The sequence below is a fragment of the Fukomys damarensis genome, unplaced genomic scaffold, assembly GCF_012274545.1.
Source record: "Fukomys damarensis isolate Sample0158 unplaced genomic scaffold, DMR_v1.0_HiC HiC_scaffold_37, whole genome shotgun sequence".
Taxonomy (NCBI): domain Eukaryota; kingdom Metazoa; phylum Chordata; class Mammalia; order Rodentia; family Bathyergidae; genus Fukomys; species Fukomys damarensis.
Genome location: NW_022900949.1, coordinates 5,249,243 through 5,309,459, shown reverse-complemented (window position 1 = coordinate 5,309,459; position 60,217 = coordinate 5,249,243). Strand labels below are relative to the sequence as shown.

Sequence of the window (60,217 nt, the reverse complement as noted above, 5' to 3'; positions counted from 1 at the left end):
TTTTTTTTTTTTTTTTTTTTTTTTGGTACCAGGGATTAAACTCAGGATCTTGTGCATGAGAGGCAGATGTAAAACCACTGAGCTAAATCCCCGGCCCTACCATGAATTCCTGAATGCTTGTAAGATGTGTGATTGTGTAAAGGCCATCCCACACTCCTGATGTCCAAAAGGTCATTTATCTGACATCCAAAAGAAATTGTTACGTGCACTGTTACAGCCTGATGAAGCAGTGAAGGTTTGCTCACATTTTTGACATTTATGCAGCCTCTCTCCATTATGCATTCTTCTATGTTCACAAAGATACGAGGATAGTCTAAAGGTTTTCCCATATCCTTCACATGTGAAAGGTCTCTCTCCACTGAGTTAAATGTTGAATAAGAAATGAGGGTTGTATAAAGACCACAATGCCTTGCACAACCGGCATGAGTCTGCATGTGACTTTTAAAGCTAGGAGAAGTACTAAAGACTTTCCTACATTCTTTGCATGGATAAGGCCTCTCACCAGTATAGGTTTTACTATGTACACAATGAGATATGAGTTAGCAATGGTTTTTCCACACTCCCTACACTGGTAACACTTTTCTCTAGTGTGAATGCTTGTGTTTTATAAGACCTGAAGAATAAACAAAACTTTTCCATGTTTTACTCTCATGTGGCATGTCCCCAATGTCAACTTGCAAGTGAATGCTAAGCTTTGAGAAACAAGTAAACCCTTTACCACATTCTTTACAAACATAGCATTCCTCTCCAGCAGTAAGTCTTCTATGTTTATTAAAATCTAGAGAGCGCCTGGGATTTGGCTCAGTGGTTCTGCTTCCTGCCTTGAAAGCACAAGGTCCTGAGTTTGATCCCTGGTACCAAAAAACAAACAAAAATCTGGAGAATAAGCAAGTTTCCCCAAACATCTTAAACTCCACAGACATCAGTCCACTGCCAGTTTTTAGATGTTGAGTAAGCCGTAAAGACTGAGTAAAGCCTTTCTTTCCATTCATAGGGCTTTTCATTTTGAATTTGCTTAAAGCTTTGAGTAGCCATGACTATAAAGTTTTAATAAATTCATTTTTATAAAGAAATGAGAATGTAGAGAGATTAATAATTTCTTTCTTCTGTTAAAAATGATGAGTCTGGAGCTGGGGATTTAACTCAGTGGTGCCGCCACCTGCCTCAAAAGCACAAGGTCCTGAGTTCGATCCCAGGTGCCAAAAACCCAAACAAACCCAAACCAAACCAAACCAAAAAAGATGAGACTGGGCTGGGGATAGAGCTCAGTGGCACAGTGCCTGCCCAGCAAGCGCAAGGTCCTGAGTTTGATCCCTGGTACCCCCACAAACCAAAAGAGATGAGACTTAGGTGACAAAGCAGAGCCTTTCCCACAAAAGAATATAAATACTTATGCTTTCTTTCCAAATCCGAGGATTTAGACAATAGGATATTCATATCTACTTCAGATCCCTCCTACTCAGTAGCAGGAATGCATGGACCCTAACCTCTGATCACAAGACAAGCTGTGCACAGGCCATCAAGACAGCGTCTGAACTCATCTGATAGGTAAAACTGTTTCTCTTGACTAAGCAGAAATGATAGTTTTGCAGCAATGGGTACTGCTCATCTTTTATTCATTAGCCAATTCTCTGCAGAAGATGGAGGTATTGATGCAAATGCTCTCAGAAACTAGTATACTACAACACACAGATATAAGTAACAATTGCCAGTTATGTGCCAGAAACAGTGATAGGATAAGTTCATATGATTAATAAAGCAGTTTTTTTGGGATACTGGGGATTGAACTAGGGACCCTGTGCTTTCAAGGCAGGTGGGAGCACCACTGAGCTAAATCCCTGGCCCAATAAAGCAGTTTTTATTACTGTCATTTAATACTTCAGGAAACCTAAACTAAGATAGGAATAGTAACTGGACCAATATTACCACTTAGGAAGGGACAAGCCAGTACTTGAACAAAGGTTGTTCTGCCTCAAAATCCTAAGATTGTTGTTATTCTCTAATATGACCAGAAGATGGTCATGGAAGGGTGTGCTGAAAAGGTTAATTCTGCAGGCCTGGATTGCTCAAACCCTATCCTATGCTGAGAAAGATCTGTCTTTTGGATAGATGCATGGTTCAATCTGTGAGAGATTATCTGAGACCACAGAATACCTTGCCTGATAAGTGTGTCTCCTATGTCTGAGGTCTTGACCACACTGTACTAGCTTTATTGGAAAGTTTATTTTAACAATATAATTTATGTTAAATGTCTGAAGTTTTGAGCAATGATATTTCAGTTTGAACTTCAGGGAGGGGGGCCTGAGGGGTTGAAGAAACTCACACAGGTGCTGAATTCCTCAGAAGACTGACTCTCAGTAAAACCCTTTGACTCAAAAACTCAGGTGAGCTTCCCCAGTTGGCAATATTTGTATGGATATTACATACTGTTTTTAGCAGAATTAAGAGCTGTCTGTGACTACAATGGATAGGCCAGATGGAGATGTAGTTTCTTCGGATGTCACTCTATGTACCTTCCATGCTGTTGCTAATCTGCATCCTTCTGTTAATAAGTGACAACTGTAGGTTTAATATGTTTTAAGTTCTATAAATCCTAGTTCTAGTGAATCACTGAACACAAGGATCTTGGGAATGCCTAACACATATGGTTCTCTGAATTCAGATATTTTGGAGCTCCTCCAGCTGGCAAAGTCACATAGGCCAGGTTGCCTTACCTCTGGCTATGCCTTCATTAGTTTTGTAAATATTCACGAAGGGCCTTCTCTCATCAGATAGCGAGGAGAGAGCAGTCAACTCTACAGGAAATGCTCCACACCTTAGGTATCTCACATCCTAAAGAATTAAGCAAATAATAAATACATATCAGTTGGTGATACATGCTATGGTAAAAAGTCAAGGAGATGAATGGATAAAGAATATAGTTTCCTCTCTTCCCAATTTATATTTACAGACTCAGTCCAATTTTGGGCAAGGTAATAATAAAGAAGATAACCATTTCAGAAAACTTTTGAAAACAGACATCTAGTGTACTTTAAAAAGTGATATTCATACAGCATTATAGTACTACTATGCTTCACAAAATAAACTCACACTATACATCCAGTGTTGTTCTACTTGAACAAGTATCAGCTTAGAAAAGTCAGAGATCTGACCGTCTCCTTCAAGTCCTAGCAGAAGTCATAAAATGTATAGAATGGGTGGAGTGCTGAAATACTCAACGTTTGTCTATTTTATATTTTTTCTAAAAAACTTGCCTCTATGGTTTATTGATCAGTTTTTTTCCCATTAAATTCTGCATCTATTTTTATGCCTTTTTACTTATGTTTAATCTGTTGATCTCTTTCCTACATTTGTAAATAACAGCTGACTTCATTTTTAAAGCACTTTATTGAATTACATATACAAAAAGGAATTATAAATGTATGGTACGTTAACAGGAATTTCTATATCCTGATGCATTATTATGCCAACCTAAACCAAAACTCCACTCTTATGGCCAAATGGAAGCACTATTCTAATTTCTTAATTTTTGCCTATTTAAATGAATCATATGGTATGGATTAATCTGTGTCTAGCATCTTTTATTCAACATTATGAAATTTAGCCATATTTTGCATGTATCTATAGTTCTTAACTGAAAATTACACCACAATATAAATATTCTAATATTGACAGACACTGGAGTTGAGTTTCATAATGGACTATTTTATTCTTTTACATGGTTGTATTAAAGAATATATTCATATGTCCAAATTTAGCAGATATAGGTTGACTATCCCTAATTTGAAAATCTGAAATGCTTCAAAATCTGAAACTTAGTTTTTAAATGTTTAGCCTGAGTCGAATTTGAATAATTTTCTATTCATGAAATTAAAGCACTATAATTTTTTTGTTTTCTTTTTTCTATTTAGTTTATATCACTTTACTGAAATAACATTTTTTACTATCAATTCTATCAAAATTTATTTCCTCACTCAATGCTTTCACCTATTTCAGTAAATGACCTAGTATCAAACTGTACCAAATTAATTAAAAGAGCCATGATACTGGTTCTATGTGAAACACTTCCTGTACCATGCTACCTTTCTTAATTCTCATCTGGCTAATTCCTAATCTTTATATTTTTGATCCTGGTTTAAATGTCATAGCCTTGATGTGATCCTTTCAGGGATGTTTTGTCCCCTTCCATAAAAAAGAGAATCATTTTAGGTATTTTCTCCTAATACCATCCTCTGTTTGACTTTCAGATTCACCATCAATTTGAAATTATAAATCTCTTTGAAGATTTGATATCTTCTCTACTAGATTATACAGAAATTTACACCAAGATATGTTATAATCAAATTGTCAAATCAAAGGATAATTTTGAAAGAGGCAAAAGCAACTCACCATATAGACTGAAAACTCCATAAAAATGGTAGCAGATTTCTCAGGAAAAATCCAATAGGACACGAGAGTGTGGAAGGGTACATTCGAAATGCTGAAATAAAAAATTGCCAACCAGAAATACTATATTTGATGAAGTCTTCCTCCAGAAACAAAAGTGACAAGGACTTCCTCAGACAAACAGAAGAAATTAAGAGTTCATCACCATTAGATATGCTTTATAAGAAATGCTAAAAAATTCAAGCTGAAATGAAAGGATACCAATATGAAGCATTAAAATGTATGAAAGTATAAAACTCACAGATAAAGATAAGTGTACCATTAAACACAGAATAATACTGTTTTGGTGGTACATAAATCATTTAACTCTAGTGCAAAATTTTAAGTACAATTAGAAATCACTACATTAATTTGTCAATAGGTACAAAATGTAAAGTCATAAGCAAGAACATCAATAAAGAACGGTTTTGTGTGGGCAAATAAGAAAGTGAGTTTTATGTATGCAATCAAAGTTAAGCTATTATCACCTTAAACTTATAAATGTAAACTTCTTGGTATCACAAATGTAATTTATAGTACAGCCACAAAATATACAGAGAAAAGAATAAGAGTAAAAAACACTCCTAAGAGTTATCATATTACAAAGGAAGAAAACGAGGAAGATAAAAACAAAGGTACCACAAAGCAGAAAACAACGAATGAATCATCCATCAATAGTTAAGTCCCCATCAGCTGGGCATGGTGGCACAATCCTGTAAGCCCAGCACTCGGGAGGCTGAGGCAGGAGCATTGCTGTGAGTTTGAGACAGCCTGGGCTACATAGTGAGTTCCAGATCAGTCTCAACTACCTAGTGAGACCCTGTCTCAACCCCCAACCAAAAGTTAAGTCCCCATCAATCAGTAATTATATCATATGAGTTAAATTTCTTTTTCTTGACTAAAAGACAAAGCAGCTGAATAGAAAAACAAAACTACCCTTCCATCAAGATCCAACTATATGCCACTTAAAAGACACTCACTTGAGTTTTAAGGGCACTCACAGTCTGAAAGTGAAAAGCTGGAAAAAGTTTCCACATAAATGCTAATCAAAAAAGAAGTGACTATTTTAACATTAGACAAAAAGACTCTTGAGTCTGTCATGAGAGATGAAGTTCACTATGTAACAGTAAAAAGGTCAATTCATCAAGAAAATTTAAAAGTTAAAAATATATATGCTCCTATATATTGAGAAAGTACCTAATAAATAACAGCAAATACTAACCAATCTAAAGGGAAAAATAGTAGTAGTAGACTTTAATAATCCTCTTTTATGAACAGATCGTCCAGACAGAAAAGCAATTAAAAGAATAACCTGTGGACTTGAACAACACTGTACACAAAATAAGACTAACATGCACAGAATATTTCATCCAAGAGTATAATAATACACATTTTTCTCAGATGCAAATGGAACATGCTACAGGACAGATCTTAGATTAGGCCATAAAATAAGCCAAACTGAAATAATGTAAAATATCTTTGCCAAAAACGGTATGAAATTAGAAAGCGATAACAGGAGCTAAGCAGGAAAAATCACAACTATGTTGAAACTAAACACGCTTTTCAAAAAACCAACAAAACAAAAAAAATTTAAAATCTTGAGAAAAATGAAAATGGAAATACAACACATCTAAACTCATGAAATGCAGCAAAAGCAGTTCTAAGAGGAATGTTTGCAGTAATAAACACCCAAGTCAAAAAAGATCTCAAACAACCAAGTTAACGTTACTTATCTTGGAACTAAAAAAGAAGAGCCAAACCCCAAAGTTAGAAGAAAGTATCAAGGTTCAAAGCAGAAATAAATAAAACAAAATGAGAAAAGATCAATGAAACTAACCCAGTCATTGGAAAAGATAAAACTAAGAAAACTTTAGCCAGTTTGAGAAAAGGAGACTCAAAATAAAATAAAAATAAATTAAAAAAATGAATCCATTCAGGAAGCTGAGGCAGAAGGATTGCTGAGAATTCAATGCCAGCCTGGGCTAACATAATGAGTTCAAGACCAGCTGAATTACAGTGAAACCCCATCTTAAAAAAACTAAAAACAAACAAACAAAAAGCCAGGCACCATGGTGCATGCCCATAACTTCAGCTACTCAGGAGGCCAAGAGAGAAGCACCAATAGTTTAGGGCCAGCCTGGACAACTCAGTGAGACCCTGTCTCAAAAAATAAAGGAGTGGGAGGTTATATCTACGTGGGTTTGATTACAGAAACTAACAAAGTATTCCTTAAATAATGAAAAAAAAAAAAAAAGAAGATAAGACTACAAGAGCAAGAGGCAATTTAAATATGTTCAGGGACCATTTTCATCTTCAGAATTAAGGGTTATTTTAATCTTACATCACTGCCTTTTCTCTTTTACTTTCCTTTTTAGTTTTATGTTAGGATTCCCTATTTTTAAGGTTTGTACAGAGATTTCTTTAACTGAAATACTGAATATTTTCTCTGGTGTGAAAAACTATAATAGTACACAGGATCCTAATGAGATAATTAATAATGTGAAATAGGAAGTACAGGGCTAAAGGTGTAGGGAAAGTGGGAAGGGTGGGGGAAAGGTAATAAGGGAGAGGAAAAAATTATGAGAAATTGAAAAAATAGAGATAAAGTGTTTGTAAATGGGGAGGGGAGGAGGGGGTGAAGGGAGGGCAGGGACAAGGGGAAAAAATGAGAACCAAGATACATCATATAAAGGTACAGGATCCCAATAATGAATGTAACTGTACTGTATACCTAGATGGTACCAATAAACTCAATAAAAAGAAAAAAAAATAAAGGAGTGGGGATGTAGCTCAGTGGTAGTTGGCTCTGGATTCAATCCCTGGTACCACAATAACTAAGCAAATAAATAAATTTTATTTTAGGCATCGGGGATCGAACTCAGGTCCTTGTGCATGTGGGGCAGGCGGAAGAACCACTGAGCTCAATCCCGGGCCTGAACACATTTTAAAATAAAAAGACATTACAGCTTATATCACAGAAATACAAAGAAATCATAAAGTATTATGAATAATTATATGACAAGCTGTATAACCAAAATGAGGCAAGCAAATTCTTAAAAACAAAACTTGCCAAGACAGACCTATGAGAAAATACAAATTTGAACATACCTAAAGCTTATTAGTAAGGAGACTCAATAAAAAATCAACTCTCCTCCCCCAACAAATAAAAGTGAAAACCAGAATTCCATCAAACATTTAAAAATTAACACCTTTTATACCTTATTTTATTTTTTTGGTACTGGGGATCGAACTTGGGTTATTGCGCTTGTGAGGCAGGTGGTGGAACCACTGAGCTAAATCCCCGGATCCATATCTTCTTAAACGCTTTCAAAAAACTGCAAAAGATACAACACTTTCAAATTACTTAATGAGGCAGACATTACTCTGATACAAAACTAAAGTAGTTGCTACAAGACAAAAAAATGACAGGCTAATATTCCTCAAAACATACATGTAAAAATACTCAAAAATATATTAGCAAGCCAAATTCAACAATACATTAAAAGGATTATATACCATGATGGGATTTATTCCTAGGATGCAGAGATGGTTCAAAATATGCAGATATGCAAATGTGAAACACATTAAAAGAATTAAGAACAAAAACCTTATGATCATATTTCATTAATGCAAAAAAGCATATAGCTAAATTCAACATCTTTCATGATAAAAACCTAAATTAGGAAGGAATATACATCTCACTCTGATAATGGAGATAACTAATATTAGAGGGGTGAATAAATTTGCCCAAACATGGCCACCACTTACTGCTTCACCAACTGCATACTCTCTCTACAACCACAGGGCTCTCCATTGCTGGAGTCACTGTCATTTTGTATAATTATGGAAATTTTCTGGTATATAACTGCAATGTATCTTTATAAAGTAACAACCTTCTCTAAGTATCTTATTGTATAGGTGAAGGGATGGGGTTTTAGCTCAGTGGTTCTGCTGCCTGCCTTGTAAGTGCAAGGTTGAAAGTGCAAGGTCGCAAGTTTGATCCCCAATACCAAAACAAGCAAACAACAAAAAAGCTATTGCATAGGTGAGCAATCACTTCAAATACAGGAAGAGGAAAAGGGAAAAGGCAGGTGATGAAGAGCAGTAAGTCAAATCCATTTTTGTTTAGGCTTCATTTTAAAACCAATTTATAAAAAATCTTATACTCTATATATTTAAAAATCTCAATTTTATTACCCCTAAAACTTTCATGGGCTCAAGAAACTTAATCTACAGGTCAGGAGTTAATTGAAAACAATCCTCAGGGGGATCTCAATGTTCTTTCCCTGGCTTGCAAGTTCAATGGTTCCATATTTTTCTTTTTGGTAAGATAATGACAATTACAGAAATGCTCCTACATGGACCAGAGATTTAGCTCAGTGGCACTGCACCTGCCTTGCAAGCACATGGTCCTTAGTTAGATCCCCAGTACTGGGGTGTGTGTAGGGGGCTCATATACACTCACATGGATACTATTTATAATTTTCCTCTAGGCTTCCGAAACGTGTTTTTTAAGAATTATGAAACAGAATAAAAATCACTTCAGTGCACTTTCAAATGGCTTTTACAAAATAAAAAATAAATATAAGTAACTTAATACCTACAACAGCACAGAATCCGGATGAACATCTATAGCATGATGAACTGTTTCAAACCAGTGATTCTGAAATGAGTAATTTTGCTCCTCTCCCAAGGAACAGCTGACAACATCTGGAGACATTTTTTGATAGTCATAATTGGGGAGGGGAAAGTGTGCCTGGAATCTAGCGGGTAGAGACCTGGGATGTTGCTAAATATTTCATAATGCAGAAGATAGTCCTTACCACAGGGAATTACCTGGCCTGTGATGCCAATGGAGCAGAAACTGAGAAAATGTGTGTTAAACTATAGGCCTACCTATAGGCCCTGAGGGCTAGAGCAGTTAAGTATTTCTTGGCATAGGACAAATACTCAAAAATTCTTGATAAAATTGAATGGAAAAGTTACCATATAATATTGAAGAAATGGGTAACAATCCCATTTTGCCCCTATTATCTTTGTCTTCCTTCTAGGCTTTCTATCCAAACTGCATGAAAGCCAACAAGAAACCTAACTACAGGACCCAGATCAAGATGGCATAAAGGAAGCAGTACTCACAGACTGCTCCAAAACATGCACTAAGGTACACTAATAAAGGCTACAGGAGGTGGTGGTAGGGACACCAACCATTGCAATACAATTTGAAGAGGACTGCAAACAGGTGAAGTGCAGAAAAAGAGGAAGCTAAAGTAAGAAGTGAAGCCTTCCCCAAACCCAGGGGTTGCTCCCAGCACAGATGTGAAGATGAAGCCATTCTGTGAAATGCACAAAAACTTTCAAGGGAGATGTTGCAGCTGGGCACTCACCACAGCCACCACTGCCCTCAGGACCAGTCAAAACCAAGTTCCATGACAGTGCATGACCTGAGTTTAAGATATTTAACAGGAAAATGCTCCTTGGTTCATGGGCTCCGCTTCCACCGCAGATTTGGAAACCAAGCCACTGTGAAATGCACAAGAGCTTTTAGGGGAAGTAGGTAGGAGGCAGCCTCTGTGTTACACTCACTCTAGTTTCCACAGCCCAGCCTGCCCCATGAGGATCCCTGATCAGGGGGTGCCACATGAATGAAACTTAGGAGGGTGGGGGAGGAGTAGAAGTGGCATCTGCTAGGAGCAAAGGTGAGTTGAGCTAGACTGTCCATACTTGGGCTTTTGTCTCCTGGGGATGGACCCTGAAGGAACCACAGGCCAGAGTCTCAGGGGACTAAACTGGGGCAAAGGGGCAAGCGACAGGAGGAAAGAGAGATGGACTGAACAATCTCGTCTCAGGGTAAGTCTTTAAATCTTTTTCAATAATAAATTTTATAATCTAATTACAGATCAAGAATTTCAATGAAAATGTAGCATTCCCTGGGGGTGTAGCTCAATTGCAGAGTGCTTGCCTAACTCCTGTTAGGCCTGAGTTCAATCTAAAGCACTCTCACTGGGTAGGGGGAGTCCACTTTGAGATGTGCTGTTAAGGATAAAATATGCACAGAATCCAAAAAGACTTAGTACAAAAGAAACATTATAGAAAAATATATATATATTAGTAAGACATTTTTGTAAACATAAAAATTAATTAATTAATTTGTACTGGGGCTTGAACACGGGCCCTTGCGCTTGTGAGGCAGGCAGGCGCCAGAACCACCAAGCTAAATCCCCGGTCCTACACTACCCCGGTCCTACACTAATAATTTTATATTGGCTACATTAGTCATCAAGTTCATTAAAATTCTACATTGATAACTGGTGTGCTGGTTAAATAAGGTATAGTATTAAAATGATTTCACATGCAGTTGGGCACTGTGGCGCATTCCTGTAATCCCAGCATTGCGGGAGGCTGAGGCAGAAGAATTTTAAGTTCAAGTCCCACCTGTGCAACTAAACAACTTGGGAAGACCATGTTTCAAAAAGTGATGGAGAGGGCCAGGGATTTAAGTCAGTGGTGCTGCTGCCTGCCTTGCAAGCGCAAGGACCCAAGTTTGATCCTGGGTACCAAAAAAAAAAAGTGATGGAGATGTAGTTCAGTGTCAAGGCCCTAGGTTCAGTCCCTAGTATTGCAAAATAAATAGGGCTGGGCATGGAGTTCAGTGGTAGAGCACACCTAGGTTCAATTTCCTACTCCCCTATTCAAGTTTCATGTGTATTTTACTGTTTTCTAATTTGGCTACTATTATGGCTTGTATCTAGATGGCCCCCTAAAGCCCTTTGAAGCCATAGGTGAGGGGTTTCAAAGGTGGCTGTTAGGGGGTGTGAATGTAGATTAAGGGTGTGATCCTCAGATTAAAGGGAGGTATAAAGGAACCCCCCATCCTGGGTATGGGTGGCACCAATCAACAGGCTTGGAGCCTGTATGGAATATAAAGGGAGAGAGGAAAGGCAGGTTTGTTGCTACTTTGCTGCCTTCTGCCTCCATGCCATCGCTTGTTTCTCTTCTGTGGTATCCCTCTGACATGCCTCAGGTCCTTGAAGTCAACTGACTATGGACTGAAACCTCTATAAACTGTGAACTGAAATAAACGTTTCTTTCCTTTAACTTTGGGCATTGGGTATTTCGTCTCAGCAATGAAAAAAGTTAACTACTAAAATTTAAAAAATTAAGACAGCCTCTAAAATTTTTAAAAGTACATCTGTGTTATGCATTCTATTTGTATAAGCCAGTATTGCTCAAAACCCAGCATCTACAAGAGACAGAGGCAATTGATGAATGAAAACTATGGGAACACTATCACATTAGAATGCTAGTATCTAAAAAGGGAATGTTCTTAAAATCCTAAGGAATCAAAATTATATTAAAAAAATTCAAGTGAATGATCTAAGTAACACAGATTAGGGAAGAGAGATCTAAACAAAACGCAGGGCTAGGGATGTAGCTCAGTGCTAGGGAGGTCAATTGCCCAAAACGATTCTATCTTCAGGAATGCAAATAGAACAAGAAACAATGTGCAAATCTTGTTTGGATCCTATTTCCAAAAAAACCTAACAATTATAAGAGATACCTGGATACCTTTGGTCAACAGAAGAAATCTGATTTTCTTGGGCTTGTGTGGGATAATAAAGATCTGTTGTTTTCTGTTTGGTAGATTATCCTTATTAGGAAGTACACGTTCATAAGACTAAAGGGCTAGCACATGGCAAGATCAAGTGGGTACATGTAGAAAAACCAATAGAATGAATCTTAACCAGTGAATCTAAGGTTAACAAACGTGAACTTTATTGAAACTACTTTTTCTTTTCTAAGCGAATTAGTATGTTTGTGATACATATCTACATTCATCTTGGGGAAGTAGTGCATATACGTATCACATCTTGAACATTTTTCTCTCCCCTAAAAATTTAAAATTGGAGCCAGGTGTGATGGTGCCTATTTGCAACCCCAGTACTAGGGAAGTAGGAGGACCTCGAATTTGAGGCTAACCTTATCTCAAACAAACAGAAAACTAAACACATACTTTAAATAAGGGAACAATTCATAACAGCAAATCCTGGAAGCAGACTATATGTCCATCAACAGACGAATGGATAAAGAAAATGTATCTACATTTAAAAATACTACTTGGCTATAAAAAAGGATAAATTTGAGACATTTGTAGGAAAATGGATGGACCTTAAAAACGTTAAGTAAAATCAGACACACAAGCTTCAATATCATATGGTTTCTCAAAAGAAGTCCAAAGTAGAAATAAAGAGCAAAACAAAAGACTGATAAAAGAAACAAGGAAAAGCACAGAGACTCAGAGTGGGAGGAGTGTAAAAAGAGTTAGGCTGCGTCATGTACCTGTATCAACTACGCGCCACAAATGTAATCACTGTGTACCAAACATGAAAAGAAAAAAAGAAAACGTGAGGGAGGAGATCCGACGGAGGGAGGACAATGAAGAGAGGAGGGGGAATAAAAAACCTAAAACACCTGGATGAAAAAATCCACCTGTGCAAATTCACCTTGCTTATGGGAAGCTACCTCAATTCTGCTACTAATAGAAAAAGCCTGCATCGTTTCCTTGGAGGCTGCCCCATTTTAAAGCTTGAGATTTATCGGGCCCTAAATGGAGTCATACGATGATTTGACAACAGAGCTCAGGAGTTCCGCTTTTTACTTGGTGGTAAATTTTGTATTTGGACACACATTTATTAATACCTCTGTGCGTGTGTGTGTGTGTGTGTGTGTGTGTGTGAGAGAGAGAGAGAGAGAGAGAGAGAGAGAGACAGAGAGAGGCAGGGTTTAGCTATTTAGTTCAGGCTGGCCTCGAACTCGCGGCGATCCTCCAGTCTCAACCTCCTGAGCGCTGGGATGTCAGGAGAGTGCCACCGCGCCCGGCTGTGACACATTTAATTCTCAGAACCACGTGCCCCCTGATAACCCGAAGAGCTCTCTTCCCGTACTAATACAACTTAAACTTCAGGAACTGACACCGCACAGCCAGAACGAGTCCAAGTACTCACCGGGACACGGATACCGGGTCGGTGAGGGCAGGAGGACGTGAGGGCTGCACATACCGCGACACGGACGCTTTTCCTTCGGGTTAAACTGGCGCCAGGGTTGCAACGGGGGCGCGGCCGCGCTCCTCCCGGGACTTGAGCCCACGGAAGTCGCTGTGTCCGGGCGGGCGGATTTGGCCGTGGCTCTTGGAATAGGAACTGCAGCTCCCGAGCGCCCACGCGAGAGCTCGGCACCCGGCACCTCCCCTTTCCACCCTTCCTCTCCAGCCAGGTCGCTCTCGCACAGCGACAAACGCGGAGACAGGAAAGTTTACCTCAGACACCAGAGGGAGCGCCGAACTAAGATGGCTGCCGGCCTGCGCACGCGCAATCAAACGCACGTAAACTGCGCATGCGTAAACGCCAGGTCTGCGGAAGGGGTGTGGTCTCGGGTATGGCGGGGGTGTACGTGCGTCTTCCAGTTCCTTACATCCCTGAGCAGGGAAGTGACTGCCTGTCTCGGAGACACGGCTTGGCTTTCCCAGGAGAGCAATAATATGATATTTGCTCATTTCTTACCCAGAGAAAGTAGTGGACCGTTTTCACTTGGGAAAGGTCCCAAAATTAGCATCCAAACTGGACTTTGTGGCGCAAGCCTATAATCTCAGCACTCTAGAAGGCCAAGGCAGGAGGATCTCAAGATTGAGCCTCACCTGGGCAATTTAGTGCCTGAACAAGATCTTGTCTGAGAATAGAAATTTAGAAGGGGTTGGAATGTAGGTCAGTGAGAAGGTACTGGGCTTAGTTCCCAGGATCGCTAAATAAATATTAGCATCTAAAAGGTTTGGAATGTAACTCAGGGATAGAGCACTTGCCTAGCAAGCACCACAAAAATAAAAGAAAAGGAATAAAAAATAGCATACAGACAAGAACATGCAGACCCCTTTAAGGTATCGGTTTGAGTCCTGTCCTCCTATTGACAAAGACTCTTTGACTGCTTGAACATTAGATTTTTGAATCTCCTTTGGGCTCATTTACACACCTCTTTGTACTCCTTCCTAGGTCAGTTTAGCCAGAACCCCTCTCCCCAATCCTCCATATGTAAGTGCCCTTGATATTGTTAAAACAATTGGAGAATGAAGTCTGTTTGAACAAGGAGAGGGTTCTAGAGCACATGGTTGACATTCCAGCCCAATATTCTGTTTGCCTTAGTTACTTTCTCGTTGCTGGGACTCAATAGTGGGCACCCACAGCGCAAAGGAGGAGAAGTTTATTTTGGCTCACAGTTTGTAGAGATTTCAGTCCATAGTCGCTAGCGCTAAAGCAAGGGGGCGCGGCAGAGGAGAAACGGCTCATAGAATGGCAGTGAGAAGCAGCCAGAGTGCTATCAAGGGAGAAGTGGGTTGATTTACCCTCCCGGGCCATGACCCAGGTACTCACCAACTCCAACCAGGTTGCACCTCCCAAATCACATTTGATTATAAGCTCATCGATGTGCTAATCTACCTATGAGGATCACATCTCCACGATCCAATCACCTCCCCAAAGTCCCACCAATGAGTGCATGAGGTCTTACGGGGGCATGTGAATGGAAACCACAACATAACCCCTAAATGAGGCAGGCTTTTAGGGGTAAACTCCTGCTTTAAGGAGCCTTCAATGTGTATTTTCTTTTTGTTTCAGCTAAAGCTGGAGAAACTTAGGAAGAATCAGCCAAAGTCACCAAGCCACTCTAGATAATTCGTTCAAGCACCTAGAACAGAGGTGTCCAACTCTGGCCCACAGGGCGAGGTCTCACTAAGCAGCTCAGGCTGGCCTTGAAGTCACTCTGTAGTCCAGGCAGGCCTTGCACTCATGGCGATCCTCTTGCCTCAGCCTCCCAAGAGCTAGGATTTACAGTGTGCCACCACGCCTTGCCACATGTATTCCTGGACAGATAATAAAGGTAAACTTAGTAATATCAAGTTCTTTGGGTTCTGCCAAAGTAAGCCCTTTGCCAGATCGGTTTAGCCCGAATTCCCTCTTACTCATGATGGTTTCTCTTAGTAATTTTGCTTTCTGACTCCCCCTCCTCAATACCAACCACCCTATTCCTTGGCTATAAATTCTCCATTGCCCATGCTATATTCAGAACCCAGTCAGATTTTATACTGAGATCTTTTTCCCACTGTAATTGTCCTGAATAAAATCCATTTAGTAGCTGAGTTGTATTTCAGTGGTACAGTGCTTGTCTAGCATGTGTGAAACACTGGGTTTCACACCCGGCACTGAAAAAAAGAAAAAAAAAAGCAAGCCAATGTTTCTTTTATAGAAATGAGTGAGAGCCGGGCGTGGTGGTGCACACCTGTAATCCCAGCACTCGGGAGGCTGAGGCAGGAGGATCACTGTGAGTTGGAGACCAGCCTGGGCTACATAGTGAGTTCCAGGTCAGTCTCAACTACATAGCGAGATCCTGTCTCAAAAAAAAGAAAAAAAAAAAAAGAAAGAAAGAAAAGAAAAGAAATGAATGAGAATCAGCTGAATTAATGATAACTGAGCTAATGCATATAAAACTCAACAACTACCTGATCCGCAGCAAGCAATATTTTTCAGCCTATATGACAAAGAGGAAAAGAAGAGCAGCTTCCAATGGCAAAGAGAAGAATGGGTACCAAGAACCAAGACTGGGTGGTGTTAGGTGCTGGTCTGTCATGAAATGTAACAAGGGCAAAACTATATGTTGACCATTGTCCTAGTTATGGATTTATTACCGCTGCTGCAAAGTTGCACTTTTTGCCTGTGCTATGATAATGGAGCTGGGCCCTCTAAATATTTCTCCTTTATCAGTTACTGTTGTGAGGTGCTGGAAGACAAAAGAAGGTGTGAGAAGCTTCCTTCCCAAGTCTGACCTATCACTTGCTAGACCTCCAGGGAGTGCATTTCCCTTGGATTTTGCTCTTGTGGGTTCTCCAATGCTAAGTTCCTGCAGGGCACAACCTTGAGATGTCGACAAGCTTTCTCCAGAACTCAATTTGGGCAGTGGTGGCACATCCAGAGCCCCACACCCTTAGATTTCTGGACCACCCCTGATGGTTAGAGTCCACATCCTTTCCTTAGAAATGTGGGGTGCACACCCCCTCCCAGGAGAGCTGCCCACTCAAAACTTCCTCTCCTGAAGCCAGCAGCAGACATGTAAGGGGTTTTCCTCCAGAAAACAGCCTGTCTGGATCTTAACAACAACTTGGGTTATACATTGCTAGAGGCAATATGAAATGTTGCAGCCTCTTGGAAACACGCATTGGTTGTTTCTTATGGAGTTAAACTGTGCTGTCATAGATAACTGCAAGGTCAACTTGAATAAGAAATGCTGGTTTAGCACAGTTCTGGCTATGTCTGGATGATGGACTTACTGAAGTGGGGAGGCTCACCCTGGATGTGGGTTTCACTATCAGGTTTAGAGCCTGGATGAAATGAAAAAAGGGAAAGAAAGGACTCCACCCTTTTGCTTTTTTCAGATCAGCTCCGGTGTTTGTCATACCCGGATGTTCGCCCAGACTTCCAGCACAGGAAGTCTTCTGATGCACACCTTCCAACTTTCCAATATGGACTCACACCAGATTCTGCAGAGAGCTCCAGGAGTTAGACTTTGGCCTGGATCCTCCAGCTCTCCAGCACACAAGATGGCCTCTTCACATCCTTCCTCAACTGACTCTGCAGATGGCTGTGGTAAGCTTCCCTTGAAGAGATTATGCGTAGTGAAATAAGCCAGTTGGAAAGGGACAAATACTGCACAATTTCTTTTATATGAGGAGGAGGAGTCTAATAAAGACCTAAAGTAAAATGGTAGGCGCTGGGGGTTAGAGGCTAGGGGTATGGAGACGGTGTTTAATGGTACCAAAGTTTCAGTTTGAGAATACAAAAATGTTCTGGAGGTGGATGGGGGTGATCGTTGTACAGTATGAATGTACTTATAGCCAAGAACTGTATACTTAAACATGGTTAAAATGGTAATTTTTGCTATATATATATATTTTACTACTAAAACCCTCATGTATGAATGTTTATGGCAGTTTTATTCACAAAAACTGAAAACAATCTAAATTGATTGAATAACGTATTCTTTGGCCCAGGAGGAGTTGGGGAACTCCTAATTTTAACCCCTCCCTTTGTCTTCTTCATTAAGCCCCGCCCCTCCCTTGTCCCCGCCCCTCACCCTGGGTACATATTAAACCCCATCCCTTGGAATAATGAGAAGCCACGCCCCTAGGCCGCCACTGGCCACAGTCCCGCTTGGCGGGCGGAGCCAATCAGATCCCACTGGTATCCTGGTCACACCCAGACTAATCCGTCCGCTTTTTCTCTCCTTACTCTCAACTCCTTCCAGTTTAACAATAATCCACATCCTTTGGACCAACTCCCAGCCCCTTCCAAAACTAGCATTTCCCATTCCCCGGTGGACAGTCACCCTTCACCCTCCATCTTCCAGGGATACCCAAACCCTCGGCTCTCAAGGCCCCGCCCCTTACGCCCTTCACGTCACAGGAGCCAGAAGCAGAAGTACGGTTCTGCGCATGCGCGAGACGCTGTCTTGTCACCCGGCTTGGGCGGCGGCCATGTCCCCTCGTGTCTCTGTGCCCGTCTTAAGTAAATTTCTCCCTCAGTTTGTAACCTACTGGTCCTGGCCCCGCCTTATCCATTCTCCAGGCCCTGGAAGCGGAGGGCTGGGCTCGGGGGTCCGTGGTCCGCTCCCCTCGCGGACCCTGCTGGCTTCTCTGCGGCGAGGTCCTCTGCGAGCCTTGTCAGCCCGGCTCACGCCCTTCCCGCGGGGGGCGGTTCTCCCGCGGGCTGGGATTAGAGAACCGCTGTCGTCTTTAGTCCCCAAATGCATCCTGTGCTCTGTCTTTGCAGAAAGGGAAAGCATCTCTGCTTTGGGGCCGGGGGACGCGAATCTCCACGTCGCTGTCGCTGCCGCTGCGCGGGTCCCTGGATTTCTGCGCGCTGGGTGAGCTCCGTCCCCGCCTGGCCTCTCCCGGTGCATTGCGTAGTGTGAATCTCAATGTTCTTCTGTCTGTGATCGTCAGCTTGGCACACTGTATTCGGATACATAAAAGAGAAGTGATTTATTTTACATACTGTGTAACCCGCTTCCTTGCCAAGTGCCTTTTATGTTTAATCAAACGATACATTTTAGTCACTTATTTATAGAGTCTCAAGTTTTACACAGAAAAATCGCCCAGTTTCAACTTTGTCTTTTTAAATTCATGCACTTTACATTTTTTCTGTGTTTAATTTCTCTACTGCACCTTCCAGGACTTTCAGTTGGATGGAGAATAGTATGTAATTTGTGTCCTTGACTTATTTCAGTTTCAGAGGAAACTGATCTTATCTGTCACCCATATTAAATAGGATGTTAAAAAGACTTCTCTTTCAGTCCTTTCAGCGAGCTCCCCCAACCGCCGTGCTAGGGATTGACCCTTGGAGCGCTTGCTCTACTGAGCTACATCCCTAGCCCTATTTATTTTAAATTTTGAGACAGGGTTTCACTAAATTGGTCCAGAAGTGAGAAATACTGGGAGTGAAGCTCCTAGAAGCCTAGTGTATGAAAAAATTAGATTCCTTGGATTTGAAATAGGGAGTATGTGCTCCCATGCCTGTCTTTAACTTATTCTTTTTGATCAGCAAGAATGGAAGCACTGTTTTCTAGCTCTAAGAGATGATAAGGTTGCTCCATCTTTTTTCTTTTCTCTTTATTTTTTGAGACACCATCTCACTATATAGTTCAGGCTAATCTTGAACTCACTGTTTAGTCAGGCTGGCCTCAAACTTGGGGCCATCCTCCTGCCTCGGACTTCTCAGTGCTGGGGTGACAGGTATGCACCATTACACGTGGCTTGCTCCATTTTCATACATGATCAGCTTGTGTTTTCTTGGGCATCTTGGAGTGTGTGTGTGTGTGTGTGTGTGTGTGTGTTTTGAGGGGCGTTATCACTCCTAATGTTGTGCTGTAGCATTCAAGGTCCTGAGCGGGGAAACTTTGGAGAGGTTAGATTGCCATGTTGGCTGCTGGTTGCTTCAAATTTTTCAGTATCCTGCTTTTCTTCTTAAAGGAGACATGGAGGCAGCAAGAAGAGCTTCTGGGTCACAGAAAAATATGATGCAGGTAAGTGAAAGGTAGTAATTCTCCAAAAGAATACTTCCCTTCCACTAGGTGTCCGTCTAGTCGAACACATGGAGGTTCTTGGATTGTAGTACCATGATAGGGCATGGAGCCCTTCCTACCATATCATCCCTTGGACATCTCTTTGGCTGTTACCTACATTTATAACAAACCAGTAGACACTAACTATTTCCTTGAGCTCTACCTGCCCTCCCAACACATTAACTGAACTCAAGGAGGGGATAGCAGGGGCCTTGATTTATAGCTGGTCAGTCAAATGTATAGGTGACAGCCTACTAACAATTGACCTCTCAAATCTGGGGCAATTTTGAGCCTGCAGCCTATAGGATGGTGCTATCTCTAGGTATGTTTTGTAAGAATTCAATTGCATTAAAGAGCGCATGTCGCCACTGAAGACATGGTGTATGCATTTATCAGTTTCCTGTTACTGGGACAAAATACCCTACATTTGCAACTTAAAGGAAGAGTGGTTTATTTTGGCTCACAGTTTCAGCAGGTTCAGTGCATTGTTGGCTCCAAGGTAGAAACAGTGTGACAGAACAGTGTGGCAGAGGAAAGCTGTTCATTATACGGTGACCAGAAAGCAGACAGAACGTGGGAACCGAGGATGACAATATACCATTCTAAGTGATGGCCCAGGGACCCATCCCTTCTGATCAGGCCTCACCTCTGAAAATGACTCTTTTGGGGGTCATCTTTTTATTTTATTTAAAAAATTATTATTATTATTATTTTGGTTTTTTGAGACAGGATCTCACTATGTAGTTGAGACTGACCTGGAACTCACTGTGTAGCCCAGGCTGGTCTTGAACATAGCGATCCTGGGAACTGAGGATGACAATATACCATTCTAAGTGATGGCCCAGGGACCCATCCCTTCTGATCAGGCCTCACCTCTGAAAATGACTCTTTTGGGGGTCATCTTTTTATTTTATTTAAAAAATTATTATTATTATTATTTTGGTTTTTTGAGACAGGATCTCACTATGTAGTTGAGACTGACCTGGAACTCACTGTGTAGCCCAGGCTGGTCTTGAACTCATAGCGATCCTCCTGCCTCAGCCTCTTGAGTGCTGGGATTACAGCTGTGTGCCACCACGCCTGGCTGGGGGACATTTTAGATCTAAAACATAACAGAGTGTGAGAAAATTCCCCCACATAGCAGTTGTGAGAAGTGTTCTGTATTCTATCAAATGACTGGTGTAAGAGAGTAGGGAAACCATTTTGATTTTTCCTTTCTAGTTAGCAATAAACTGCTGAGAGAGAAATTTTATGTTTTAGAAGTACTGAGGCTATAAGAAAAGGATTTTATCAGTCAAGTAATGTGTAGGGGTAGGAAGGAAAAGAGATTGTTGCTGAGTCTGAGTAGATACTGGAGACCATAGAATCTTCTCAATATCCTCTGAAGTATTTCTCAGTCCCTAGTATTATCACCATCCTCCATCCTCTTACACATACTGGAAGACTTGTGACTTCATCAAAATTTGTGGCATCTTGTAGGACTTACTGACCTTTGAAGATGTGGCTGTATACTTTACTGAAGAGGAGTGGGCTTTGCTGGATCTTATTCAGAAGGACCTTTACAGAGATGTGATGCTGGAAACCTTCCAGAACCTGGCCTCACTAGGTAAGAATGACAGTATTTGTTCACATAGTTGTTTAGAAAACAGTTTTATCTTACTGATTGACCTTCGTACAGGATTTGGGCTGAGCAATGGGAATACATTGGTGAACAGTGTGGTCACTGACTCCGGTGTCCTTAACATTCTGGAAGTTTCATTATGAAAATAAACATTGATGTAATTACTTTTTGTTTTTCTTGAGGTTAAAAACTTGAGGTTTATTACATATTGAACACGTGGGCATTTAAGAGTCATATTTGGGTACAGGAAACTCATTTATGATCTTCTGAGGATTTTACTGGTGTGAACAGCCTTTGCCCAAAGACTACCAGGAACATACCTATAGTTAAAAGATGTTTGGTTTATTTCACAGTGCATTATGGGAAGGCATCCCTCGTGGGGAATTGTGGGACATCTTAGTAAGAAGGTTTTGGAAAGTACCTATTGTTGGATTTGTGCTTTGGTTGAGCAATTTGGGGATGAGTCTATGGAAGCAGAAAGTATTAGTTTCGTAGGCCTTCTGCAACAAAATATTACACACTGGTCATTAAGAAATACAAAAATTAATTCTGTTATATTTCTGAATGCTGGAAGTCTCAAATTAAGGTGTCAGCTGGGCTGTGCCCTCTGAAGGCTCTAGGGAAAATGTCCTTCCCTTCTCTTACTGGATCCTGGTTACTACAAGCAGTCCTTGATGTTTCTTGGGTTATAGATGTATTACTCCAGTCTCTGCCTCCGTCATATTCTTTGTTGTGTGCTTGTTTCAAATCTTTCTCCTTAGTGTGATACCAGTCATTGGATTTAGGATCCACACTAACCCTAAATAACCTCATCTTGACTTGATAATATCTGCAAAGACCTTTTTTCTTCTGAAGAAGGTAACATTATGAGGTTCCGGGTAGACATTTCTTTTTTTTAATTAATAGATTTTAATCTTTAGGGTAATTTCAGGTTCATGGAAAGATTGAGTGTAAATTAGAAGGAGTTCTCATATAATCTCTGCCTCCTAACAGCATTTCAAATTTTTCTCATTTGTATATCTTCTTTGATAAGGTGTCTATGTAGGACTTTGGCCTATATTTTTAATCAGTTGGTTTTCTTATTGTTGAGTTTTAGAGTTTTTTATGCAACAGATAAAGAAAACAGTCTCTTGGGCTGGGGATTTCGCTCAGTGGTTCCGCTGCCTGCCTTGCAAGCACAAAGACCCGAGTTCGATCCCTGGTACCAAAAAAAAAAGAAAAGAAAACAGTCTCTTATCAGATATATCTCTTGCAAATGTTTTCTTTCAGGCTATGGTTTTTCTTTTCACTATCTTTTTGCAGAGCAGAAAATTTTCATATTAATGATCTCAGTGTATCATATCTTTATTTCATGGATCCTGCTTTTTTTTTTTTTTTTTTTTTTGGTACTGGGGATAGAACTCGGGCCTTGTGCTTGCGAGGCAGGCGCTAGACTCACTGAGCTAAATCCTTGGACCTCATGGATCCCGCTTTCTGAGGTCATAGCTAAAAATCCAAGGTCATTTAGATTTTTTCCTCTGTCTTCTAAGATTATATTATGCATTTAGGTCTGTGATCCATTCTGAGTTAATGTTTGTGAAAACTTTTTTTTCATGGAGATGGTACTTATTCCAGTACTGTTAGTGGGAAGAAATCTATCTTTTCTCTATTGGATTGGTTTTGCTCTATTTTCACAAGGTTAGTTGACTCTATAGTCATTCCTTGGTATTTAGGGTATTGGTTCCAGGATTCACCCCACCCCCGTACCTATCTCTGTGGGTTCTCAGATCTCTTATTTAAAATGGCATGGTATATGTATACAACCTATACACCTCCTCTCATATATTTAAAATCATTTCTAGATGACTTAAGATACCTAATACAATGTTAAGTGCTAAGTTAATACTCATTATATTGTATTGAACAGGGATAATGACAAAAAGAAAAGTCTATACATGTATAGATGCATTTTTTTTCCATTATGCTTTTGATATGTGGTTGGTTGAATCCATGACTGCAGAGGCCTGGCCATATTTATGTGTATCTAATTCTGGCCTTTGCATTCTGTTCCATTGGTCTATTGGGACATGGATTTTGGGGGGACAGTGTTCAGTTTTTGAGGGTACAGTGTATATAAATTGAATGCTTACAGAAAGGCAGTGATGGTTAATGCTTTAGAACTTTCAATGATAACAAACAGCAGCAACATAGGTTCGACACCACTGGTATAGGGATGTCTTGTTGGTTGTATAGTGCCTTCTTTTTATCTGTCCTAGAATAGAATTATGAAGTACTCTAATTTTGCTACATTTTAGCGTGGTCTTAAAACAGCATTGTCCAAGGTTGGTCTTCTGTGTCATTATGTATGTTGACCAGGAAAACAATATTACAGAGAATGTTTTTGAGAGCCCTATCCATCGGTCTCAATATCCTTTGAGACAGTATAACACAAGCTGACAAGAGCAGAAGACAGAAACATGACTAGGGAGAAAGCTGGGTCTTGGGGTTGATCTAAGCTGCTCTGGACAGCAAAGACAAAAGGCACCAAGGACATCTAGAATTTATTTATACCAAACGTGGGAAGGAGGAGAGCAGGGTAACTTTGGGACACTTGGTGAAAGCAGGTATCAGGCAGGACTGTAAAAGGGAGGCAGAGATGTTTAAAAGGGAACAGATGTTTCATTCAGAGGGAAAGAATTTAGTTGGAGTCAAGTTGACCTCGGCTGGATGTTAACTCATCAGGGCCCTGCCACTTTATGGACCAGGACCTAAGTCTCCTTGGCAGCTATTAGCTGAGGAGCTATACCCTCCCAACTCTGCTATATGACATGCCCATTTGAATCACATAAAGCTTTGGTCTGACCCCTAATAATACAACCAAATTGTGAAGGGGCAAGAAGCTTGTGCTATTTATAGCCTGCTAATACTGGGCAGGGATGTCTACTACACAATATATCTCAGCTATATCGAAGTAGCTAGTAATAATATTGTGGTGAATGTCAGATTAGTTTTGGGTCTCACAGTCTATCTTTATTCCCTCATATCATCCTTTTCTTTTACTTTTTGAAATTCTTTTATAGATTTGACATTGTGTTGCATTGACTTGCACATCTTTAAAGTATCAAAAAACTAATATTTCTGTCCTGTCTTATGGAAATGTTTGTGTTCTTCATTGTTTCCCTTCATGATATGTGTTTCCACCTGTGCAGGGTACCAGGTACCCATACCTCCTCATCTGATCTCCCAGTGGGGACAAGAGGAAGACCTGCTGAAGGTAAAGGGAGGACTTATCCAGGGCACTTGTATGGAAGAGCACCAAGAAGGTACGAACCATTGGGATAAACTCTCTTGATTGGGGAAAAAAATCAAATTGAAACAAAACAAAACTTTGTCTAAGAAGGCTGATCTCCCGTATATACCTCTGATTATTATTTTGAGTTTTTATCATTCTCATATTTTCCTTGTTCTTGGCAAAGACTTCCATATCTATTTTAATCTTTTAAAATTATTATTCGGTAATTGGCATTTTTCTGTTTGTACTTGTAATCTTCTTATGTCACCAGCAGTGTCAGTCTTCATAGAAGGATTTCCTAATGGATTGCTTATCATTTTGACTCTTGTGTTTATTAAAATCAGTCTTGAAACAACCACTCTGCTGAAAGTTCTTTACTTATTGATGCCTTTACTTTTTAGTTTCAGGTTTTGAGACTCAACTCAATACTAGCGAATTAGTTGCTTTTCAAGATATCAATGGAGAAAAAATATCCAGGGAACAGAAAACAGTAAGATTCGAAAGAACTGGTTCCTGTTCCTTTATTTTACATGAAAATTGGGAGCCCCATTGTGTTGATGAGCAGAACAAAAGCCATGAGAAACATTTGAGGTGAGTGCTCTTTAAAGAAGAGAAAGTAGTACCTCAGGGGAGAATGTTTAAATGGCTGAGATTTCAGAAGTTTGTAAATATGTAAGCGTAAGTCTGAAATTGTGACTTCACAAAGAATTTTGTCTGGAGACTTTTTGCCACAGATGATACTCAGATGTAGAATATTTGAATGCATATTTCATTTGTAAATAATTATCAGGAAAATCCCATAAGTAGAAAACTTGTTGACAGTATTGGCTATCATAGAGCCTTCTATGAGAACTTTTAGCTTATAAGTTTATGGGAAAGAAAATGTACTTGCAGAAAGTGGTAAATATTCATTACTAATGTTGTGTCTTTTACTTTTAAGTCACATGGTGGAGAATGTCTATGAATGTAATGAAGAAAATCAGTGTGAACAAATTCCACATCTTCATGTGCTCAAGAGAACTACTGAAGTAAAATCCTATGAATGTCGTGAGTGTGGAAAGGCCTTCATGTTTCATTCATCCCTTAAGAATCACGTCAGATCTCATGCTGGAAGCAAACCCTACCAGTGTCAGGAATGTGGGAAAGCCTTCCATTTCCTTGCTTGTTTTAAGAAGCATATGAAGACCCCCACTGAAGAGAAGCCCTACGAATGTAAAGAATGTACCAAGGTCTTCAGTTGTTCCTCATTCTTTAGGGCACACATGAAGATTCACAGTGGAAAGGCAAACTATGAATGTAAGGAATGTGGGAAAACTTTCAGTACTTCTTCATACCTCACAGAACATAAAAGAATTCATAGTGGAGATAAACCTTATGAATGCAAGGAATGTGGGAAGGCCTTTAGTTGTTCTTCATCACTCTCCAAGCACAAAAGAATTCATAGTGGGGATAAGCCATACGAATGCAAGGAATGTGGGAAGGCTTTTAGTTCTTCCTCTCACCTTATAATACATATCAGAATTCACACTGGAGAGAAGCCTTATGAATGCAAAGAGTGTGGGAAGGCCTTCAGTGAGTCCTCCAAACTCACTGTACATGTGAGAACACATACTGGAGAGAAACCCTATGAATGTCTGGAATGTGGGAAAGCCTTCTATCTTCCCACTTCTCTGAATACTCATGTGAAAAATCAAAGCAGAGAGAAACCCTATGAATGTCTGGAATGTGGGAAAGCCTTCTATCTTCCCACTTCTCTGAATACTCATGTGAAAAATCAAAGCAGAGAGAAACCCTATGAATGTCTGGAATGTGGGAAAGCCTTCTATCTTCCCACTTCTCTGAATACTCATGTGAAAAATCAAAGCAGAGAGAAACCCTATGAATGTCTGGAATGTGGGAAAGCCTTCTATCTTCCCACTTCTCTGAATACTCATGTGAAAAATCAAAGCAGAGAGAAACCCTATGAGGGTAAGGAATGTGGGAAGGCTTTTAGTTCTTCCTCTCACCTTATAATACATATCAGAATTCACACTGGAGAGAAGCCTTATCAGTGTAAGGAATGTGGAAAAGCCTTTATTAGTTCCTCCCATCTTACAGTTCACAGAAGAACTCACACTGGAGAGAAGCCTTATGAATGTAAGAAATGTGGGAAAGCCTTTATTTATTTCTCAGCCCTGAGCATCCACATGAGGACACACACTGGGGAAAAACCATATCAATGTAGGGAATGTGGGAAGGCATTTCGACATTCTTCATACCTCACTGTCCATGCCAGAATGCACACTGGAGAAAAACCCTTTGAATGTCTGGAATGTGGAAAAGCCTTCAGTTGCCCCTCATCCTTTCGAAGACATGTGAGAAGTCACACAGGAGAGAAACCATATGAATGTAAGGAATGTGGGAAAGCCTTTATTTGTCCAGCCTACTTTCGAAGACACGTGAAAATCCACACCAGAGAAAACATATGAACGTAAAAAATACGGGAATATCTGCAAGGATTTTTCTAATCTTCAGCAACTTGTGAAGTTTCACACGGTGGAGACACCTTATGAATGTGAGAAAGTAGGAGATAGTCACTCGTTCTTTTGAAGACTTGAAGTTATCTATGTGAAACCTTGTATATGTAAACCATGTGGTAGAGCCTTCCTGAACATTACTTCACTGACTACATATAAGAAAATTATACCAGAAAAGATCACTTCCTCATTTGTAGGGCAGTCTGCTGACTCATTTATTTTTACTGTCTTTAATGAGATTAAAGGTGATAAATTTACTTTTTCACCTATAGTTAGATACTTTGTAGTATGAAATGTGTTTGTTTTGGCTCACATCTAAGTGTTATTTCCAGGTTTTTTTTCTCTGGAACCAGGGATTGATTATTTACAGTTTTATAAAGCCTTTTAGACCTAAAGTTTATTTGAAATATATACAGGAAGTTCTTGATTTCCAAACATTTCAGTTACAAACTTTCACAGTGTATACTGTATAAGATGTTGGCTTACAAATAAATCCACAATGGAACTTGTTCATAAGTCAGGGACTTACTGTATATATTTTGAGACACGGTCTTGCTGACCTTGAACTCCTGGACAGAAGTAATTCTCCTGCCTCAGCTTTCCAAGTAGCTAGGACTATAGGCACCATGGTGCCTGCCTGAAGGATGGATTTTCCATATGCAGGTCTTTTAAAAAATTGTTTTCCAGGGCCGGGGATTTAGCTCAGTGGTTTGGAGGCCTGCCTTGCAAGCGCCAAGGACCCGAGTTCAATCCCCGGTACCAAAAAAAAAAAAAAAATTGTTTTCCAACTCTTATTCTCTGAAGTCTGTAGTTATATAGTTATAGTATGGATACTTTGATTTTTGTTAGCTTTTTTTTGGTCTGTGATAGCAGATACTAGAAGTTGCCTACCCTTTTAGGGTAGAAGTTCCTCCTCTTTGTTTTCTTCCTCCTTTTTGTAAACTAAGAGAACCTGTAGTTTTTTGTTTTGCTTTTTGCTTTTGGTGGTACTAGGGATTGAACCTAGAGCCTTGTACTTGCCTAGAGGTAGGCATGTGCTATACCACTGAGCTGCACCCTCAGCCCATTTTATTTATTTATTTATTTTTGGTACCGGGGATTGAACTCAGGTCCTTGCGCTTGCAAGGCAGGCCACTGAACCACTGAGCTAAATCCCCGGCCCAGCCCATTTTATTTTTATTTTTGAGGCAGAGTCTTCTAGTTGCCCATCCTGGCCTCAGACTTCAATCCTCCTGCCTCAACCTCCTACATGGTTTGGATCACAGGCACGCACCACTACATGTAGGTATAGTTTTTGAAAATATCAATTTTTACTATCAAAAGGTTTTTATGTGTAGTACTTTCACCAGATATTAGTAAGTACAAAGATTTTTGGAAGTGGATACTCTCACATGATAGACTATTTTCATATTATGTTCTTGGTTCTTGCCCATGGCTGGGATGGGGATTCAGTATTTTGAGTTCAAAAATTGTGTTATGTTAACTGGTAGTCAACCTCCTACATGGTTTGGATCACAGGCACGCACCACTACATGTAGGTATAGTTTTTGAAAATATCAATTTTTACTATCAAAAGGTTTTTATGTGTAGTACTTTCACCAGATATTAATAAGTACAAAGATTTTGGAAGTGGATACTCTCACATGATATACTATTTTCATATTATGTTCTTGGTTCTTGCCCATGGCTAGGATGGGGATTCAGTATTTTGAGTTCAAAAATTGTGTTATGTTAACTGGTATGGTTAGGGACTTCATTTCTCAGAATCACTTCTTTTTCCAGTTCCAGTATGCAGTAGTTTACAATAAGAGTTGTGTGACATTTGGAAGGCTCAAGGGATGAAATCAGTATTATCTATGTAGTAGGCCTATGAGAAAAGTAGATTCATAGTGGCCTGGTAGTACTCTGGTTTTTAATTAAATTTTCCATTGAACCCACTGTTTCATACTTGCTCAAAACTAAACATTAAGTGTTTGGTTTCAGTCTCCTCCGAGGCTGTAGCTTCATAGACATCTCCATAGCCACTTCATCATGGCTGTACCCAGCTTCTTGGATTTTCTGGTAGACTCTGGCTGTGTCATCTGCCATCTTAGAGTTGGTCTCCATTTGGGGCTAGATTGTTGTCATGTGCACGGCCCAGTACCATGATCATTTTTATCACGAGGAAAGGCACATCTGTGCAAGCCTACCATGGTCTCAGAAGCAAATGGAGCTGTGGATGGTGTGGGAATTTATGATAAGTATAATTGAGGCAATCATCAGACAGGTGTTACTCTTAATGGAGGAAGATTTTTATTTGACATCTTGAAGCAGAAAATTTTACTGCTTTTTTAAAATCTGAGAGCACTAGTTATTTCAAATATATTTAGCTACTTCCCTTATGGTTGACTACTAAAAAGTTCTGGGTGTAACTCTCAGTCTGGATCCTGGTGCTCAAAATATGTTAATGTGTTTTGTGTCCAAGTCTTGGCTGTATCCAGACATCTAGACCACAGACATAAGATACCTACCTGGCCATTCTTTTCTCTTGACATCCCATCTGCCTTTTCACTTCCCAGGTTACCCCAGGCAAGGACATTTTTCTTTTATGGAAACCTCTATATCTCTGTGTTAAACTTTCTAAAGTGTAGGGGTATGAAGTGTAGGGATATTAGTTACAGAACTCTGAGGCCAACAATTTAAGTTAATCTTTTGTGCTTTATTATCTTGTACAATGTGGGGCAAGTTTTGGTAGCTCTGAATCGAGGTGCCTGAGTTCATCTCTAGTTGATGTGAATGCATTAGAAGGATTTAGCAGAAAATGGAAACTACTTTGGTCATGATATGTGATGAATACATTTTGAAAGGGTAAAATATAGAGAAATTAACATTATTATTAATCCTAACAAAGTGGTTTCATACTATTTCATGAGAATATCCTATGATCAGGAGTTGTGAATTTCCCTGGATTCCTTAAAGAACATTTAATTTTTTCCCTATATAAATAGATTGCAGGGCCAGGGATTTAGCTCAGTGGTTCCACTGCCTGCCTATCAAGCACAAAGACTTGAGTTCAATCCCTGGTACAAAAAAAAAAAAATTCCAGATATTTGGAGAAAAATGACAGAGTCTTATTTCTTTTTCTTTCTGTACCAGAGATTGAACTCGGGACCTTGTGCTTCCAAGGCAGGCAGTGGAACTCCTGAGCTAAATCCCTAGCCCAGAGTCTTATTTCTTTCTGATTCCCTAGAGCTTTTGTTATGTTTAGCATAGAACAGGCCATAAAAACAAAAGCAAAAACCCATTAACTATTAGGCACTTTCTTAATTGTCAGGGACACAGCATAAGCAATATTTTCCTGTCTTACTGCTGTTGAGGATGAGAGGCAAGAAACAACAGGGCTTGCATATTTCTATGGCTTGGGATTTTAACGAATTATTATTTTGCTCTTAGAGGCTCTATAATTCAATTTTTACAAAAAATTGCAGACTTTTCAAATAATGAAACTTCTAAAGGACCAAGAAAGAGAAGGGGAAGATAAATCTTACTGTGTGAATGGAAACACCTTTTGGAATTTCACATTTAGGATTTCAAGTCATTTCATGCTCAAGTTTCCTTGGACCAAAAAGACTTTGACAGCCAGGGATTTAGACTTAAGTGGCACTGCACCTGCCTCACAAGTGCTGTGAGATTTATCCCCAGGACCAAAAAAAAACAAAAACAAAAAAACAACCCTTTTGTCATATAATTGAATAAAAATTATCAAATATTTATTGCTCTTATATTTCATTAACTGTTCTATTGTAACCATCCAATTCGGATTAATATGTCATGTCTGAGTTTTTACTGATTGCCAGTCTTCTGGGGGATTTCTAGGTGAGGAACATCATCGGAAAAGCATCAAGATACGCACACATTCTACATTTAGTACTGTATGTGAAAGATGTAAAATTTAGACCTTTGTCTCCTAAATCCTGCCTCAGGGCTCTTTCCCTGAGTTTAATGATTTATTTTTTAGGGCTTATTTTGTCCTAAGTGAGTAAACAGAAGCAGAATCATTGATTTCATCTCTTGGGACTTAATAAGGTCACCTGTCAATTAGAATGGGCCAAGTGATGCAGCGGGTTCTTTCTGGGACTAATATTGTGATCTGTAAAGCTTTCTATGAATACTAATGCCTTTTCTCCACCGTACTTTGGAAATCTGAAATATGCAAATATTGTGCCATGTAGCAGTTACCGTGAAATGACTCTTACTTGACATATGTCAGGAATATTTGTGATTTTTATCTCTCGACTGTAAGAGGAGAGAGCAGTTGTCTGTGTGTGATTTTTGTTGGGAAAACAAATGTAGGCCACTAATAGTAAAATCAAATGTCTATTGGTCTTATGAGCCAAATGACTGTATTTCAAAAATATATAATATATGTAAGTGTTAATGCACATATCTGTCTTATAGATACACTCACTTGTGTCACATGAAGTATGATAAAAATGTGGGCAATGTTTAAATTAAAAAATTATAGCAAAGGGTGCATTGCCATTAATACCCCTTAAATGTACCACCTTGCTTTGAACATCCTTACTCCACTGTTCTTGACACTTTCTGAAGCAGTTCTGGAAATCCTATTTTGTGTTTTTAGTTGCACCATCATGGCTACCTTAATGCCTTGAATTGATAACAAAACATTTACTTTTATGGTTATCTTGACTTTGGAGGAAGAGCCAGCAGTTGTATAATGCCAGGTCCTGTGAATAAGGTGGATGAGGACACACCAGAGTGCTTTTATTTGAGAAACATTGCTGTAAATGTTTTGAATCAATTCAAAATCAAAAATTCAAAGATGCAGTTGTATAATGCCAGGTCCTGTGAATAAGGTGGATGAGGACACACCAGAGTGCTTTTATTTGAGAAACATTGCTGTAAATGTTTTGAATCAATTCAAAATCAAATCAATTCAAAGACACTTATATTATGGGAACATTTCCAGGAAAATATTTCTACCAAATTCGTGACAGTTGTTTTGGGGGTACACATGTGCAGGGGAATAGAATCATGCAAATACAGTAATAAAACAAGTTTTATTTGCTATATTTTAAGTTTCTATAAAATCTGAATTCTGAAGCAAATAGTCTCAGATTTTGCATTTTTAATATGGTGAGTATATGTTAATGACCGTGACAATAAATAACAGTAATGGAACATTTAAAGTTCCTGCCAATATTCTTTTTTTGTTTTGCTTTCTTGCAATGTGACTTTATTTATTTACTTATCTTTATTAAGTTTATTGGTAAATTTTAGGTATACAGTACAGTTACATTCATCACTGGGGTCTTGTACCTTTACGAGATGTATCTTGGTTCTTATTTTTCCCCATTGCCCAGCCCTCCCTTCCACCCTTCCACCCTTCCCTGTTTACAAAGACATTGCCAATATTCTAAGGAAATGGTTCTCAACTTTGGCTGCACATCGGAACCACGAGTGGACTCAAACAGATATTCTGATTTAACTCATTCTGAAATGTAAGCAGGACATCAGAATATTTTGAAAGGTATAAAGGCAATTAAAATGGAACCAGTTGTCTAAGCACTTATTATTTAACTTCTTACAACTCTGTTACTAGGTTCAATTTTATCCTCATTTCATAGATGAATAAATGATCCATATTAAAAATATTATCATACGTGTTTTCCTATTTTGCATTTTTCTCAGATTAAATCACACTGCAAACTTCCGGGGGAAATTAAGGTCTAACCTGTCTTCAAGAAGCTGAGTTAGGGAAAATTACAGTCCATACTGACAGGAGGGATTGACATGGGAAGCTCAACTACACTTTACGAAGACTGAATATTAGACATAGCTTTGAGACCTCCTTGGTTTAAAATTCCTTAGCTTGCTGTGTTTTAGTGGAGATTTACTTGAAGGGAAAAGGATATTTAAAAAATTCTATACACATATATTTTCATATCGAAAGAAATTTAACAAAGTTTTAGCCGGAAAAATACTAACAGGAGGAGGATGGAGAAACAAAAAAGGACGAGGTCGTGCCATGTGAAACTTGCCTTCATTTTCAATCAAGTTTTCTTCACCAAGCGAAGATGAGTCTTTGAACAGTGTCTTGGTGTTTCATTGGACTGTCTTGTTGGTTCTTCTTGGGGTGCCCAACACCAGGTCCCTGCATCTAACTTCGCTCTTCCCCGATGAAACCAATCCAGAATGGCAATCCATATCCTAAGCCGCCCCTTCCCTCCATCCAGCGGCCCTTTGGATAACACCTCCTTTGCTTCTCTAGTTAATATCTTATTTATCAGCAAGTGTACAATTACCTTCAGTCTCCCTGGATTACTTAAATCTGTTTTCTTTTTGGAGAGTCAGAACATTGCCACCTGTCCCCACAGTTATTTCCTTCTTCCCGAAATCTCTCTTGCTCTCTCTTCTCCAGATAGGTTAGCTTCTGCTCAGACTTTTCATTTTTAGTAGATTTCCAGGTTTTGCCTCTGCAGGTCTGAGAGCTGCTTGTGTTTGATCAAAGGCTTGGTACGGGGGAGCTACCTTCTGCAGAGCAGGAAAGCCAGTTTATTCCAGTCAATAAGTTTGTCTTCTTTATTCCCTTCCTTGGTCAACTACTTTCTGCTGCTTGACCTCTGCTTTGTGAGCTGTTATCAGAGGGGTCTGTTTCCCTTTATCTTCCTAAGTGCCATCCTTGGCGGAGAGGGACTCTTTACCTTATTCACAGAGCAAGGCTGAAGCTTCTTAAAGATATCCTCTGGTGGCAGAGGTGGAGGGAACCTGGTCACTTTTCTTTCTTTCTCCTTGTGATCTCATTTAGTTATGTGAGGACCGAGTTTTCAGGTCAAGGTGGGCTCCCTCTGCGCCCTCTCTATACACCCCTTGCCCAGAACAAAGCTGCAAAAGTTCCCTTCTGTAAAATTCCATTCTGGTGACAATCTCCCTGTGTTTCTGTTCCTCTTTTTAGGGCAAGCTGTCTTAGGGCATCTCCACCCTGTTCCTGTTCCTCTTTCTATGATCTAAAGATGAATTCTTCCTGCTTAAAATAATCAATGTTTTTTCAAAGGAGGATCAATGAAATTGATTTAGCCCATATAGGTACCAGTCATGGCTTATATAGGTAGCCATTGCTAATGTAGGCATTAGTCATTGCTCACATACGTAGTCTTTCTTAATTATAGAATTTGTTTAATCAGATGTTCTTTAAAAAGAGGAATTGATTCTGTGAATGCAGGCATTAGGTAATTTTCCAGTAAGTGCCCTTCCAGTGCCCCTCGAATATCCAATAAAATGCAAAAACCCTCCCAGTATCCCTCGAATATCCAATGATAAGCAAGAGCTAAAAATAGAAACTATATAAACAAAAAGTTTCCTTAACCCTATATAAACCCGCTTCAAAAATGAATCTCGGCTCTCAGTCTAAAGCCGCTGCGATGGTGACACCTAAGGGTCCAGGCTCGAGCTTGCAATAAACTCCTCTTGTAATCGCATCGGATTTGACTCCTTGGTGGTCTTTGGGGACTTCGCGACTTGGGCATAACAGTTAGACATTTCATTTTTGCTTCTTGACTTTCCTTGACTGCTGGGTTTCTTTTCCGTGATCTCTTCTTCCTCAGGTGACCCAGGGTCCTTGCTGTGCGGTGAGGTCATAACAAGCTCCTGCAAAGGGGTGATAATATCAGCTAGGAGCAAAATCATTTATAGAGTAGATGATGACTGTTACCCTTGATAATTTGTATCTGGAGAGAGAATTTCTGTCATATCTACTCCTACCTTGGAAATATTTTTTTATTCTAATAGTGATACATGTGATCAGAAAGATCCCCAGAATCATTTTTTTTCATTTCCAGTTGAAAGCCTGACAGCTTCCATCTTCCCATGAATATTAGATGGCAGATCAAATTTCTGTAAGATCTTTATCACATGTAAAGGTTCCAAAGGGTGTCAAGGTCTATAAAACCATAGGTATGGTCCACGGGGTTAGTTCTATTCTTTTTGATTCTTTTTTGTTTTGTTTGTTTGAGACAGGGTCTCACTGTGTAGTTATGACTGACCTGGAACTCGCTATGTAGCCCAGACTGGTCTCGAACTCACAGCGATCCTCCTGCCTCAGCCTTCTGAGGGCTGGGATTACAGGTGTGCACCACCACGCCCGGCTGGGTTAGTTCTATTCTTGATGATATGGACATCAACAGTAGTAAGACTGGTGCAGGACCTCACCACTTCCACAGTCATAAGATGGAGTAAGGTGATAAACACCATTTAACATGATTATCTTGCTGCCTCCATCCTGGCACATGTTGCTCCAGACCATGGCTCTCAGACTCTTCAGAAGGTGAGTTCTTCTTTTCTAGGACCAGCAAGCTACCTTTCTGTTTCTCTCCTTTGACATCCCAAGCATTTTGTACTTCTTTCTGCTCCCAGGGTTTACGTCCCTGTCAGCCGGCCAGGAGGGCTGGTTGAGTTATTTTTCAGATAATGCTGTTGTGGACGTTTACTGAGACCGGACTGGGTGTAGGTTATCGATTCTTGCTTGGCCTCTTCTGTTGGACACTTTCAAAAAGGATATGGAGGTTAATGACCACCAGTGCTTGCTCCACACCATTAAGTTTGCCAAAAAGCCAGGCTTGGCACATTTTTGGGGATGACCTCTTTGACATAGATCGGGGTTCTCTGGTTGATCTCCATGTATAATATGACATTCTTTTTTTTTTGTGTGTGTGTGTGTGTGTGTGTGTGTGTGTGTGTGTGTGTGTATGTCTCTTCACCTAAGGCTTTATTAAGTTTATTGGTACATTTTAGGTATACAATTCAGTTACATTCACCATTGGAATCTTGTACCTTTACATGATGTATCTTGGTTCTTACTTTTCCCCATACCCCTGCCCTCCCTTCACCCGCTCCACCCTTCCCTAGTTACAAAGACATTGTTTCCATTTTTTCCTTTTCTCGTATTTTTTCTTTTCTGTTCTTTCCTTTCCCCTCCCCTTCCCACTTCCCCTACTCCTTTAGACATTTTCTTCCTATTTCACATTGTCAGTTATACAATTTGAACCTTATTTACACTTTTAGTTTCTCACACCAGAGAAACTATTTGGTATTTACACATGTATCCTATTTATTTCACTTAAGAGCATGGCCTCATCACAGTCTGTAATGGCTAAAACTTGAAAAACAGCTCATTTGCCCATCAGTTGGAGACTGGATAAAGAAGATGTGCTTTTTCTAGAAAATGGAATACTACTCAGCCATAAAGAATGAGAAATTAGAGTCATTCATAGGAAAATGGATACATATGAGGATATACTTCTAAGTGAAATAGATAAGTCACACATGAGTAAATACTGAATAGTTTCTCTGGTGTGAAAAACTATAATAGTACATAAGATTCTAATGGGATAATTGACAATGTGAAATAGGAAGAAAAGGGCTAAAGGTGTAGGGAAAGTGGGAAGGGTAGGGGAAAGGCAATAAGGGAAAATAAAATAATATAAGAAAATGAAAAAAATGGAAATAAAATATTTGTAAATAGGGAAGGGAGGAGGGGGTGAAGGGAGGGCAGGGACAAGGGGAAAAAAATGAGGAGCAGGACCTGTCATGTAAAGGTACAAGATCCCAATGATGAACGTAACTATACTGTATACCTAAAATGTACCAATAAATTCAACGAGAGAAAAAAAAAGTGTGGCCTCAATGTGCATCCATTTAGCTATAAGTGTTTCTAGTTTCTCATTCTTTATGGCTGAGTAGTACTCCATTTTATTGAAAAACCACATCTTTTTTATGAGGTTTTTTTTTTGGTACCGGGGATTGAACTCGGGTCCTTGCACTTGCAAGGCAGGCGGTGGCACCACTGAGCCAAATTCCTGGCTCCGAAAAACCACATCTTTATCCAGTCTCCATTTGATGGGTAATTGGGCTGTTTCCAAGTTTTAGCTATTATAAATTATGCTGCTAAAAACACGGGTGCACATATATAGCTGTGATATGTTTCTTTTAATTCTTTTGGGAAGATACCCAGCAGAGGGGTAGCTGGGTCAAACGGGACCTTTATTCCTAGTTTTTGAGGTATCTCCATATTGATTTCCTCAATGGTTGTTGATTTCTTTTTTTTTGGGGGGGGGTACCGGGGATTGAACTGAGGTCCTTGCACTTACAAGGCAGGCCACCGAACTGCTGAGCTAAATCCTGGGCCCTTGGTTGATTTCTTGATAGCAGCCATTCTTGGTGGGATGAGGTGGAATCTCAGTGTTGTTTTTATCTGCATCTCTCGAATGACCAGTGATGCTGAACATTTTTTCATATATTTATTTGCTGCTTGTACTTGTTTGTTAGAGAAGTATGTGTTCATTTCAGATGCCCATTTTTGAATTAGGTCTTTATATTTGGGGGGTCTGATTTTTTGAGTTTTTATATACTCTAGATAGTAGGCCTTTGTCTCAGGGACTTCTGGTAAAATTTTTTCCCACATGGCAGGTTGTCTCAACTGTTGGTGGTTTCTCTTGCAGTGCAGAAGCTTTTTAACAAGCTGAGATTCCAGTTGTTGATTCTTTTTGCTAGTTCTTGTGCTACTGAGGATTTGGTCATAAAGTCTTTTTTACGTCAGTGTCTTTGAGTGTTCTACCTATCTTCCAGCAAGTTTCGTGTTTCTTGTTTTAATATTTAGATCTTTAATCCACTTGGATTTTCGTGTAGTGCCTGGTGAACAACCTGGCTCTTTCTGAGAGTGAGTACTCCATGCAGATATAGTCACATTCTTGCACCCTCCGTCAGCTGCAAACTCCATTCCAGGCATGACAGGCGTCTACAAGGCATTAAGAATCTCTTCTTTTGTAACATTTTCAGGCACCTTACTTAAAGTATTCAGTTTTTTTCCCTCCCTTTAGATCAGTCTTATAATATTAATCCTATTGGGCATCTTGAGCAACATTATTGTTTATTTTTTAAAATTTATTTTATTTTATTTTTTGGTACCGGGGATTGAACTCGGGTCCTTGCGCTTGCAAGGCAGGCCACCGAACCGCTGAACTAAATCCCCGGCCCTCAACATTATTGTTTAAATACGAGGCCCCCCAGTTATGTACGGAGGCTTGATCTCCAAAGCAGCAATATTAAGAGGTGGACAGAGAGAGGGGATCGGATCGTGAGGGTGAGCTGTCAGGAAACGGAGCCAACTTGGAGGAAGTACGTAGGTCACTGAGAGCGTGCCTTTGAGGGGTAGCTCTTCTCAGGCTTTTCTCTGTTGCTGTTTCCTAGCTGCCATGAAGTTTCCCTCTGCTGTGTATTTCTGCCCATGTTCCTTCCTTGCAACTTAAAAATAGGCTTAACACTGTGGACCATGGGGCAAAACTTCTGAACTAATGAGTCGCGATAAGTTTGTGTGCATTTTGTTCACAGCAGTGAAAAGCTGGTGAATACAGGCAATTTTGTCCTTTGAAAAAGACTTTCTCTTATCATGGCAAAATATCTGGTTTCCTGGAAGAAATGATGCGGGAAATACAAATCAAGGAAAGGAAAGAGGAGAAAGATAATCCTGCAAAACTTACCTGTTTTCATTTTAAAACATGGATGAAATTCAAATGGTTTCTCTATAGTTTGTTCTCTTTATCATTTTTTTCTACCAGATCTGTCAATAACATGAAATCAGAAAATAAGTCAGGCTCTGCAAAATTTGTTTTCCTGGGATTGTCAGATGATCCACTCCTTCAGCACCTTGTCTTTGGGCTGTTCCTGTCCGTGTACCCGGTCACGGTGCTCGGGAACCTGCTCATCATCCTGGCCGTCAGCTCTGACTCCCACCTCCACACCCCCATGTACTTCTTCCTCTCCAGCCTGGCCATCGTTGACATCTGTTTCATATCCACCATGGTCCACAAGATGATTGTAGATATCCCAGAGTGACATCAGAGTCATGTCCTATGGGGGCTGCCGGACAAAGATGTCTCTTCTTTTTGGATGTCTGGATAGTCTGCTTCTGACAGTGATGGCTCATGGCTGGTCTGTGGTTATCTATCACCCTCTGCACTACTCAATCCTCACAAATCCCTCCTTTTGTAGCTTATTGGTTTTAGAAGCTTTTTTCTTTCTGGTACCGGGGATTAGAACTCAGATCCTTGCTCTTGCAAGGCAGGCAGCAGAACCACTGAGCTAAATCCCCAGCCCTGTAGCTTGTTGATTTTGATGTCTTTTTTTTAATCAGCCTTTTGGATTCCCAGGTGCACTGTTTGATGGCGTCACAACTGACTTTCTTTGTGGATGCAGAAATCCCTCATTTCTTCTGTGACCCTCCTCAGTTACTATACCTGGCATGTTTTGAAATATCCACTGTTCATTTATATTTTCGGAGCCATCTTTGGGGGCATTCCAGTCCTCAGGGATCCTTTACTCCGACATCTGAATTGTTTCCTCTGTTCCGAAAAATTCCATCAACAGGTGGGAAATTTAGAGCTTTCTCCACCTGTGGCTCTCATGTGTCAGTTATTTGCTTATTTTATGGGACTGGCCTTGGGATGTACTTTAGTTCAGCTGTCTCCCATTCTCCTAAAAAGGGTTCAGTGGCCTCAGTGATGTACACTGTGGTCATTCCCATGCTCAGCCCCTTCATCTACAGCCTAGGGAACAGGGGCATTAAAAGGGTCTTGTGGAGGTTCCTCAAAAGAACAGCCTGATCTCAATATCTGGGCCATCTCTTCTGGTATCTGTGTTGGGCAAGCCAATGAAACCAAATATCTGGTAGCTCCAACTCTACATACACATTTGTTTGTTTGGTTTTTTGAGACAGGGTCTCACTATGTAGTTGAGACTGACCTGGAACTCACTATGGAGCCCAGGCTGGTCTCAAACTCCCAGCGATCCTCCTGCCTCAGCCTCCCATGTGCTGGGATGACAGGCGTGCGCCACCACGCCCGGCCATACACATTTGTTTTTATAATTATTGGCAGTTTGTATGCCTTTCAGACTTCTCAGTGCTTCGTATCTGAACGGTGCTTCTTTTTGTACTTCAATGAAATTGACGGGAATTTATGGGATCCTCTCTACGTTAGAATCGCTACATGATTCTTCAATTTTGTAACGGGTACAGGGCCCTCTTTATCTTTCATCTGTGGCCCAGGCATCTTGGGTAAATGCACAGATCTTTAAAAAGTAATTCCACTTCTTGTTCCTTTCTAGAGTTCACACATGTTTTCTGTACTACTTTTATACATTTTAGATCTATTTATGCAAGTTGTGTGTATGGCTGTGTGTAACGTCCTCCATGCTGGCACTGCCGTTTGGACATGATTAGTGCTTCAAAGATTAATGTACTGGCAGCTTCTCAGTACGGAGAGTGATGTGAGAGACAGTGGAACTTTTAAAGGTGGGGCCTATAGAAGCTGCTTAGGCCACTGGGGCACAGCACCTGAAAGGGATTGAGGTTGGTCTTGAGAAGTCAGTTAGTTTTCATGAGCGTGGTTGTTAAAGGAGAAAGACAAGCCCTTTCTTGCTCTCTGGGGTTCTTCCACATCACGTGATCTTTCCCTTTCTCTATGCCTCTGCCATGATACCATCTGCCATGAAGTAACACAGCTGAGGGGGAGGCTTTTACCATAGTTGGTGTGATGCTTGGATTTTTTTAAACTCCAGAACTATGAGATATAGAAACATCTTTACTTTATAAGGCACCCAGCCTCAGGTATTTTGTTATAGTAACAGAAAAGGCACTAATACAGTTGGCCTCATGTGTAGTCACCTGGAGATCTTTAAACATATCAATGACTGCATATTAATCCACATTCTGAATAGTTGGACTGGGGTGTGGCTTCAGCGTGAGGATTTCTTTTTGTTTTGTCTTTTTGGGCCAGGGTCTCACTCGATCACCTAGGTTGATCTTAAACCTGTGGTCTTTCTTCCTCAGCCTCCTGAATGCTGATATTACAGGTGTGCACCACCACACATGGCTTTTAGCATAAGGATTTAAAAGATTTTTTTAGCATAAGAATTTTTAAGTCCTTCCAGTGGACTCTATTTAATGTACAACCAAGGTTGAGAAGTATTGATCTAAACCCATGTTTTGTAAGATGACTAGTGTGTTTGAGTCCTGTATTAATGAGAAGTTGCTAATGATCTTAAAGTGATCCGAGCTCACAAGATGTAAACTAGTATAGTCACTATGGAAATCAGTAAGGAGATTCCTAAAAAAACCCTCTAAAACTAGAAATTCCATTTGATTCATTTATCTCCCTTCTAGGTATCTTCTTGCAAGAATTAAAATCATCATGTTACAGTGATACATACATACTCATGTTTATAGCAGCATAATTCATAATAGCCAAATCTTGGAAACAGCCTATATATACACAACAGATAAATGGATAAAGAAAATGTGGTATTTATACACAGTGGAGTACTACTCTGCCATTAACAGAGATGAATGTAAGTCATTTGGAGGACAATGGTTGCACCTTGAGGTAATTATGGTTAGTAAAATAAGTCAGACACAGAAGCTTATGTATCTCATAGTTCCTCTTATATGAGGAACCAAAAATATAAAACAGAGCAAAATAAAAATAGAGGCTAGGAAATATGGAGATAGATCTTTTGCAAAATGGAAGCAGACCAAGAGATGAAAGGAGGAAAATGGAAGGGAATGGAAAAAGAATTGAAATATGTTATGCCCATGTACCAACTCTTCACGTGGAGTATAATAATTACATGCTGTAAAAATATATTAACAAAATATAAAGATTGGAAAAAAAGAAGGGAATGCTTATGTGTGGGAATAAATGGCAAAGGGTAATCTTTTTCTGTATCAGGGTTCAAACTCAGGACCTTGTGCTTGTGAAGCAGGCGCTGGAACCACTGAGCTAAATCCCCAGCCCTGCAAAGGGTAATTTCTTTTTTCATTAAGTTTATTGGTACATGTAAAGAAGCAACACAGTTACATTTATCATTGGGATCTTGTACCTTTACATGATACGTCTTGGTTCTTGTTTTCTCCCCATACCCCTGCGCTCCCTTCACCCCTTCACCCTTCCCTATTTACAAAGACTTTGTTTCCTTTTTTTCATTTCCCTTATTTCCTTTCCCCTCAAAGGATAATTTATCCTTGAAAATACAAGTTATCATGAGTTTAGTTGATATTTGGAAAGGGCTAGGCTGGTTGTTGAGATATTTTGGAATGTTCAGTCATTAGCAAAAACGAAATCATCAAATTGAAATTATTTTATAATGAATCGAGGAGATCAGATAGAATCACTTCTAAAGTCGAGTTTAGAGAGTACTGTATGTGAAAACTAAAGATATTATGATGTAGGTAAATAGGGATTTAATTTTTCCTGATTATCCCTTACAACATGAGTATTTTTGAGGCAATAGTGATGAGTATTACATTTTTAAATAGAGGAACCTGACATAGGGAATTCACAGACACAGAAAGTGCCAGAAAGATTGCCAGGGGCTGGAGGCAGAGGTGAGTGGGGAGTTATTATTTAATGGGAATAGAATTTCTGTTCGGCATGATACAAAAGCATGGAAAATGGTTCCTGGTGATCATGCTTAATGTTGTGACTATACAGGGTGCCACTGAATTGAATATTTGAAAAAAGGATAAAATGAAGCTAGTTATGGTGATATGCAGCTGTAGTCTTAGCTACTTGGGAGTCTGAGGCAGGACGGTTCCTCATATTTAGAATTTCAAGACCAGCCTGGGGAACATAGTGAGATCCTGTCTAAAAGAAAAAAAAAGGTTAAATGGAACATTTTTAAAAATTGGATTTGTTGGTACATTTTAGGTATACAGTACAGTTACATTCATTACTGGGATCTTGTACCTTTACATGACAAGTCTTGGTTAAATGGCACATTTTTGAAAGCAGATTCTTAGTTCTGCCCTTGAAGATACTGACAAAGTCTTGAATTGAGTGGGGAGCAGTATATTAGCAGTATCCCCATCTGGTACTTTTGAGAAACCTAACTCCTAGAACATTGTCAAAAGACTGCTCTGGCCATGCAGACAATGTGAAACTTGCCCAAAATGCAAGTTATCAGACTCAAAATTAGACTCGCTGAGCCTTGCAAGTGGGTCTCAGCAATCTGTGTTTAAAGTAGTTCTCAGGGTTATCCTGGTATAGGTCAACTTCTGAGAATCCCTACTCTATGAATCCTGGGGCCTTTGGCTACTCCACCATCTGCCTAATCAAGAAACCACCACTTGTCACCAAGGGCTGGTACAGGAAGACTAGAACGACTCTTCCAAGAGGAGAGGAATATAGGAGAGAATAATCATGGGTGAATCCACTGCGGCTCCCCGGTATACTAGAACGACTCTTCCAAGAGGAGAGGAATATAGGAGAGAATAATCATGGGTGAATCCACTGCTGGTCTCTCAGGTATAAGGAACTGGAAATTCAGAGACTTTTTCCTGTGTTGTCCCTGTCCTTGAGGATCCAAACCAATCAGAGAGTGAACACACACCACTGACCAATTTGTCTAATAAGCTTCAGTGGGGATACAGCCCCTAGGGTGCAACCTATAACTCATTAACTCACTTGGCACAGTCACCAAGGCCCTTATGTGTCAGACTCAAGACACTAACAGCTTCTCCAGGAGCAAATAGCCAGGCCCTATCCCACATGCCTGTCTCTTTCTCTCTCTCTCTCTGCTTTTGGGAACAGACCATCTTCATTACCTATCTTCTATGAGAGAACACGATTCAAAGGCGTTGGCCCTGTGAAGGGTCCCTGTTGCCAAGCATGTATAGCCTGGTAAGTGATGAAGGAAACAGAGAAATGAGATAGTTTAAGGGAAGACCATTAACTTCTGCTAAGTGTAAGGCAGGGGAAACCTTATGATATTCATGGAACAAAATCTCTTGAAGATAATTGGCTGGAACATAGAATTAGACTAGTTGCTTAAATTTGCCTTTGTATAGTAAGTTTTACTTTGGCTGTATTTTATTTGGGTGGATAGTTGAGGATATTATTGAGTGAGCTACTCTTTATTGGCCTTCCAGGACATGCTGAACACCATAGCACTGCCCTAGGCCACACAGTTATCAGTTTGAGTTGTGCAAATGTATATCCCAAAGTACAAACAGAGCTGTAGGTGCCTCATAACGAAGTCTTGCTCTTTTCAAGTTCTTTTCTCTTATTTGACTCAAGAACTCTAGAACCTCCATTCTCCTTCAGCCTAGAACAAGCATTTCTGAATTTTTCTCCGTTACTCTTACTTGCATGGGAACATCTTCTTCTCCCAACAGACTTGTGTTTCTTTCCAATTTCACCTCTGTTCTTGGAGCTTTTTTTCCTGTGACACTCGGGATTGAACCTAGCACTTTTTCACTGAACTACACTTCCTAGAACTTTTAAATTTTGAGACAGGGGCACAGTCATTAAATTGCCCAAGCTGGGCTTAAACTTGTGATCCTCAGTCTCCTACGGTGCTGGGATAACAGGTGTGCTCCATTGCATCCAGTTTTGTCCATGGTTCTTCTTAGAGACCCTCAAGAGAAAAGAGTCTACTTACACCAAAGCATTTACTTTCCAAAGCCTGAATGTGGTAGACGTTACAGCTCTTTCTCACTGAATGTAATATTCAGCTGAGAACAGATTCCAGTTTCAGAGACTTGTAGAAGGCAGAAGTCACCCTAGGAGTTTTACATAGGTGCCTGAAAGGATGAGGGCCAGACACGAGGGGATGCTTGGAACAGCACTGAGGAGAAAGAAGTGGCATTTACCTAGCATTCTCTTGTACAATGTTTCTTTGTACTGAGGATTCTGTAACTAGAAGCAGAGGAAGGCCAGGGATTTAGCTCATTGGTTCTGCTGCCTGCCTTGCAAGTGCAAGGACCAGAGTTCAATCCTTAGTACCAAATCAGACCAAACCAACCACCACCACCACCACCACCACCACCACCACCAACAACAACAACAACAACAACAGTGAAGGACGCAGGCAAACCCAGCGTTCAGTTCCCTCTTGATATCTATCTCTTTGCATTGAGAGCATTAGAGAAGCACTGAAACTTGTATGTTCCATCCCTTGATGTCGCTGGAGTGTTAGGTCTCATGCTTAAGCAAGAATTATAAGTAAGGTTTGTCCTCAATTCCCTAACCTCTCCTGGTCTCCGTTGCTTTTCTGTGGAAACATTATTGAGTTGGTCCCTTAAATTCTAATGGGGTGAGCATTTCCCCATCGCTGATCCCTAACCCTCAGGTTTTTCTGCCATAAAACTGTCTTTCACGCCAGGCGTAAGGATGGAACCCCTTTGATATTAATCTCTCCACCACTTTATACGCTTTTTATGCATCATCATTTTCACAGTTCTCACGGTCATGGTCCCTGCCCACTTATCCAACACCGTTCCGTTCTTCATTGTTTTCTTCGATGAATTTTTGCTTAGGCAATTGGAAAGTGCTATCTACAGTCTGACCTATGCTGTCTCATGCCTCTGGCCTTTTGTACTACTTTTTCTTTTTGGCACTGGGATTTGCACTCAGGGCCTTTGCACTGAGCTACATCTCCATCCCTTTTTTTTTTTTTTTTTTTTGTTCTGAGACAGAGTTTCACTAAGTTGCTAACTTGCCCAGACTGGGTTCAAACTTGCAATCTTCCTACCTCAGGCTCAGAATGCTGAGCATTTTGTCATGTAGTAAATATTCAGGAAACACTCGTTTCTGTAGAATGTTGGTGGTCCCAGTGACACTATACTCATAATTCTTAATATGGTTTATTATTTGATGAAAACATTTTCTTTTACTCCCTTCTTTTTTCCTTCCCTTCCATCTTTCCATCCTTCATTTCTTTATTCTCTCTATCTCCCCCCTCATTCCTTTATTCCTTATTCCTTTACCTTTAGAAACAAATCTAAATCCTACATATCCTGCAGTACTTTATTCACTTATAGTCCCAGCTCTCACAATTTTTCATGTCTCAGGTATTATCATTTGACCATATTCTTAGTCTCAGCTCTTCTCCAGTCATGAAAAATAACTCAGACTTTCTCTTAAGTTTAATGGGCCTTCTACGTGCTAGAGCAAGTGTGGACCATTTTATCCCTAAAATCTAAAGTTCTTCTTCAGTTTTCAGAGTTGGTGATTTTAAAACTAAGATGAAGGGGATTTGGTAGTCTCCCAGAGGCCGATGGATAGGTGTTGCTCAACATTATGAAACTTTTTGTGTAATAAATGACAGAATGTAGGATTCCTAAGTTTTATAACACTATGGTTTATATACCCAATCCATCGCTTCAAGAAATAGTAGAAGCAATCACAGAGAATTTATAGCCTGTCAGATGTTACTTTCTGTTTTTTCTCTTCCTTAATTTTCTAGTTAATGTTGACAACATGGAACTAGGAAATCAATCACATACTTTAGAATTCTTACTTCTGGGGTTTTCTCAAGACTCAGAGCATCAACGGATGCTATTTGGACTGTTCCTGTCCATGTACCTGGTCGCAGTGCTCGGGAACCTACTCATCATCCTGGCCGTCAGCTCTGACTCCCACCTCCACACCCCCATGTACTTCTTCCTCTCCAACTTGTCTTTTGCTGACATCTGTTTCACTTCTACAACAATTCCAAAGTTGCTGGTGAACATCCAGACACAGAGCAGATCCATCACTTACTCAGGCTGCATCACACAGATGTATTTTTTCATGGTCTTTGGGGTCATGGACTCGTTTCTCCTCAGTGTAATGGCCTATGACCGGTTTGTGGCCATCTGTCACCCTCTACACTACCCAGGCATCATGAACCCCCATCTGTGTGGCCTGTTAGTTCTTGTGTCCTGGTTCATCAGCTTTTCCTATGCCCTGATCCAGAGTCTGTTGATGTTGCGCCTGTCCTTCTGCACCAACTGGGTAATTAAACACTTCTACTGTGAACTTGCTCAGGCCCTCGTGCTTGCCTGCTCAGACACACTGGTCAATTATGTCCTGCTCTACATGGTAACTGGCCTTCTTGGTTTCATTCCCTTCTCAGGAATCCTCTTCTCTTATACCCGAATTGTCTCATCCATCCTGACCATCCCATCTGCAGATGGAAAATATAAAGCCTTTTCTACTTGTGGGTCGCATCTGTCTGTTGTTTCTTTGTTCTATAGCACAGGTCTTGGCGTGTACCTCAGTTCTGATGCAACATCTTCCTGGAGGGGCATGGTGGCCTCAGTGATGTATACAGTGGTCACCCCCATGCTGAACCCCTTCATCTACAGCCTGCGGAACAGAGATATTAAGAGGGCTCTACAAAGAGTTCTCAGTGGGAGACTATCAGAGAGAAGACAAGGAATCAAGAGAAAGGATGAGATAAGGGCCAGGGGGAGACTGGTGGGAGAAGGTGGCCAAAGAATATCGTATAAATGTACAAATATATCAAAATGAAATCTTGTATCATTAATATGCACCGATTAAAAAAGAAAAAAAAAAGACCTCTTAGGAGAATGCTCTATGAGTTTTTGAGCTGCTTTGAGAAGCAGCAGAAGGCTAAAGAAAGCCTGATTCTACTCAGGTTTGGTGACCCGTACCTCTCACATCCCAGCTTGGGAAAGTGAGGTAGAAGAATCACAACTTTAAGGCTAATCTGGGCAACATACAATGACACTGACTGAAATAGATGAACAAACAAACACCCCAAATAACAAACCTCATGAAATTCTGTCTCTAAATCATATAGAATTTTGCTTTTTTTCATTCTCTTTCTTTGTCTGAGGTCAAAGTTATTATGTTTTACCTCTTTTCCCCCCTCCTTTTACATTTTACATTATGATACCTCAGCTTGGTGTTTGTATTCCTGTGAAGAAATTCAACAGTTGAAAAACAAACTCAACCAGTGCACTTGAGGAGACTGGCAACAGCTTGTGACCCCTGGTAGGCTCGCCCCTTTGGCCCAGTGTGCCAGAGGAGCCCAGTTGTGTGGATGCCAACACAGCGGTGTTCGTGGCCCCCCTCCACCCCAAACAAGAGAAGGAGGGCCTCTCTGAGGCTCCCAGATGAAAACTGAAGCCCACTGGAAAAGTGAAGAAAATCTGGGATAAACTATACCACCATAGTTGACAAGTTGGAGGAAACAGCACCTCACACCAGAACCTGGTCTAACTTCAGGGGAAAGAAAGCCAGAACCTGCAGTACAAACTGGCAGAGTTCAACCCAGCAGGACTGGTCAGAGATCTCAATTTGGGCCTTGCAGCCAAAAACCAGCCTGAACCTCAGGGGACAGCTGCTGGCTTGCTGAGACTGACTTAGACCTGCACACTCCTGCCCGTGCTGTCTGTTGTGTCAGCAGAGGCATAACCTGAAGGAGGCCCTCTATTTCTATTTGTATGTTTTATTTTCAAAGTAATATTTTTCTCTTACCTTTAATCATTAAAAATTTTAAATCTTTTTCTTTTCTCAAATTTTTTCCTTAACTTCTTTTTCTTATTCTCTCACTCTTTCTCTCCCATCTTGATCTTACTTACTCTCCCTCTTTGTACCTGTTCCTATCCTAATTTGAATTAATTTTTTTCCTTTCCTTTTCTTCTGTTTTCCCTTCTCTCAATTGCCATTAGTTTAAAACAAAGTGATTAGTTTCTCTAGCCTCCCTACTGCTGTTAATTTGTTCTGTTCTTGTGTATATTTTGCGCTTTCTTCTCTTCTGTTCAAGGGATGCCCAGAGTTTGTGTGATCTCCCTGTGTCCTCTGACCTCACTTCTAACCTTTTTCTATCCTACCTATCTCACCCTTCCGAACTCCTTCTAAATCCTGAAGGGTGAAGTTGCTGTACTGAAGAGTTTATTCACTCTAGACATATTTTTGGCTGCTCATTGATTTTGATTTAATTCACACAGTTAAAGGTGATAGATTAATACTTCCACAAATTGTCATTTTCTAACCTGTGCTTGATGCTACTGTGTGGCTGATTTTATCACTGGTAAACTGAATACAAAAGATCATCAAGAAGACCAAACACCCTGACCAAGTCGGATTTACCCCAGGGATGCAAGGATGGTTCAACATACGTAAATCAATAAACGTCATACACTATATTTACAGATTCAGGATACCCCCTGCCAAGTCTCTGTTGCCTAGAATGGCTTTCGCTATTCTAGGTCTTTTCTGGTTCCAAACGAATTTTTTGGATTGTTTTCTCAAGTTCTGTGAAATATACTGCTCAGATTTCAATTGGGATTGCATCGAATTTGTATAGAAGTTTTGGTAGTATGGCCATTTTAACTATGTTGATTTTTTCCTACCCAGGGGCAAGGGATGTCTTTCCATCTTCTTATACCCTCTTCTTTCTCTTTTTTCAGAGTGCTATAATTTTCATTTTAGAGTCTTTTGTCTCATTCATTGGATTGATTCCTAGATATTTCATTTTTTTGGATGTTATTGTGAAAGGAATTGTTTCCCTATTTCTCTCTCAGTGAGTCTGTTATTTGTGTACAAGAAGGCTATTGATTTTTGAGTGTTGCATTTGTATCCAGCTAGTCTACTGGATCTGTCAAGCATGTCTAGAAATCTTTTGGCAGAGTTTTTTTGGGTCTTCCATGTAGAGTATCATATCATCAGCAAATAGTGACTGTTCAACTTCTTCCTTTCCTATCTTAATTCCTTTTCTTTGTCTTGTGTAATTGCTGTGGCTAATGTTTATAGAAGTATATTGAATAGGAGTGGTGATAGTGGACATCCTTATCTTGTTCTTGAATTTAGTGTAAAAGTTTTCAGGTTTTGACCATTTAGTATGACTGTGCTATTGGTTTTTCATACATAGCATTTATCAGGATGAGACAAAGACCATCGATTCCAATTTTCTGGAGGGTTTTTATCATTAATGGGTTTATGAATTTTGTTGACTGCTTTTTATGCATCCATTGAGATCATATGTGGTTTTTGCCCTTGACTCTATTGATATAGTGTACGACATTTACTGATTTACGTATGTTGAAACATCCTTACATCCCTGGGGGTAAATTAGACTTGGTCAGGGTGTTTGGTCTTCTTGATGATCTTTTGCATTCTGTTTGCCAGTATCTTATTGAGGAATTTTGCATCTATTTTCATTAGGGAGATTGGCCTGCATTTCTCTTTTTTGGTTTAGCCTTTTCCTGATTTGGGAATCAAAGTAACACTTGATTCCAGGAATTAATTTGGAAGTATTGCTTCCCTTTCAATTTCATTGAAGAGTTTAAAGAGTAATGGCGATATTCTCTAAATGTCTTGTGGAAATTCAGTAGTGAAGCCATCAGGACCTGGGCTTTTCTTTGTTGGTAATGTTTTAATTATGTTTTCAATTTCACTGAATGTAATTGGGGTGTTTAGACTTTTCTATCTTCTTTGTTCAACTTCGGAAGCACTTACGTATCTAGAAATCTGTCCATTTCTTCTGTGTTTTCCATTTTCTTAGAGTACAGGTTCTCGAAGTAGGTATTGATGATCCTCTGGCTCTATGGTGGATCTATTGTGACTTTACCTTTTTCATTCCTAATTGCATGGATTTGAGCCTTTTCTTTCCTTTTTGTTATAAGGTTGGCTAAGAGTTTATTGATTTTATGTATTCTTTCAAAAAACCAACTCTTTGATTCATTGATTTTTTTTTTGTAGTTCTCTTGGTCCCCATTGCATTGATTTTTGCTCTGATCTTTATAATTTCCTTCATTGTATGAGACTTGGGTTTGTCTTGCTCTCCTTTTTCTAGGAGCTTAAGGTTCAGCATTGCATTGTTTATTTGAGCTTGCTCTGTTTTCCTAGTGTGGGCATCCACTACTACGAATTTCCCTCATAAGACTGCTTTCATTGTGTCCCATAGATTCCAATACGTTGTATTGTCATTGTCATTTAATTGCAGGAACTGTCTGATTTCTTCTGTAATATTTTCTGTGACCCATTGGTTATTCAGAAGTATGTTGTTCAATTTCCATATGTTTATGAAATTCTTGAGGTTTATTTGTTATTGATCTCAATTTCATCACACTCTTGTCTGATAATATACAGGGAATTACTTCAATTCCTTTGCACTTACTTAAGCATGTTCTATGAGTGAGTATGTGACCTACTTTGGAGAATGACCATGTGCAACTGGGAAGAATGTGTATTCCGATTTTTGTGGAGTGGAACACTCTGCAAACATTTGTTAAGTTCATTTGTTCAAGAGTTTGATTGAGTTCTAGTATTTTGTTGTTTATTTTATATCTAGTTGATCTCTTTGTGAAAGTGGGGTATTGAGTTCTCCTATTATTATTGTGCTAGTGATTATTTGATTTTTCATCTCTGTTAGTATTTGTTTTATATAGTTGGGCACACCAGTGTTTGGTGTATATATATTTATGATTGTCATCTCTTCTTCTTACATTGTTTCCTTTACATGGTTGTAGTGTCCTTCTTTGTCTCTCTTAATCAGTGTTGGCTTGAAATCCACTTCATCTGCAAAGTAGCTACTACTGCTTGTTTTTTTGGTTCCTGTCCCATGGAGTATTTTTTTCCACTCTTTAAATTTCAGTCTATGAGTTTCTTCTTGAAATAGGTGCATTTCTGGTATGCAGCACATTACTGAATCTTGCTTCTTTACCCATTCTTCCAGTCTATTTCTTTCGATTGGTTAATTGAGATCAATAACATTGATGGTTATAGGTGATATGTTTTGACTTATCTTTGTCATGGCTTTTTCTTTTCTTTGGATTCTCCCCATTTGCATTTAATTTTTTGTCATGCCTGATTGATTCATTCTGCTGGGCTTCCTGGGGTCAGGATCCTCATTGTCATTTCCTAGAATATCATTTAAAAGTTTTGGAGTGCTGGTTTGGTGTTCATGAAGTTCCTAAGGTGTTCTTTGTCATCATGAAAGTATCTTATTTCTCCATTAATTTTGAAAGATAGTTTTGGAGGGTACATCAGTCTGGGTTGGAGGCTGTTTTCCTTCAAGGCCTGAAATACATCACTCCAAGCTCTTCTTGCCTTGAGGGTTTGTGTTGAGAAATCTGCTATGATTTTGATGGACTTTTCTTTGTATGTGATTTGTTTCTCTTCTCTGACTGTAGAATTTATTCTTCTGTTAGGTTTCTGGAATCTTAACTATGTGTAGACTTTTTTTTTTATCATGGCTACCTGGAGTCTTATACACCTCACATATCTGTATGTAAAATTTGTTTCACCTACTTGGGAAGTTTTCTGCCATTACTTCTGTGAAGTTGTTTTCAATGTCATCTGAACTCTCTCCTGTTTCTTAATTGACTAGGAACAGTCTGATATTATTCTTCTTTGCAGTATCTGGGAGCTGTTGGATTAATTTATCATGGTTCGTTAGTATTTTTAAGAAATTTTTCTTTTCCTGGTCACTAATTGCAATCCTGTCTTCTACATCTGAAATTCTATCTTTGTATTGGCTCATTCTGCTGTGTAAACTTTCAATGGAATTTTTAATCTCTTGGAAATTTGTTTGCATCTGTTTTATGGTTTCCATTTGTTTTTTATGTTGGGATTACATCGCATTCTTCAGCTCTTCTATTTGTTTATCTGTGTCCGCTCTAGATTTATTAATCATGTCTTGCACTATGGGCACAATCTCTGCTTTTATCTGAGAAATTCTTTCTGATTTCATTTTTTCAGATCCTTTCTTGTTGCCAGTTCAGGGAATCCAGGTGGTTGAGTATCAGGCTCCATCTTGTTTCTCTTTGGGGTTACCTTAAGTAACCTGAAAGTCTGGTTTGGTGTTTGTTTCCATGTCATCTCATTTCAACAGATGCAGCCTGCTGTGCCTTTATTGGGACAACTTTTTTCTCACCCAGTGGTCTTCAATTCTCAGCAAGCCACCAAGAAGCCTTTACTCTGCTCCTCACCAGCACACCAATCCCTGGGTTCAAATCACCAATGCCATGGGGTGGGCCTCTCACTGAAGCTTGTGTGCCTGCGAAGCTCTTTCCTGTGAGGGCCTTGGCTGGTTGGGTTTGCCAAGTCTCTGGGGTTGGGGTGGATCCCTCACTAGGATCTGCCTGCAGCCGGGCAGGTGTGGACCACAGTGCTGCTCCCCAGGATCTCCTCAATCTCATTTATTGATATACATGATATGGTATAGACCACAGGGTTCCCTATTATGCTGGGCTTCTTAAATTCCATTCCAAATGGATGCCACAAGTTCTGAGATTAGGCTATTATACTATCAAGTCTTTTCAGCTGACTTTTAATATACCAAATGTTCAGGTTCTTGATGAAGAGTTTAACCTTAGTTTGGACCACAGTGTACATGACCGAAATCATTGAAAGACTGAGACATAGCTGAACCAAGGAACACTACAGGGTTTTATTTATTTATTTATTTGTTTGTTTGTTTTTGGTTTATTGAGACAGGGTCTCACTATGTAGTGAGACCGACCTGGAACTCACTAAGTAGCTCAGGCTGGTCTCGAATTCACAGCGATCCTCCTGCTTCAGCCTCCCAAGTGCTGGGATTACCACCCCTGGCCTACAGGTTTTTTTAAAAAAAATAAACCAAACATTGACAGGTGTTACCCACAGATAGAGAACATTTTTTTATGTACGGAGGATTGAACTCCGGACCTTGTGCTTATGAGGCATTTGCGGCACCACTGAGCTAAATCCCTGGCCCTAGAGAAATGTTTATACTTCCTATCTGATGGCTCAGTTCTCCAAAAGGAGTAAATATTTCTATACTAAGAGAAAAATATCCCCTAGAAGGGAAAATATGGAACATTATGATGGCAAGATATGTGACAATGCTGTTGGAGGTGTCAGGAGTACACGGATGGAAAGTTGAGGAGGATCACCAAAGAAAATAGAAATTTTCACATACTACTCAAATAGTTATTTTGTAAGGTCGATAATCTGGAATTCCTTCATTGTTGGCTTTTGTGTTGGTCACCTCTTATATCCACACCTACTTTAGATCCACTCAACTAAACCATGTTAGAAGTCCAACAACATTAGCAGTAATAACTCTATGATTAATGCAACATACATCTTACTCTTCTCAGAAGACATAGAGAATAGAAAACAATCTTCCTTTTTAAGAAAATAAAGTATTCTCATTGGATATTATGAATTAGTCAAATATACATTATTATAATCGAAGACAACAGGAGAAATTCCTGTGACTTACAATATTTAAATCACTGTGTCAGAACTACAGATGTGCTATCTGTAGGCTGTTAAACTTGATGGCTCATAATCAGAAAATATTGTTATTTTCCATTTAGCCTCTAGGGGTTTCATCATTCTCTGAGTTCATGATCTCCCTGATTTTTGAATTTAATTCCTCACTCAAATTTTGTTTCTCATTTAACATGCATGTAATATACACTAATCATCTTTGATTTCAGTGGACTTCATATGTTGACAGATATGTACCAGTTAAATGCACATAGTCATATGATGTCACTGACTACATATGTGGCATTAGTGCATATTGCCCTGCCTCTGATTTAAAAATAAGAAACTATTGGAAACATTTCTGAATGTTTTACTTTACACATATTTTTTTTCATGACCCCTTTCATTCTTAGTAAAATATTTGTCATGAAAACTCTTATTTTTCTTTTATTGTCATTTCTTCCATATGCTCTAACAGTCTGGAAACACTTTTTCATCATTTTTCTGATTATAAATCCTCTTATACAGTATATGATGTAAATTTTAGCACGAGGAAAAGCTCAAGACTCCAGGTTTCAGCAGTCACCCTCTTATACTTAGCAGATTTCACATAGAGCCTGTCTGACACATAGTTGCAATTCTCTTAACTTCAGCTCCTTGGTGGATATACAGGTTTATTACTCAGCTCTCAATATAATTCTACTAGGGGAAATGCAATCTGAGAGTTATAGGAAATAATGTAAACACACCTGGGCTATTTCCTTATCAGTAAATGGAGATGATCAGTAGTTTATAGAGCTGTGCAAAATGGTATTTCAAGATTGCAAAGGTAGAGGATCTTGGTCTCATTTAGCAATATATTTAACTGGGAATATTTTCAAACACCCAGGTAATATTTCCTTAAACATGTTTCCGAGGACTATTCAGAATATGTTAATTTTATATTTTAGTTATTAAGAGTAAGACAGTGGGAGGACAGTCTAATTATAGGATCCTATTAAAGAAAATAGACCGCTTAGCTTAAGAGCTAATCCGAGTTCTTCCAAACCTTTGGACCCAGACTTCAACCAGACCAGAGAAAACATTATAAATGCAAGATAAGCAATTTCTTTTTGAACTCATTTTCTTTGAAACAGCCCCTCCAGTTCTGCCTATCTATATATGACCAAGACAAAGAAACCACATCGGACTCCTTTCCCCTCTTAGAATTCTATACTGAAACAGGACATAAGATTAAAGACACTAATCTTCTGAAATAATACAACCAAGGAGGCAGTATTTATAGATAAATTTTGGGTCTTTAGTTTTATCACATTTTCCAAACTACTTTCCAGGTTGATGCTAAAGGCCCTGGGATTACGCTCTCCAACTACGGAGTCTCTTCAGGCTGCTACTAATGTCCCTGTTCCTCAGGCTGTAGATGAAGGGATTCAGCATAGGGTTGACCACAGAGTACATCAGCAAGGGCACCATGTTCTTGCTGGAAGAATATGACACACCTGAACCAAGGTAACTTATAAGGCCTGTTCCATAAAATAAGCAAACAAGTGACAGGTGAGAACTACAGGTAGAAAATGCTTTGTACCTCCCCCCGGATTTTGGGATTTTAAGAAGAGAAGAAACAATTTTATAGTAAGATAATACAATCCCTAACACTGGAAAAAAGCCAAACATGGCAGTAATAATATAAGTAACTATGGTTCTGATTAAGGTATCAGAACATGAAAGGTCAAGGAGTTGAGAAGGGTCACAAAAGAAAGTAGCGATTTCCACATTTTTGAAACAAGTAATTTGTAAGGCAATTAAATTGTGCACCTGGGAGCCGAAGAGGCTAATGGAGACTGACAGCAAGAGTAATAAGACACAGAGGCGAGGGTTCATAATGGTTGTGTAATGCAGGGGATGGCAGATGGCCACAAAGCGGTCATAGGCCATCGCAGTCAGAAGCGTGTTGTCCATACATGCAAAAAGGATAAAAAGCGACATCTGTGTGAGGCAGCCCTCATAGGAGATGACCCTGCTTTGAGTTGAGATGTCCACAATCATCTTTGGGACTGTGGAGGAGGTTAAACCAATGTCAGCCAAGGACAGGTTGGAGAGGAAGAAGTACATGGGGGTGTGGAGGTGGGAGTCAGAGATGACGACCAGGATGATGAGCAGGTTCCCGAGCACTGTGACCAGGTACATGGACAGGAACAGTCCGAAGAGGACGGGCTGCAGGGCTGGGTCCTCTGAGAAGCTCATGAGATGGAACTCTGAGACAATTGTTAGATTATGTGCCCACATAGTGCTTGAACATCTTTTCGATAAGAAAATTCATTGGAAAAATGAAAACAGAAATAGCACACGAAGCTGTGTATATGATATGAATCCAAGTATTCACAAGCAATGTATTGCTGGATGAGGTCTAAGACTGTGGCAACATTGTTCCACTGTGACAAACTCAATGCTCAAGGACTCAGTGTATTGTTATCCACCTCGTTTTATACACTCACACATTACAGATACTCTACTTCACAATGTAAGCAGGCTAAGGACATTATTCAGAAGTCTTTGATTGCAGTAAAATTTAGACAACTCTTCTACCAAAAAAAAAAAAAAAGAATAGAGAGTTGTTACACCAACCCCATTTATGAATATATGATGCTATTGGATCACATTAGAAAGCATTCAAATCGTCCTTATTTTGTTCTCAGAAAATGGTACAGAATTCCTTGCCTTAGGATATGTACAAATAGTATACAATCTAGAGCTGTATTATCTGAAATTTAAAGTTAATTCTCCATAAAGAGAACACAGCGTGTTGAGCCAGTTACCTCATAGACTTTTTCATCATTAGGCTTTCTGACTTCCATCTTCCAAGGATGTGAGAGCCCACTCAGCCTTTGTGTATAAATTATTTAATAGGAAAGTTTTGTCTTTGTTTTTGTCGCACTCAAGTTATTATAGCAGATTCACAAATGCGCACGTGATCTTACAACATAATGACCCCAAATGAAAACAGTTCTGCGTATTGCACCTGTAAATAATTAAAAATAATGAATAATTGTCTTTAAATTTTAAACTGGTTTATTTTATCAAACAATGTCACTAAAATATCTGCTGCATACCTCTTTATCGATTCTATATCCCACTATAGGGTGATAATGTGTATTGTTGCTCTTCTGATCATAAACCCTCTTGTATCCAATTGAAAACACTGGAAACAAAGAGAGTCCCGAGGCCCTGGATGAGTCCAAGCTTGCTTAATTCCGACAGATTTTTCACATCAATTTTTCCAGATACGTGTTGTGTTTCTCTTATTTTATCTATATTAAAGAAATTGGGGCACATGTTTTTTGTCAGGACACACTGTGATTTAATTGGGAAAAAACATTAAATAAACTAATACAAAAAATAAGGTAAGCACACGTAAAATACAGCTGCAATAGAAAACACACAAATTAAACACTGTAAACACAACTGTAAATAATGTACTCCCTCTCCTCTGTAAAATGGGGATGAGAATTACCTATCTTATATGGTGGCTGTAGGACAGTATTTTGAAAATCATTTAATTTGCATCACTGCTTGATCTAATTTAGTAATATATTTATCTGGGGATATTTTAATCCAGTGCTTTTGATTGCTCAGCCATGCTACCTATCTGGGGATATTTTAATATATCCAGTTACCCTAGTATTAGGCCAATAAGTTTAACAAGAATATTAACATTTCAAGTTTTTTAGTCATTTGCTTAAATAAGATTTAAGAACCACTGTCTTAGAATATTTGCTGGCATTTACAAAATGCCTCATTAATATTTTCTTTGTAAGTATTAGCATGAGAATATTTAACAATATTTATACCAGCATTAATATCATTTAGAAATCTGAACAGTTACCTAAGAAAGTCGAAGGGCTGAGGATTTAGCTCAGTGGCGTGGCACCTGCCCCACAAGAGCAAGGCCCTGAGTTCGATCGTCAGTAACGGAGGGGGGAGAAAAAAAAGAAAGTCGAGTTCTTGATATCTTTCCATAATTCATTTCTGTTGCTCTCTTATCCTTAAAGGCATCTCTTGTCATGAATTTTATAGGTAAATTTTTCCCATTAGTGTTTGTAGGTCAAATTGATTTACGAATCTACAAGCAGTTTTTTTTTTAACTAACCTAGGTTTTTTTTTAAAACTTACCTAGGGGCTGGGGATTTAGCTCAGCAGTTCGGTGGCCTGCCTTGCAAACACAAGGACCCAAGTTCAATCCCCAGTACCAAAAAAACAAAACAAAAAAAACCCCCCAAAAAAACAACAACAAACCAAAAACCCAAAACCAAACAAAACCCAAACAAACAAATAGAAACTTACCTAAAAAGGATCTAAAATGTATCTCAGCAATGTATAACAAAACACTTATTACCCCTCAAATACACTACATTACAACCAAAAGTGGTTTTCAGTGTCCTTTAACTAATGTACAGCAGGGGGACAAAGAGAGAGAGAGAGAGACAGAGAGAGAGAGAGAGAGAGAGAGAGACAGAGAGAGAGAGAGGGAATATTTATCTTGTAAGTTAATTATTATGACAATCTTTCCAAATTCTTATGCCTCTCTCCCTGTCACTCGTGTGAAAATTGGTATATAATATATTGTGGGAATGCTTTTCTGATTTTCAACAAATAATGCATATAATATTTCAAAAATCCCCTGCCCTGTGTCAGTCATTATCACTTACTTCCTCTTATTCTCAGAAATACCTTCAAAGTATCCCTGGGGTCTTCCCAGTAACCATCTCCTTATGATAACACACCAAGAAATTTCATCACCATGCAGGGAATAACATTTTCACTTTGCTCCACGGTGGAGTTTGTGCCAAGGGATGGCATTGAAGAAACGGACATTTTCGTTCTGTGTCATTGATCTGTTATGATGGACAGAGTGTGTTGGGATCTCTCTTCCTCTCTGTGCTCATAACACTTGAGGAAAGTAAAGGAAAAAAAAAATTCACCTCCCCCTGTGCGGCAACGAAAGAAAGGATTTAGTAAGAGTGAGACTTTGGTTTTAAATTAAAGTATGAAGTAACTATGCAAGGAGGAAATTTGCTGACCTACAGCAAACTGTATTCAAAATGCATTGAAGGCAAGCGTGATATAAAGTTCTATACTCACCCGAATCTGATGCATACATTCACCTGCTCCCCCTGCCACTGAGTTAAATCCTCAGTTCCTGCTTTGTGCCTTTTTAAAGCCACGCATATCTGTTGCGTTTTTGAGATAGATTTGATTAAGTGGGTTACACAGTACGTGTATCCACGAGGTAGATGCAGAAGCTAGTTTATCTTGTCTCTGCATCTGTGGGTCGTATGTGAAAGGGATGAACATGCAGATAAGGACCTGCTAAGCAACTTCACATCGTGCTGATTAAGGACGGGTACTGTGGCTCAGGGAAGGGTCTATTCAATGTTGAACAAAAGTTTTTATTTTTATTTTATTTATTTATTTATTGGTACCAGGGATTGAACTCGGGTCCCTGTGCTTGCAGGGCAGGCCACCTAACCGCTGAGCTAAATCCCTCCCCCCCCTTTTTTTTTGGTACCAGGGATTGAACTCAGGTCCTTGCGCTTGCCAGGCAGGCCACCGAACCGCTGAGCTAAACCCCTGGCCCCCAAAGTTTTTATTTTTGATGTCTCCTCTGTACCAAACAAGGTACAGGTCTGAGAAATAAGATGTACAATGAGTATATCATTCCTCTCCAACCATATGCATACAATTGCACAAGTACAAAAATAAGATGTCCCACTACAGGAGTAGAAAAAGAATAACTTCAGGTCACAGGATAAATAATTGGTATGAAGATTATACTTATCACTAATGATAATGGTCACTAAATTTTATTTTGCTCTAATTTTATATTTATTAACCCTAAGTAGAATACCCCTTATCTATATGATCCTTAGTGCAGTTGTTTCAACTAGAAATCAAAACTAATGACAATGCTCTCTCAAAGATGTTAAAAACCTGTCCTGCATCACAGAAATAAGCGGAGCTGAAAGGATTAAAAAATAAATTGGCAGATGCTGTCCGAGGCACCGGTGTTTTTCATTATTTCCCGATCCATAGGAGGATTTAAGCAGAGGTTCAGAGTTCGTTGACTAAGGTGCTTCAGAGATACATTTTAACTCTCATTTCTTTCTTTTTTTTTTTTTTTTTTTTTTTT

The 60,217-nt window shown here is 39.6% G+C and overlaps 4 protein-coding genes across 8 annotated transcripts in view; 2 read left to right on the top strand and 2 right to left on the bottom strand.

Annotated features, from left to right (window-relative positions):
• Window positions 1-13,798, bottom strand: part of LOC104869440 (zinc finger protein 177-like) — a 48,824-nt gene extending 35,026 nt beyond the window's left edge. For 2 of the 5 annotated variants that reach the window (XM_019209102.2, XM_010634671.3), the window contains exons 1-3: window positions 13,428-13,798; window positions 4,390-4,480; window positions 2,715-2,832 (exon numbers count right to left, since the gene is read on the bottom strand). In XM_019209102.2, coding sequence (XP_019064647.1) covers window positions 2,715-2,832; window positions 4,390-4,410 — 139 coding nt within the window. In that variant the 5' untranslated portion in view covers window positions 4,411-4,480; window positions 13,428-13,798. Of the gene's footprint in view, window positions 1-2,714; window positions 2,833-4,389; window positions 4,481-13,427 lie in introns of those variants that run through there. The other 3 variants (XM_010634674.3, XM_010634675.3, XM_010634672.2) reach the window with 2 other exon arrangements.
• Window positions 13,799-17,944: 4,146 nt separating this feature from the next.
• Window positions 17,945-27,676, top strand: Znf699 (zinc finger protein 699). The gene is made up of 7 exons (XM_019209101.2): window positions 17,945-18,026; window positions 18,291-18,384; window positions 19,490-19,542; window positions 21,061-21,187; window positions 24,391-24,504; window positions 24,875-25,064; window positions 25,414-27,676. Exons 3-7 carry the CDS (start codon window positions 19,495-19,497, stop codon window positions 26,939-26,941), a joined length of 2,007 nt encoding a protein of 668 aa, XP_019064646.1. The 5' UTR covers window positions 17,945-18,026; window positions 18,291-18,384; window positions 19,490-19,494; the 3' UTR covers window positions 26,942-27,676.
• Window positions 27,677-46,299: 18,623 nt separating this feature from the next.
• On the top strand, window positions 46,300-47,334 carry LOC104869668 (olfactory receptor 7D4). Its single transcript, XM_010635016.1, has one exon. The coding sequence runs from the start codon at window positions 46,300-46,302 to the stop codon at window positions 47,332-47,334; it is 1,035 nt and encodes a 344-aa protein (XP_010633318.1).
• Window positions 47,335-55,386: 8,052 nt separating this feature from the next.
• Window positions 55,387-56,298, bottom strand: LOC104869667 (olfactory receptor 7E24). Its single transcript, XM_010635015.2, has one exon. It carries the CDS (start codon window positions 56,272-56,274, stop codon window positions 55,387-55,389), a length of 888 nt encoding a protein of 295 aa, XP_010633317.1. The 5' UTR covers window positions 56,275-56,298.
• Window positions 56,299-60,217: the final 3,919 nt, after the last annotated feature.

Coding starts and splice junctions, on each gene's coding strand:
- LOC104869668 (XM_010635016.1), top strand. CDS start 46,300: ATGGAACTAGGAAATCAATCACATACTTTAGAATTCTTACTTCTGGGG.
- LOC104869667 (XM_010635015.2), bottom strand. CDS start 56,274: ATGAGCTTCTCAGAGGACCCAGCCCTGCAGCCCGTCCTCTTCGGACTG.
- Znf699 (XM_019209101.2), top strand. CDS start 19,495: ATGGAGGCAGCAAGAAGAGCTTCTGGGTCACAGAAAAATATGATGCAG. Junction 19,543..21,060: donor CACAGAAAAATATGATGCAG/GTAAGTGAAAGG, acceptor GGCATCTTGTAG/GACTTACTGACCTTTGAAGA. Junction 24,505..24,874: donor TATGGAAGAGCACCAAGAAG/GTACGAACCATT, acceptor TTTACTTTTTAG/TTTCAGGTTTTGAGACTCAA.